Source organism: Neovison vison, chromosome 6, assembly GCF_020171115.1.
Source record: "Neovison vison isolate M4711 chromosome 6, ASM_NN_V1, whole genome shotgun sequence".
NCBI classification, from domain to species: Eukaryota; Metazoa; Chordata; class Mammalia; order Carnivora; family Mustelidae; genus Neogale; species Neogale vison.
This window is the reverse complement of record NC_058096.1, coordinates 118,436,889-118,496,159: the sequence shown is the minus strand read 5'-3', so window position 1 is coordinate 118,496,159 and position 59,271 is coordinate 118,436,889. Positions and strand designations below refer to the sequence as shown.

The 59,271-nt window shown below is 40.8% G+C and overlaps 1 protein-coding gene across 2 annotated transcripts; it reads right to left on the bottom strand.

Annotated features, from left to right (window-relative positions):
- Positions 1-12,680: 12,680 nt before the first annotated feature.
- TFRC (transferrin receptor) lies at positions 12,681-42,070 on the bottom strand. 2 transcript variants are annotated; one of them, XM_044252103.1, is made up of 19 exons: positions 41,994-42,070; positions 34,903-34,961; positions 34,127-34,337; positions 32,691-32,904; positions 31,166-31,315; positions 30,882-30,987; positions 29,035-29,148; positions 28,251-28,349; positions 27,744-27,883; positions 25,968-26,125; positions 25,132-25,251; positions 23,352-23,437; positions 22,709-22,772; positions 21,284-21,351; positions 19,616-19,674; positions 19,323-19,404; positions 17,591-17,812; positions 16,283-16,423; positions 12,681-15,708 (listed from the first exon to the last, which is right to left on the bottom strand). In XM_044252103.1, the coding sequence occupies exons 2-19, from the start codon at positions 34,936-34,938 to the stop codon at positions 15,466-15,468; spliced, it is 2,313 nt and encodes a 770-aa protein (XP_044108038.1). In that variant the 5' UTR covers positions 34,939-34,961; positions 41,994-42,070; the 3' UTR covers positions 12,681-15,465. The 2 variants fall into 2 exon arrangements, with proteins under 2 accessions (XP_044108038.1, XP_044108039.1); XM_044252104.1 differs by having other exon boundaries at positions 30,882-30,984.
- Between the last annotated feature and the right edge of the window lie 17,201 nt (positions 42,071-59,271).

Below are 59,271 nucleotides of genomic sequence, written 5' to 3'. Positions count from 1 at the left end.
AGAGAGAGAGAGCACAGGCAGGCTGTGGCGGAAGGAGAAATAGGCTCCCTGCCAAGCAAGGAGCCCGATGTGGAACTTGATCCCAGGACACTGGGATCATGACCTGAGCTAAAGGCAGATGCTTACTGGACTGAGCCACCCAGGCATGCCGGACCCAGAGATTTTTTTATAATGCTGCACATGAGAGTCACATGAGAAGCTTTTAAAAACACTGATGCCCAGGGGCGCCTGGCTGGCTCGGGGGAGGGAGGGGGTCTGCCCATCCGTAGAGCACGTGACTCTTAATCTCAGGGTCATGAGTTCAAGCCCCCCATTGGGTGTGGAGTCTACTCAAAACAAAAAACAAAACTAAAACTCAGACGCCCAGTCTCTACTCCAGAGTCATTAAATTCTCATCTCTGGGGTGAGGCTCAGCATCCACAGTTTTCAAACGTTGCTCAGTGATTCCAGGAGGCCACCAGAAAAGGCAGCTGCTTGGTCCCCCGCACAGCCCCAGTGCCTAGGAGAAAGCTTGAGCAGAGGGAGGAGGGGAGTGAGGTGTGGGGTCATGACTGGTATCCAAGCAAACAATTCAATTTGACAAAGGGCAGAAGATTTCTTAGTCAGGAAGGGACCATCTGTCTCTTAGTGGAGGTGAGGAGAGGGATTTCTGAAGGAATTCTGAGGCATGAGGCTATCTGCTAACCCAGGCCACGTCCTCCCAGGACCAAGAACATACCGTGCCTTGACCCTATCAGGCAAGTCAGAGCTCCCTGGAACTGCTCAGATGGGCGGGGCTCACGTGCCCCCAGGCAAAGTCAGACAGTTTCAAAACCTTACTGGGGCACTGGGAGGAGTGCTGCCAGCTGCTCCCACGCGCCTGCCCCTTCTGCCCAGCCACAGAAAAGGCCAAATGAGCCAACCGGTTTCAAACCCTCCATCAACAGTGGCTATTCACAACGGAGCACCACAGCCCTGGGTTCTGACGCCCCCTGGTGGACATCTAGAATTAAAGTTTAGTAACCAACAAACGGACCCGTGGATACAGGTCACTCACAATTTATCCTGTGCCCAGCCAGTGCCCTGCACAGTTGTGTAAGACATGGCCCCATGGCATAATCCAGAAACTGCTACTGATTGGGCATATGAAAGATTGGCTCCTTTTATGCTCTACTACTCCTTTACGTCCCTGAAATCTGAATTCCACCCCTGGAATTCACTGTCTTAAGTTTAGAAATGAGAAGCTGTCAGGGCTTACCCTTAAATGGCAAGATATTTTATCACTTTTGCATCTCTCTCCTTCTTTGTTCAGATCGCCCCATTGGTAGTGTAGACACAGCACAGTCCTTTGCTGCCTGTTCTTCTCTCCTTCCGCTTCAACGATGACCATCCCAGAGAAACCCCTTCCAGCTGCTTTTTGAGACACCCTCTCAGCTTGGTAAGCTCACGTCCACTAACCCGCACACATCCGGATTAATGAAGCCTGCATGGACAGAACCTCCTGCATCTGCGGCTGCCCCAGGAGTGACAAGTGACGATGTTCATGGATTCCCAGACACTTAGATTTGGTCACACTGATCTGAGGAAGTAGCAATGGAATCCAAACTCAAATCCAGCTCTGTCTCCCTTACTCCCCTAGAAACTTGCCCAGAAACCGGACTCAGGTCTTTGGCAACCTCTTTACTCATCTGGTCCGTCACCACTCTCTGCAGACCCCAAACATTGTAGAGTTCCACCGTCCCTCCTGCCTCCTCTCCTGCATCCTCTCAGGCACCACCTCAGTGCTGTTAGGGAGAATCTGGGCCCAGGGCCCACTGCCCACCTTCTTCATTTAAGTGATAATCAAGGACCCAGACATCTACCTACACACTGAATTCCCTGTGAGGTGAACAAATGCTTTCCTCAGTGGGCCTGTTTCTCCCTTCCCTAGAAGAGCGTATGGATTCGACAAGATGATATTGTGATATGTGTATCCCGTGGATGCTGTTTTACCGCAAATGTCCTTTCATGACCTTACCGACTTCAGTCTCTTTGCCTCCTTGTTAATTCTCTATTAATGTTTCTAAAATACCTGTTAATCATATTACTCCCTTAGTCAAGAACTTTTCATTGCTCCCCAGTTCCCCCTAAGAAGTCTGCAAATCACAGCAGGTGATTCATCCTGGTAACAATGAGAAATTGGGTCTAGATGGGCCAACAGGCTGAAACTAGAGGTCAAGACAGTTCTGCGGGTTAGAACACAAGAAAATTCTGTTTCCAGAAGACAAGGTGATCAGTATGTTGGAAATGAGAGGTGCAGCTAGAACAGCAGATACAAGTCACCAGCCAGCTAAGACACTAACCTATAACTCCTACAACAGTGGGCTTGTCCATAGTAAAAGGGCAAGTTCTAGAACATTAGTTTTAGTTGTCTAAGACACCTCAGTATCAACAGCCTCAAAGGAGGTGATCAGATGGTGAGGCCAAGGGGAACCCCCAACACATCTGGACAGGTAGGTGCCTGGGATTGCCTACAAGATAAGTTCAGATTAACACAGTCCCATCAATAGCACAACTGTATTCTTGGGAAGGGGAAGAAAGGATTATAATGGTACCCTTAAGGGAAAGAACTAAATCTGGGGTTGAAAGAAGAAATGCACATTCTCAGTGGGAGGATTTTATGTGAGCTAGAAAGGCTATCAGAGAACATCAGGCCTCACCCCAAAGTGAGGGAACTGAGGGGCATAGCAGGTCACCCAAGAATACCCAACAATTTAAGAGTGGTGACTCCCCTTGGATTAGAATCTCCATGACCCAGACACCAACTCTAATTTTCTTTCACCTGACTCCCTAGCCCCTCTAACATATATGTATGCCATGCCAAAGCTGAGTTGCAAAAACAAAGCTAAGAGAGTGAAAATATTTTAGTGGAGGAGCACCTGGGTGGCTCAGTCAGTTAGGCACCCGACTCCTGGTTTTGGCTGAGGTCATGATCTCAGGGTCATGAGATGGAGCCCTGCGTCAGGCTCCACACTTATGATTCTCTCCTTCTCCCTCTGCACTCCTCGACACCCCCCCCCACTGGCTTGTGTGCCCTCTCTCCTTCTAAAAAATATAAAAAATATAAAATAAATAAAATAAAATATTTTAATGGAGCTGAGGACTTATATATAAGGATTAAATATGGTGGCCTGGTCTCTATACACTTGGTTGGGAGTGTTGAGAAAGCATTTTAAGGGATTTGTTGAAGGGACCAGCTGGAAATCAAGAGAGGCTAGGACTGGATTCTAGCACAGGGACCAGTTAGACCATTAGGACCTCCCTGTTACCCTCCAACTTACACATACATGAACGTACCCACATACACTCTCTTTTTGAATACTGGTGGCCAACATAGATAAGAGTCACAGTTTGAGCTGATGAGGTTCCTTGTCCTTGGTGTGAGCACTTGTGTAGGACAGACTATTCAGCAGGGAGAGGAACAGGAAACAGGCCGCAAGTACAGAGAAAAGGAGGAGCCAGGGGAGTGATGATGTATCAAAAGCTACTATAGAGCCTTTTTAGGTATTAAGGAAGCCTTTCATGTGTGGAGAAAATACTTTTTATCAGTTTGTCAATTACCTTAGGATTGGTTTATGCTGTTTCTTGGTCATGCAACCATAATTTGTATAAAATTGGCTTATCCATCTTTGCCCACAATGCACCTGTTTTGGCTTTGTTTTTTATTTAAAGTCCATTTTGTCTGATAATAATATAGCCACCCAGTTTTCTTTTGGTTACAATTTACGTAGATTATCTTTCCCCATTCTTTTACTTTCAACTTTTTTGTGTCTTTACATCTAAAGGTAGTCTTTTGTAGATGGCATATTGATGGATCCTGCTTTTTTTTTTCCAATCTACTGATCCTGCCTTTTAATGAGCATTTAATCCATTTATGTTTCATGTTATTACTGATAAAATAGGATTTTCTTCTGCCATGTATCCTGTATTTGGTTTCTATATGTGCTTAATGGTTTTTTGTTCCTCAATTCCCCTATTTCTGCCCTTTTTTGTATTTACTGTACTGTGACATTCTAATTCCCTTCTTTCCTTTTCTGTATATTTTTATATTTGTTTAAAATGTTATCTATTTATTTGAAAGAGAGGGCACGCACAAGTGGGTATAGAGACATAGGGAGTGGGACAAGCAGAGTCCTCCCTGAGCAGGGAGCCTGACATGAGATCCCAGGACCCTGAGTTCATGACCTGAGTCATGCAGGCACCCTTTAAATTATTTTCTTAATGGTTACCTTAGGGATTACAATTAACATCTTAAATTTAGGACAACCTAGTTTGAAAACCAATTTCGTTTCAACAGGATACAAACACTCTGCTCCTATACGTTTCCATTCTTCCCTCTTTATACTGTTGTCACAGATTACACCTTTATATATATGTCCATTAACATAGATATGTAATTACTGTTTTATGCATTTGCATATTAAAACTTATAGGGAGAGAAATTACATACCATACCAGAAGCACAAGAATACTGGCGTTCATGTTTACCTAGTTACCTTTACCAGGGTCCCCTATTTTTCCTCATGTCTCTCTGTTATGGTCTAGTGTTCTATCATTTCAGTCTCAGTGTCTCCCTTTAGCGTTTCTTGAACATAAGTCTATTGATAATGAAGTCCCTCAGTTTTCACATGTGATATCTTTTTTTTAAAGATTTATTTAAGAGAGACTAAAAATTTATTGTTTATAAATAATTATTTATAGAGAGAATAAATAATTACTTATTCAGAAAGAGAGAGACAGACCATGAGCCGGGGAAGGGGTAGAAGGAGAAGCAGACTACCTGCTGTGCAGGGAGTCTAATGCAGGGCTCCATCCCAGGACCCAGGGATCATGACCTGAGCAGACACTTAACTGACTGAGCCAACCAGGCACCTTACCTGCAATGTGTTAATTTCTTTCATTCTTGAAAAAAAAATAATAAAAAGTCTTGCTAGAGAGAATTCTTGGTTGATAATTCTTTCAGGACTTTAAATATGCCATCCCATTACCTTCTGGCCTTCATAGCTTCCAGAGGGTAATCAGCTGTTAATTTTATTGAGGTTTTCTGGTATGAGAGGAGTTACCTCTCTTGCTGCTTTCAGACTTCTCCCTTTTTCTTCTGGTTGTGAAAATTTAAATATAATGTGTCATCTTTTGGAGTTTACCTTTTTTGGCGTTCACTGAACTTGGATATGGAGATTTATGTCTTTCCTCAAATTTGGAAAAGGTTTTTATTGTTGTTTTGTTTTGTTTGTGTGTTTGTTTGTTTTGATTTTTAAGTAATTTCTACACCCAGCATGGGGCTCAAACTTACAACCCAGAGTTCAAGAGTCACATGGTCTACCAACTGAGTCTGCCAGGCACCCCAGGCTTGGTAAGTTTTAAACCATCATTTCTTCAAATGTGTTTTCTGCTCCATATGTCTCTCTTCTCCTGGGACCCCAATAATGCCTATGTTCGTACATTTGATGGTGTCCCATGGGTCCCTCAGGCACTGGTCATTTTTCTTCATCTTTTTTCTTCCTGCTCCTCATACTGGATAATTTCAATTGTCTTCTCTTTTAAGTTCACAGATTCTTTCTTCTACCTGCTCAAATTTGCTACTGAATACCTCTCATGAGTTTTTCATTTGTTATTTTACCTCTCAGCTCCAGAATGTTTAGTTCCTTTTTATAATTTCTATCTCTTTACTGATACTCTCATTTGTTCTACAGTTTTCCTGATTTCCTTTAGGTCTTTGACCATGGTTTCTTTAGCTCATTAAACATGTTTAAAGTAGTCATTTTTCATATCATTATCCCCCAGTGTGGCTGTACTTTTTCCCGTTTTTTTATTTTTTAATTGAGAACTCAACATACTGAGTATGATGTAGTGATTCTGAAAATCTAATTCTCCTCAAGGATTGTTAAATCTTGCTTGTTGAGAACTAGAGCTGTGTGTTTGTGATGTTTCCAAATTAGTTTTGCAAAGGGTGAACTGCTTGTTGTGTCATTCAAGTTTCTGTTATCTCTGCAGCTAGCCAGTGACCTGACACAAATTTCCTTAAATGTCTGGTTCCCAAAGAGAAATATTGTCTTTTTAAATCCCTTGTAAGTCACTTCAGCCCACAGGGGTGCAAACAATCAAAAGTGATCAGGAGCAGGGGTGCCTGGGTGGCTCAGTCAGTTAAGTGACTAACTCTTGGTTACAGCTCAGGTCATGATCTCATGGGTCATGGGACTGAGCTCCATGCTCAGCAGGGAGTCTGCTTGAGATTCTCTCCCTCTGCACCCCCGTGCACATGCTCTCTCTAAAATAAATAAGTCTTTTTACAAAAGTGGTCAGTGGGACACCAGGGTGGCTCAGTCAGTTAAGCATCTGCCTTAAGCTCAGGTCATGATCTCAGGGTCCTGGAACGGAGTCTTGCATCATCAATCCTACTGTGAGAGCAGGGAGCCTGCTTCTCCCTGTCTGCCATTCCCCCTGCTTGTACTTGTGCTCACTCTCTCTCTCTGACAAATAAATAAAATCTTTAGAGAACAAGATCCTCACTGCCAAATCTGTCTCCAGGAAGCTTCACAAGGAATGTGGGCCACTGTCTCTCCTTCCAACTGCTTGCTGAGGCTGGGAAGTAGGGGATGGTAGCCACTATGTGAACGGCCAGTATTAACTAGAATTTACTGAAATGTACTAGCCTCTTCATCAAAGTCTACCCTGGCCATTGTGAATGTTCAACTAGATTCGAGTTCCAAAAGTTACCTTAGACAGTTCTTGCCAGTTCGATAGCTACTGAGGTGAAGGAATGGCTTCCAACTCTGCCATCTTCTGGGACATTACTTCATTCCACTCCTCTTTATTGCCAAATAATATCCCATTGTATGCTTATACCACATTGTTTATCCATTCATCAGGTCATGAACACGAGTTTTTATTTTTTGACTATTATGAATGCTATGATCTTTCATGTATAAACTTTTGCATGGACATGTGTTTTCTTTTTTTTTTTTTTTTAATTTGACAGACAGAGAGAGAGAGAGGGAAGCAGGCTCCCTGCTGAGCAGAGAGCCCGATGCGGGACTCGATCCCAGGACCCTGAGATCATGACCTGAGCCGAAGGCAGCGGCTTAACCCACTGAGCCACCCAGGCGCCCTGGACATGTGTTTTCATTTCATGACACTGCTGCATACACTGATTTTGGAGTATTAACCCCACATTTTTGGAATAAATCTTACTTGGTCATGATATATTATCCTTTTATACATTGTTTTCAATTTGCTGGTATTGATGAGGATTTTAGCGTCTGTATTCATTATATTGGTCTGCAGTTTTTGTAAAGTGTTAGCCTTTGCTATGTTGTATTAGCCTCAACAGTTTCCTTTTCCTGTTTCCTGAAAAAGTTTGTGCAAGATTGGTGGTATTCCTTCCTTGAATGTTTTGTAGGCTTCACCAGTGAAACTGAGTCTGAAGTTTCCTTTCTGGAAAGTTTTGATACTTTTATTTGCTATAGGGCCATTCAAATTTCCTGACTTTTCTTAGTTTTGGTTAAATTTAATTAAAAATTTGCTGACTTTGTGTAAGTGGTCTAATTTGTTGGCATAAGTTGTTCATGGTATACCTTTATTTTCCTTTAATGTCCATAGGACTTGTTGTGATAACCTCTTTTTCATTTCTGATAGCATAGTTGTTTCATAGGTTTTTCTTTTTATTTTTTTTTTAAAGATTTTATTTATTTATTTGACAGACAGAGATCACAAGCAGGCAGACAGGCAGGCAGAGAGAGGGAGAAGAGGAAGCAGGCTCCCTGCAGAGCAGAGAGCCCGATGCGGGACTCGATCCCAGGACCCTGAGATCATGACCTGAGCCGAAAGCAGTGGCTTAACCCACTGAGCCACCCAGGCGCCCTCATAGATTTTTCTTGATCAGTCTAGCTAGGGGTTTTTCGGTTGTGATTTTCAATCCAAGTAACTATCTGTTGTCTGATTTCTACTTTGATTTTTGCTATTATCTCCCCCCCCCCCCATTTGGGCTTACTTTGCTTTTCCTTCACTACTTTGTTCAGATAGAAACTGAGGTCATTGATTTAAGATTTCTTTTTTTCTTTTCTAATATAAATATGTAAAACTAATTTTTGCTCTAAGCCATGACTAATAGGAGTTTCTACATTGATGGAAATATCCTATTTTCTGCTATCCAGTTCAGTGGCGGCTAGCCACATGTGCCTACTGGGCACTTGAAATGTGGCCAATGTGTCTGAGGAATTGGAACTTTTAATTCTAATTAAATTGAGTCACATGTGGCTAGTGGCTACTGTATTGGGCAGTGCATCTCTAAGCACAGCTTCATCTGCATCAACAAATCTTAACACTGTATCATTGAATTCAGATTTGTCTAATTTCTCTTGTGATCTCATCTTTGGCCCATACGTTACTTATGTGGGTCTAATATGTGGTTTAATATCCTAATGTTTGGGGGGTTCCTGGCTATCCTGTAACAGATTCCTCATTTTACTGTGGTCAGAAAATACACTGTGTTTAATATTTTTGTTAACACTTGCTTTACAGCCCAGGATATGTTCTATCTTGATGAATATGCCATGCATACCTGAAAAAAAAATTAGTTTGCAGTTGTTGGAGGTAGTACTCTATAAATGTCAAGTAGATTGAGACAGTTGATAAAGTGGTTTAAGTCTTTTGTCATTTGTTTAGTTGTTCTATTAACTGTTCAGTGGGTGTTAAAAAATCTACCATAGCAGGATGCTGGCTGGGTCCATCAGTAGAGCTTTTGACTCCTGATATCTCAGGGTAACACATTGGGTCTAGAGCCAATTTTTTAAAAATTTTTAAATTTATGGCAAAATTGTCAGTTTATTCAGTTTCTTCATGTACTTTAAGGCTGTTAGGTACATACACATTTATACTTGTACTATTGTCCCAAGGAGTTGTCCCTATTACCATTGTGAAATGCTCCTTATTTTTACCTATGGCAATAACCTTTGAAGTCTATTTTATCTGGGAATTATATAGCCACTCTAGTCTTTTGCTAATTTGCATGGTTTTTTCCATCTTTTGACTTTAAACTCATCTATAAAGTGTTTCTTATAGATAGCATATAAATGAGCTTTTCCCTAACCCACTGTCATTGTTTAAATTAGAATGTTCCTAGAATGTTCCTAGGTCAATAATACATAATTATCGATATGGTTGGACTTTGGTATACCATTATTCAATCAGTTTTTTTGTCTCCTCTATTTGTTCTTGCCAAATGTTTCAGGTTTTACTTCCCTCCAGTCTGTTAGCCTTTGTTTACTTTTAAAAGCCCCTGGTAGTTTTTTTTTTTTTTTTCTATTTTAACCCGTTTTATCATTGTAAGCAGTGGGAGAGTTGGGTTGTAGGGCTTACGTTGTGATAATGGAACCAAACTCCCCGTGAGTGCTTTTTCATGAAGGTTTCGTGGACATTTTCACTTATGAAAATATACATAAGAAATTGAAAGTATACATAGGAAATTGGTGGCTGAGGGGAAAAAAAGAAATTGGTTATTGTGGTTATAGGGAGAAACTGAAAAACAAGAGGAAAAGCTTACTTTTTTTCAATACAGACCTCTCTGCACTTTGACCATTAGCATGCACATATTTTAAAAAAATGTATTAACTAGTCAAAGCAGTTTATGTGGGATGGATTAAACTTTAGACAGTTCAAAGGACAGATGTAGCAAACAGCAAAAGCTCTAACTTGATCACCTAAAGAAGTAACCCTATTGGTAGCCACAAGGAAGATATTGGTACCTGATGTGTTGTATTCCAAGTGAAGTGTTCTTACAGATAAACAGGTCTTCAAATATTTGTTTAGGGCTGCCACCTGGCCCACCATCTTTCACATAGGCACTATCCCCTGTAGAATACAGCAGTACAATTTTTTTAAAAAGATTTTTATTTATATGACAGAAATCACAAGTAGGCAGAGAGGCAGGGCAGAGAGAGGGGGAAGCAGGCTCCTGCTGAGCAGAGAGCCCGATGTGGGCCTCGATCTCAGGACCCTGAGATCATGACCTGAGCTGAAGGCAGATGCTTAACTAAGCCACCCAGGCACCCCAGCAGTTTCATTTTTCTCATGCTTCCTAAGAATGGGCGTGCAGCTACTCATTCTCACAGGAGTAAGCTTGGGCACAGGTAAAGCAATTAAAAAGCTTCCCTATTCTAGGGAGGGCTATTCCTGTAATCCTACTGAAGAACCCTAGTTGGCACTTGTAGTGAGATTAAATAATATAATTTTGGAAATTGCGTAGAAAACCTGTTTGAAAAAACAAAACACAGGGAGCTCCTGGGTAGCTTGGTACATTGAGTGTCTGCCTTCAGCTCATGTCATGATCCCATGGTCCTGGGATCAAGTCTTGCATCCAGCTCCTTGCTCAGTGGGGAGTCTGCTTCTGCTCTTCTGCCTGCTTGTGCTGACAAATAAATAAAATCTTTAAAAAGGGTGGGGGGCACCTGGGTGGCTCAGTGGGTTAAGCAGCTGCCTTCAGGTCAGGTCATGATCCCAGCATCGGGCTCCTTACTAGGTGGGGAGCCTGCTTCTCCTCCTGTCTGCCTATGCTCTCTCTCTCTCTCTCTCTCTGAAAAATAAAATCTTTAAAAAACCAAAAACAACAAAAACAAACTTTACCAATCACGCCTTTCATTATATAGCAGCAGGGTCCACTAACCATAAGTAGCTATGAACCACCTGAAATTGGGTATTCCAAACTAAAATATGCTAGAAATACAATAGATTTTGAAGCTTTACCCTGAAAAAAGGAATACAAAATATCTTGCCAACAATTTTTAATGCATACATGTTGAAATGATAGTATTTGGGGTATACAGAGTTAAATATAGAAAAATTTCACCTGTCTCTTCTTAGTTTTTTAATGTGGCTTTAAGGACATTTAAAATTACATACATGGCTCATATTTCTGGGAGGAGTGTCTTAACAAAACTCAAGACCATTTGGACATCCACATGTAAAAAAAAATGAAATCTAGATACAGACCATACGCCCTTTACAAAAAGGAGCTCAAAATGGATCACAGACCTAAATGTAAAATGCAAAACTTATTAGAAAACTCCTACAAGATAATGCAGGAGAAAATCTAGATGATGCTTGGTTTGGTGGTGACTCCCAAAATTATGATCCGAGAGAAAGATTAAGTTGGACTTCATTAAAATTATAAATTTCTGCTCTGTAAGACATTGTCAAGAAAATAAGACAAGCCAGAGACCAGGCAAAAATATTTGTAAAACATATCTTAACATAAGACAGTTATCCAAAATATATAAAAATTTCTTAAAACTATAATATCCAATTAGTAAAAGGGGCAAAAGACCCAACAGACAGGTCACCAAAGATATACACTTGATAAATACATGAAAAGATGTTCAACATGTCATCAGTGAAATGGAAATTACAAGATACCACTACAAGTACACCTATTAGAATGGCTAAAATCCCAAACACTGGACACCACCAGATGCTGGCAAGTATGCAAGGCAACAGAAACTCATTCGTTGCTGTAGGAATTCAAATGGGACAGCCACTTTTGGAATAGAGTTTGACAGTTTCCTACAAAACTAAACATACTGGGGCACCTGGGTGGCTCAAAGGGTTAAAGCCTCTGCCTTCAGCTCAGGTCATGGTTCCAGGGTCCTGGGATCGAGCCCCGCACTGGGCTCTCTGCTCAGCGGGGAGCCTGCTTCTCTTCCTCTCTCTGCCTACTTGTGATCTGTCAAATAAGTAAATAAAATCTTTAAAAACAAAACAAAACAAAAACTCAATATACTATTACTTGTATGATCCAGGATCTGCACTCCTTGCTATTTACCCAAGTGAACTGAAAAACGTGTCCACATAAAAACCTGTCCACTTATCTTTATAGATGCCTTATTCATCAATTGCCAAAAATTTGGGAGCAATGAAGAGGTCATTCAGTAGATGACTGGATAAACAAACTAAGTTACACCCAGACAATGTAAAATTCAGCACTCAACAGAAGTGAGCTATCAAGCCATAAAAATACATGGAGAAATCTTACGTGCATATTACTACTAAGTGAAAGCAGCCAACTTGAAAAGACAAAAGTATGGAGACAGTTAAAAAGACCAGTGCTCCCCAGGGATTAGGGAGAGGGAAGATGAAGAGGAGAACAGGATTTTCAAGGCAGTAAAACTATACCGTATTGTATTAAAAATGGTGGATAACTTTCATTACAGATTCGTCCAAACTCACAGAATATATAACACTGCAAGTAAACTTTGATGTAAATTATGGGCTTTGGGCAATAATGTGGTATCAATGTATATTCATCAATTGTAACTTATGTCCTACTCTGGTGGGGGGATACTGATCATGGGGGAAGTTGGGCCAGTGGGAAGCAGGCAGAGAGTATATGGGAACTTCATACATTCTGCTCAATTTTGCTATGAACCCAAAACTGCTCTCAAAAAATAAAATCTGGGCACCTGGGTGGCTCAGTGGGTTAAGCCTCTGCCTTCAGCTCAGGTCATGATCTCGGGGTCCTGGGATCCAGGTCCACATTGGGCTCTCTGCTCAGCGGGGAACCTGCTTCCTCCCGCCCCCCGCCTGCCTGTCTCTTTGCCTCCTTTTCATCTCTATCAAATAAATAAATCTTTTAAAAAAATAAAAAATAAAATCTATTTAAAAATGACAACTCAGTGTTCAAGCATTTTATTAAATCAGATGAGGAACTTCCACCCTTTGCACATACCAGCTTGGACACAATTTTAAGGGCATATCACTTGTTTACAACAATAAAGATGAACAGTAAGTTGGCAAGTCTAATAAGCCATGTTTATAGTCAACTGAAATTTCAGGAACATTCAAAGAGAAAACAGTAAAGGTCATGCAAGTTCTAAAACAGTGAGTCATGATAGAGCTCACTTCTTTTATCCTTTACCTTCAAAATGAGCTTGAAATCTATAACCAGACAGAATCTTATTAAGTCCAGCAGGCTGTTGCTAGCCAGACACACATTTCATTCAGGAATAGCAAGCCTCTTACGACTTACTGGCTTTTTTGATTAGAAGTAACTGAATCCCCACCATAGAAAAGAGGTTTTTTGAAGAGATTTACTGCTGTAAATTGTAATATTATGTCTTTACTGAGCTTTCACTTAAATATGATAAAGTGTGATAGCTGAACCAGGAATCCAGCTATGACCTTTTCACTCAGCTACACTAAATACCAGTTGAAGAGAAAATGCTGTGAAGACTAAACAGACTGAGCAGTGAAGCAATTCAGTGAGGCTATAATCATCTAGATCTAGGTTAACTTAGGCAGGTGACAGTAAATTTAAGAACCTGAAAAGACCCTATGGACTTTTTCTTAGGTGGTTTTAGGGTGAACTACCCTATGACAAACAGCTGATTATCAGGTTTATAATGATGGCTGACAAGAAAATAAGTCTTTATTCATGTAGCTTCAAACTAATTTGTTCCCATCTATATTTAACAGAAAACTACCACATACTAATGGGTAGGTAGACATAATCAAAGATCCTTTTGCAAGCTTCGCTTTGCTACACCTTTCGCTCCCTCCTCCCACTGAGGCTCCTAGGCAAGTTTCCCCTGATTTAAGCTAAAAGGTCAATTCTGGATTCAAACTTGTAGAATTAAGTTTATAGGAGAGAACATGCAAATAAGGGGATAAAGTTAAATTCATCTGTCAACGGCAAACATTATAAATGTATACTACTATCCCACTAAACAGAAGACCTGGAGAAACCACAAATATAACGAAATACTACATTAGGTTTAAAAACAAAGGATCCTGAAGTAATTTTATTTTGTAGTGGTTGGATGCACCCACCAAATGCCTAATGACCATAAAATGTTTCTGCAACTAAAACTAAAAGAAAATTATAGGGAGCTGGGAATACATGTTAGATACTAACGATCTTCAAGCTTTGAAGATGTCATTGCATGAAGAAAATTATGGGAAACACTGTTCCCGATAATTACGTACACCCTTAGTGTAACATATGGAGATCACTGTCTCCGATATAGACACTGTGGTAGGCAAAAACTACCTTGTTCTTTATACATTATGGAAGACACTGCTCCCGATAATGTGAGTTAGGTTTGTGACAAAGGTACTGGAAATTTTGCAAAATTCGTATTAAAGTTACACCTTGGGTAAACTGAGCTGTAAAACTTCACACACATGAGGAGTACTATCACAGCCCTTAAGTGACATTAATTTACTGTAATTTGGTCGCAATTCCTTCCCTTTAGGAGAACTGCCATTTTTATCTGGTTGGCTCAACAAAAGCCTAACTTGATTTGCAACCCCCAATTAAATGGAATTCTTCAGATTATTTAGCTTTAAAGTTTTATTTGGCTTGTGGCTGTTTTCTAAAACCTTAGAGTGTTGGCCATAAATGCAAAACTTCCAGTATCTGTTGGGTTTTATTAGCAGATGCTGCTTTTATTAAAAAAAAAACGACAGTATAACTGTCATAATTATGGAAGGCACTGCTTCCGATAATTATCTTCTATAAAAAAAACACCATTTATAGTGAACTCTGTCACTGATAAATAAACAATAAATATCTCAGTGCCAAAATGATAGAAAGCTTTTCCAAAAAATTAACACTTTGGCCAAAATTTGGCAGTGTGTTCTTTAACATCTGACTAACTGAGTTTGAAATTAAACACCTGAAGCTGGTTCTCTTTCAAAAGACTTTGGGAAACACAAGAACGACAAAAAACTAATAAACAAAAGCTTACGGGGAAGGGGCAGATTCAAAGAAAACATAGGTCTTTGGCTTCTGGTCTCCTCTTTTCATAATCTTGAGGTTAACACATTAAGGTCTTACTCCTGTGATAAACAGTTGAACCTCGTTTTATCCAGCTGCAGGACCTCTGTTTCAGACCTCATGAGCAAGAAAAGAAGTCCCTTCCAAAAGTTAACTGTTTCATTCAGGGATGTGGAAACCAGCTAAATCCTTAAAGAAGGCATGCATCTCATTTGGAGAATGAGGTCTTGCTACCTGGTATCCCCTATCCAGCATCAACTGAAAGCAGAGGTTCACACCAAGCTACTAATTTCAACCTTCAGCAGATAGCGCCCTCCTCCTCCCTCTCAGAAGATACCAGTTCCTGTCCTTAGGATTGAGAGCAAGAATTCATGTAACTGGTTCTAACTTTTTCATAACTAACAAAAAAGAGGCAGTTACCATACAAAGCATTTAAAATTTTAGAGATGATCTGAGAAAAAATTCTATCATGAACATTTTTAAGTGGTTATTCACTTTAAGTGCAGGTACCTACCCTGTTTTTAAAAGCTGCTGCCTAAAGACATCTAGGAGTACCAAGACGGTTGGGTAGAATTTTAACAATATTAGGTTTTGTAGCCCTACGAGAAATTTAGCACAACCAGCACAAGTCTAGAAATCACACTACCCTGATGTTCTTACAGAAGTTATGAACATCACATTTAAAACTCATTGTCAATGTCCCATATGTCACCAGAGAGGGCATTTGCCGCTCCTTGAATAGTCCAAGTTGCTAGAGCCAACTGGTTTCTCAACAGTGTTTCGTTGAAAGCACTGTTATTTTTCTGACGCAGCTTCAAATGCTCTAGTAAAGCTGACAGAGTGTGAGAGCCAGAGCCCCAGAAGATATGCCGGAAAGGAGAATCTCTTGGAGATACATAGGGTGAGAGGAAGTGATATTCCACCTATGGAAACAAAAACATATGAGAACACACTGCTAGGACTTCCGCTTTGAGGGGAGGACCTGTTGTAGTCAAACAACTATCATTCTCTCACTTGAAATGTTAAAATTCCCCAAATTTAAGAATATGGAGAACCAGGCTATAATCTTCTAACATTAACATTATAAAGTAAACTATCAATTCCTTAGTAAAGGTGTTATTGGTCTTTTTTAGTTGCAGCCTGGTTATGGAAGATTTGTAAATTCCCACTGTGATCAAGTCTCCTGCTCTTCCAAGCAGATTAAGATAAAAGCAGTTAAGGGCTGAATTAGGAAAGGGAATACAGAGAAAATGACAGCTAAAATCATTAATGATCCCTTCCTAAAATGTTTTTAAAACCTAAAATACCAGGTCAAAAGCCTTTAGAACTTCCAGTTTGGATACACCAGTTCTAGGTCTTGCTAATGAGAGTTGAAACTCTGGGCTCAATTCTAAAGCAGCCAAGGATTCTAGGCTCCTGGAATTACTACTCTACTTTTTAGAAGTTTTACCAACAAAAAAGTAACATACTTCAGTTCTTTTTCAGACATGTACTTACTTTCATGATACGGTCATTGATCTTCCTCATGACATATCTGTTCGTTCTCTCTGTGTTCTTATAATCTGTTGTTAGTCTGGAGGTGGCGCGGAAAAAGTCCCCACGAGCAGAATACAGCCATTGTAGGTTCAGACCCATCTCCTGAAGCAGAAAAGCATGAAACTCCCTATTAGATGTTCTATTTCTAAGGATACTACTCTACGTTTCTTTCTAATTTAGTGGTAGCAGATGAGATGGTTCTGATAAAAGGGGGTAGTGACTCGTGGACAGAGAAATGCTAGACTTAGGAACCTTGCCCAAAAGGTCCCAGGTTTTATGAACTGGAGTAATACACTCGTATCTGAAACCAGCAGATGGCAGTTAGCCATTAGTCACCCAAGGAAGCCATCCTCAGGGAGAATTTAACAAGATTAACAGTCCTGTGTAGTATACAGTTTCCAGGCCAATCTGCTGATGGAAAATCTTAACCATTTTGGCTCAATGAACTTCAGTCTAGAGGTTTTTCTCAAAAGTCCCATTTTCTGATCAGTTATAATTAGTTTCAAGTTTTGAGAAAGCCATAATAATTAAGATTTATCAGTGATTTACTTCATTTAAGGGATCTGTTGACTTCTAGTTCAATTAGAAACCACATACTATTAATTTGACTTTATCAAGCATTTGAATACTAGACACGTAGTAATACACTAATTAATTAATTAATTAATACACTAAGTAAGACTGTAACTACCGGCTATGTTCTCTCTCCATCCTTGACATCCCTGAAAGGCATATATGATATACAGCACAAACTCACAGGTCCAACCAGAGTCATGGTTGACATCTTCATATTCTCTGGGACCTCTTTACAGGTTGCTTGGAATTAAACATACCTTAGGCTAATTATATTCTGAAATACTTGCTCTGTTATGTCCTAGCTTTATAACCCACAGCCTCTCGACTTTTCTTTTCTTTTCTTTTTTTTAAAGATTTTATGTATTTATATGACAGAGAGAAATCACAAGTAGATGGAGAGGCAGGCAGAGAGAGAGAGAGGGAAGCAGGCTCCCTGCTGAGCAGAGAGCCCGATACGGGACTCAATCCCAGGACCCTGAGATCATGACCCGAGCCGAAGGCAGCGGCTTAACCCACTGAGCCACCCAGGCACCCCTCAACTTTCCTTTCAAATGAGTTATAAATTCTAAGAAAAATTAAACATTAGTTCACTTTAAAATGTACTTTGGCTACCACTCATGTCCCTTAGGAACAGTTAAACATTACTCTTCAAGCTACTTCAGTAGTCAGAACCTGCTATTACTTAGTACTCACCTTTATGTCTGTTCTGAATCGGTTCAGATCCCTCACAAATGAAAGTATTTTGTCATTATACATCTCATAGTTCAGGTTCAACTCAAGATCATAGGTAAGTTTCATTATGAGCTGAGCAGCGAATTCTGCTGCTCCACGTGCCATTTCGCTCAACTGAGGAATTTTCTTTTCCAGTTCCTCATAGACATCCATGGTAGTACCCAAATAAGGATAGTAAGTGTCCTGAAAAACAAAGCTAGGTAAATGTACTCACCCGTGGATCCTAAAAGCAGGAGCCACGCATTCGTTTTACAATCAAGGTTAATAGTAGTACCAATTCTTCCCTTGCTTCTAATGTATTTCTACTCCAATTTTATCTCCCATCCACTACTTTGGTACCGCTTTTGCTACTTCCTAGAATAACTGCTTTCTTCTAGGTCTTAAGAGAATCCCTGTTCTACTGCATCATATACCCTGAAGAAGTCTAGCCAGATTTCTTGAGGTTATATCCTTATTTTCCTCTCTCTGGGAAGTTTGACTCATTAGATAAGGACAGCATGCATGAAGTGTGCTTTTGATTAAAAGTGTCACACTTAGATTAAAACTGACCTCCTTTCTAATGATTCAGCACTCAATCCATTCATACATGCTACCCTTTCTAACAAAAGTTCCCTCTCCCTTCATTAGACAATTTAAGTTAACTATTTCTTCAACTCTATTTCTTACCATTGTCCTTGTTGATAATCTCACTGACAATCCTTTGATCTGACCTCATTATTTTTGGACTATACAATTCTGTATTACCCACTAGGTTTCTAGTATCTTAAGAAGTCAGTAAGAAGTTTTTTAAAAACCTTCTGGAGGTCAACAGAAATCCTCCTTAAATCTCAACCCTAGAACCAGACATTCAGTTCTTCCTAATGTACTAAACAAATATCGTGACCAACTATTTCAATGCCATACATACCGCTGTTCTAGCAGAAGGTCAAGAGAATTCCAGCTAGGTTAATCTCCAAATCCAGATCTTACTTACATCAGTCTCTTGCTTCAGACCTTTCCCCTCCTAGTCCCAGGCCAAACATCCAGTGATAGAAAGTCATGTGAGGACCTGTCCTCCATGGGATCAATAATTTGATGTCAAAGTCAATAGCTCCCAGCCTGACCTCCTATACTAAAAACTCTAGGATCTTTTCATCCCTTGGAGAGCCCATTCCAGGGCTGGCTTTCCAACTTCGCCACTTCAGCACAGAGACCTTCAGCCTTCTATTTCCTCAGAGTAGCCTTCGGCGCCTTCTAACTGGCTCCTGAAACAAGTCAATCATGCTTTCCTACAACTTGGTCTGTTCAAAGTTCAGTCTCGTTAACAACCTGACATCTGTTTGGTTTTGTGCTTTTACCCATAATCCCTGTTTAAGAGATTAACATCTCTAGACAAACGTCTAGAACCGTATCTTAGCAGGTATCAAGTACAGCAATGTCCAGGTGAACCTTCTGTTTGGCATAAATTTTCTTACCTGCACTGTCTAATAGGTAGCCTTGTTACTAAAACTCATCATATCAAACTGAAGATGTTTAGCGAATAAATTCAACTGCTAATTAAGCTAATTGAGAAACAATTCTATGTTAAGACTGGTAGGTAATAAGGGAGTATGTAATAACTGCATGTGTATAACTTCTGAAAATATTTTAAGTACTCTAGGTCTCAAAATTGATCAAAGGAGAACGAAAATATGACTTCAGAGTTCAGACTTACCTCACAAAAACAGAAAGAAACTGCTGGGATTCCAGAATACGCAAGGAAAGGGAAAGCAGCATTATCCAAAGAAAATTCCTCGCTGAAAGGAAAGCAAGAATGTGTCTCTAGAAAGTTTTCTAAAGAGCAGACTGTGCTATCATGCAACCCTACCCCTATCCCCAAATAAATTCTTAAACTGACCCTAAGTATAGGTAAGCTCATTGCAAGGTTAGGTTTAGATTTCTACCATAGTAGGTGTCACTGGATAATTCTGCTTTTCTATAAGCTGTTCATTCACTTTTTCAACTTACACTTTGTTGAACCAGTTGCTGTCCCGATAAAGAGACTGCCCAGTAACTGGATGTTTTACCTGTAAAATGAAAGTTAATGTCACTAAAATGAATCTTTCTGAACATAGTTATTCAGCCTGGTCACAAACATTTAGATCTATATACATTTATTGTAAAAGATTTATTGTTATCTTCTTGAAAAAATTTAAGACTGGTAAAACAATCTCAAATTTCTAAAGTTATTCCTACTAGGCTCATGCTGTCACAGTTCCTTCAGTTACTGCAAGAAAAAAATATTCTCCTCCTTAAACCATTTTAAAGGTGGCTTCGCCACAATTTTAAAAGCCCTTTCTAGCCTTCATGATATGCCTGCCTTGTTTCTGGTCCTTCTAGCTCATTATACTACTGCTGCTTAACCTGCAAACACATTACTGCCTTGCTGGAGATGGAGACTACAGCAATTCCCAGTTTCCCACAGGATCAAGGCCCAGTTCTCTGACCCTTGTTCTTGCCATTTTTAAACATTCTGAGCCTGAGTGGCTCAGCTGATTAAGCGTCTACCTTCGGCTCAGGTCATGATCTCAGGGTCCTCAGAAGGGAGTTTGATTCTCTCTCCCCCTCTGTGCTCTCTTTCAAGTAAAATAAAATCTTTAAAAAATTTTTTCTGAGGGTGCCTGGGTGGCTCAGTGGGTTGAGCCACTGCCTTCGGCTCAGGTCATGATCTCAGGGTCCTGGGATCGAGTCCCGCATCGGGCTCTCTGCTCAGCAGGGAGCCTGCTTCCCTCTCACTCTCTGCCTGCCTCTCTGCCTATTTGTGATCTCTGTCAAATAAATAAATAAAATCTCTAAAAAGGGCGCCTGGGTGGCTCAGTGGGTTGGCCTCTGCCTTCGGCTCAGGTCATGATCTCAGGGTCCTGGGATCGAGTCCCGCATCGGGCTCTCTGCTCAGCAGGGAGCCTGCTTCCTCCCCTCTCTCTCTCTGCCTGCCTCTCTGCATACTTGTGATCTCTGTCAAATAAATAAATAAAATCTTTAAAAAAAAAACTCAAAAAATTTTTTTTCCTGAGATATATGGCCTCTAAGCCCATTAGCCAAATCTTATTCCTCCCTATTGCAAAACTATGGTCATTCATATGTCTGTATTTACTCAGTATTTCATTTGGTCTTTTTATTTACATATTAGGTATAGTTCAAGTTCATTTTTTTTTTAATTTTTAAGAGTTTATATTTTAAGTAATCGCTACATCCAACATGGGGCTCAAACTCACAACCCTGAGATCAAGAGTTGACACTCTATCAGGTGAACCAGCCAGGTGCCCGCTCCAGTTCATTTAAAGCTTCCTTAACATTCTGACTCTACAGACAACCCCCATTGGACACCCACAGTACAGCTTAGGCCTCAGGAAATTCTGCAGTATTCCCAAAGAGACTACCTATTTTTTGAGATCAGAGCCTTTCATATACCACATCCCTCACCTTATATTTACTAAGTAAATAGTATACCCTCACCTCACATGTTCAATAGGCAGAGCAAATAAGCCAGGAGCAAGACTTAAATAATGCTGCTATAGAATTTATTCTAAATTCCTCTAATTGGCTACTTATGATGGTTTAAATATTGTTTTCCATCTTACTGTAAATTCGGTTAAAAAATTAAGTTACAGATTTTGTAATTAGGTATACACTCACATCTTTCATCGTTTTCTCAATAAGCGAATACAACAGTGGGCTGGCAGAAACCTTGAAGTTGTTGGTACCTGCAAAGAGATTATTTTAACATTGCCCTTTCTCTAGTCAAGAAATTTTTACACGGCTACTTCTACAACCAAAAGTACTGGACATAAAAGGAAGACAGTAACCTAAGTAAGTGGCCAAATACAACTACCCTCTTTAAGAACTAGACAAAAGGTGATTAAGAGTCAACTTTAGTAACTGCTAACCCTAATTTGACTCGACTGATGCTCATGGCCCCTCAGCTGGCAGAGTTAATTATTTGTTTTTTGGTACCTTTCTAGTTCACCTAATTTGGACAGTCATCTGCTGGCTACCATCTACTTCCTATACTCCAAAACATTCTGCTGTACAAGACAGCAATAATGATGAATCTAATTAAAAATTTAGTTCAATTTTAACTCCTTCCTCTTTCCAAGGAGATACTTTACTATTCAATTCATCCACGGCTATTATCTGCACTTTTAACAACACTCAAACCCTTTTAGAATTTGATTATCTGGTACTTCTTTTTTTTTTTTTTAAGATTTTATTTATTTGAGTGAGAGAGAGCAAGCGAGCATGAAAGGGGCGAGGGGCAGAGGGAGAAGCCGGCTCGCTGATGAGCAGAGGGCCTGATGTGGGACTTGATCCTGGGACTCCAGAACCGAAGGCAGAACTCCTAAACCGAAGGCAGTTCCTTAACCAACTGAGCCACCCCGGTGCCCTGATTATCTGGTATTTCTATTCGTGATGCTACCATCTAGCTTGATGTGAATCAGTCTCTAGAAGTACCATTCTATACGGTACAGTTTAGTTCCTTTTGGTCTAAAAAATGGTCCAGACTCATGGTTCTCAGACTTTAGTGCATCAGAATCACCCGGAGTGCTTGTTAAAACAAAGTATGCCCGGGGTGCCTGGGTGGCTCAGTGGGTTAAAGCCTCTGCCTTCGGCTCAGATCCTGATCTCAAGGGTCCTGGGATCAAGCCCCACATTGGGCTCTCTGCTCAGCAGGGAGCCTGCTTCCCTTCCTCTCTCTCTCTGCCTGCCTCTCTTGACTACTTGTAATCTCCATCAAATAAATAAATTAAAAAATCTTTAATAAACAAAGTATGCTGGACTTATGCTTCAGTTTCAGACTCAAAAGGTCTAAAATTTTACATTGCTAACAGTTCCCAGGTGATCCTAATGCTGCTAACTGAGGGCCACCCTGGGAACCATTGCACTGAAAAAGGCAATCTGTACCCCTTCTATAATTTAATGGATTACTAAGAGAAAGCTACAGTCAGTCTTGATTAGGGAATGATGTAAATTGTAAAAAATAATAAATGTTGCTGTGAAAGACTTTCTTCTGTTTTACAAGTTTATCTAAATTCATAAACAGCTAATAAAAAGGATACTTACCAAGAACAGCTTTATCTAGATTAATGTAAGTGAAAGCCTTTAAATGCAAGGAGGAAAGGTATCCCTAGAAGAAAAGGAAAAATACTAAATGTACTAACACGTATTAATCTGTCACATGGAGCTGCTATTATTAGGGACATCTTTTTAAATTTAGTCTTTTGAGACTAAAAATACAAAGGCAAAAGTGATATACAGTTGACTCCCCTAACATGTGGGTTGGGTCACTGACCTCTTCCCACACAATTGAAAACCCACCTATAATTTTTGACCCCCCCAAAACTGAACTACATAACTTAAAGCTACGGGAAGCTTTACCAATAACATAAACAGTTGATTAACACGTATTTTGTAGGTTCTATGCATCGTGTATTGTGTTCTTACAATAAAGTACGCTAGAGAAATGAAAATGCTAAGAAAATCATAAGAGAAAACACTTAGAGGATGTACTTATATATATCTACATATATTGTATTTATATATTTTTTAAAAGCCACATATATGTGGGACCTGCACAGCTCAAACCTGTGTTGTTCAGGATCAACTGTAATCAAATCTAAAAATAAAAAGCATGGTTTCTGGAGGACAAATTAAGCCCAACGAGTTCAGCTGCCCATTCTGGGTTATGGGTGATGTTCAGTAATACCTCTAGCCATTCAGTGGCACCAATTGCTCCAAAGTCTCCAGCACTCCAGCTGGCGAAGACAATGCTTCTGCTGGGTCTAAAGCCATCTAAAAGATAACAAAAAGTTAGTTTTATCTTGGGACAGGTTATAGGTAGGCAACTGACCTAAGATGAAACCAGAAATTTCTACTTCAAGACAGCGGATTAATAAATATTTCTCTTTTGAGGCCCCAAGTCAAGGAACAAAAATAAAAATAATTTTTTAAAAGTAATCTACAAGGAACAGGGTAGGAGATCATTGGCAAGATTTCAAATACATGGCAGGGACCAATTTTTACAGGAAGTCACTTTTTTCCAATTCTATTCTTTGAGCCCCTTAACTTCTGGACCAAAGACTACTTGAGATTATGGTGTAGCTATAATGTGTACCTTCTCTGAAAACAATCTGCATGGAGGTCAGTCACTTAAAACACTGGGTTACTTTACAAACCACTGTTATGAAATAGAAAAATTCACACATTTAAGTTATACAGTTTTCAGAGAAATTACATTAATGACAGATCTTTTGGGCTATGTGTTGCTGCCCTCCATTCCTCCCCTTTCCTTATGTATGTATTTTTCTGTATTATGTGCTTCTGCATAAAAGTTAAGCATTGCAACTTACCCTATGACCCAAAGATTCAAGAAGGTAATGGGAGTTTGTTTGTGTGGGGGCGTGTGCAGAGAAATGACAGCAAGTACCAAGGGAGAAAGGCTTGAAAGTATTTACATATTATAAATATATAGGAACATATCTAGTATTCTAAGTATAATACAAAATTACATATTACAACTTTTTAAAAGATTTTATTTATTTGTGGGCACCTGGGGGGGCTCAGTGGGTCAAAGCCTCCACCTTCGGCTTAGGTCATGATCTCAGGGTCCTGGGATCGAGCCCGACATTGGGCTCTCTGCTTGGTGGGAAGCCTGCATTCCCTTTCTCTCTCTGCCTCCCTCTCTACTTGTGATCTGTCAAATAAATAAATCAAATCTTTAAAAAAAAAAAAAAAGATTTTATTTGACAGAAAGAGACACAGCAAGAAAGGGAACACAGGCAAGGGGAGTGGGAGAGGAGGAAGAAGCAGGCTTCCCACTGAGCAGGGAGCCCAATGCGGGGCTCAATCCCAGGACGTTTGGATCATGACATGAGCCAAAGGCAGACGCTGATGACTGAGACACCCAGGCACCCCTACATATTTTAATTTTATTTTATTATTTTATTTGACAGACAGGGAGATCACAAGTAGGCAGAGAGGCAGGCAGAGAGAGAGGGGGAAGCCGGCTCTCTGCTGAGCAAAGAGCCCGATGTGGGGCTCGATCCCAGGATGCTGAGATCATGACCTGAGCCGAAAGCAGAGGCTTAACCAACTGAGCAATCCAGGCGCCCCTAAAATTTTATAACAAAATTACAGAAAATCAGTACAGAGGTATACTATATACCACTGCTTCCTTTAAAATAGATTCCTTGGGGACCATGCTAGATTTGCCGTATCATTTTGAATATGTCAAACTAAGAATTGGGGTCCAATACATTTTTTTTGTGTCTCAAAAGAATTGATTCCCAGTGCAATGACGACACTGCATGGAAAGCTGTTTCAAAGTCAAAGGCAGATCCAATAAAAGCCAATCCTGCTTTGCACCTAAGAACTCAAGAGTCTGGCCTAAGTGAACCATAATAATATAGGCAAAAGTGAGAATGCATAAAATATTTAGAAATATATATAGCACATAGATATTCGAGTTCTCAAAATTTGTACTCTACCTTTTAAGACCATGTCAGAAAATATCTGGGCAAGCTCCAATAGGAGAGTTGTTCCCACACTAGACTTCGCAGCTCCAGGACCCCAAGCATCCCTCTGAGCCCCTATTACAACATAGCGATCTTAAAAAAGAAAAAAAAAAGATAAATTATACAATCAACTTTTAAACTGTTTTCTAATATTGAACTCTAAAATAATCATGTTAGTCAAAAGGGTAAAAATGCAATATATGCTCTAAGGGTAAGCTATTTCATCTCTTGACTTAGGACTCTGGGAATTAAAAGTTCACATGACAATACTAATCTTTTTCTTTATTAGTATTGCTACTCTTTTCACATTACCAATTAAGTTTACTCATCAGCCACCTATTAGTGCCCACTAACTGTTTAATAAGCAACCAAAGGCTTTCCTTACTAAATGATAGGACTATTAGATTTCACTTAACTAGACGGCCTATTCAAGGGGTCAGTAGTAAATCACAGCCTATGTGCTGGCTGTTTTCATGCTGCAATGTTGTTTGAATTAAGTAGTTGCCAGAGAGACTGATATCCTGCAACATGTTTATTATCTGCCCCCTTCAAGAAGAAATGTGCTTATGGCTGATCTATTCAGTAACTTAAAAGAGATTTTCTAGTCATAATGTTCAGTTTTGACAAGTTAGTTTCCTAGGGTCTTATTATCTCCCAATAAAACTGTCACCTTAAATAAACAGCTTTAGGACAGAGAGGAGTTAGCACTCTACAAAATCAAGCCAAAGCCAGCCTTCCTGCATTGCCTCTTCTGGCCACATTCTGAAGAACTAGGAAAACACAAACAAAACAAAAACAAGGGTCTTTACCAGGTTCTTCAAAACCTTTAATAACTCCAAAAACGTTAAAAATTCTTATCTCTTTCAGCACATTATTCACAGTGAGCTTCACATTCCTGTTCTGGGAAGTCTCCAGCCTGCACGAGGAGTCTGTTTCCCAGGCAGAAGGACAGTCTCCTTCCATATTTCTGGAAGAAAACAGACATCAGAGTTACTGTTGCTTCCCGCAGGCTTTCAAAATCAGTCTTCCTTACTGCCAGGGAAAGTGTAGGCTAAGAGGACATAAGAAGAAAACATATATTAAATTCGTTCCTTGGTGGCCAAACACTTCCGTCTTACTCTGACCTGTAGGCAATCATTTGAAAATCAGTTACCTCCAAGTTTAATCAATGTTTAAAATTTTCTCTTTCTCATCTGACCCATGCCTTTCTGCCAGAGACAGTTGTAACTTACATTTTAAGTAGATACCAAGATGGACTCAGAATGAAGTTCTTACATAAAAGCACATTAATAGATTCCCATGTTTCCTCACTCTCTCTACTAACCAGTATACATTCTTATCTTAGTTATAAAAGAATATTTTCATGCTGCTGATAGGAATCTTCCCCTATTGAATCCTCATGCTATCCAAACAATGCTCTACTTATAGAAGTATGTCAAAACATTATTACCCCCCACTACACAAGGATAAGATAGGGAGCTGGCTTGATAGGTTAGGGAAGACTTTTAAGTGGTGGTAAGAACGATAAAAATCGCCTATTAAAAAATGCCTCACAGATAGCATTGTTAGTAGTCACATAATATTGTACAGGTACCCTTACATGTAGATGCTCTTCATTTGAAACCAATCACCCTGTTAAGTAGGAATATATTTCAACTATCTAAGTCAGAGAAACATGATCAGTGGGGTTAGAGTAACTTGTTTTACATCACACAGCAAATAAATGCTCACATTAAGTGTCTGAGACTAGATTTATATCCTATGCCAATACCAGGTGGGAAATATGTCCAGCTCAAGATAAAAATTAATGACAAGTACTCTAATCAGACTGAGTTCTATTATTAAAGAGGTATACTACTACATTAGGGAGGATATCCAGAACTACTCATGACTGTAAAGCATCTAGAAACTGTCATGAGAACTGAAGATAATCAATCTACGGAGTAGAAAACTGGAATTGGGGACGCCTGAGTGGCTCAGTGGGTTAAGCCGCTGCCTTCGGCTCGGGTCATGATCCCAGGGTTCTGGGATCGAGTCCCACATCGGGCTCCTTGCTCGGCAGGGAGCCTGCTTCTCCCTCTGCCTCTGCCTGCCTCTCTGCCTGCGCTCACTCGCTCTCTCTCCCTCTGTCTCTGACAAATAAATCAATAAAATCTTTAAAAAAAAAAAAAAAGAAAAGAAAACTGGAATTGTTCTGTAGCTAAGAAAATCTAGAAGTAATGCATGTTACAGGGAATAAGATTTCAGCTCAACAACAATCTTACAGATCTACTCCAATAATTGAATGGGTTGCCACAGTCAGCAAAGTGCTCAAGCAGAAGGCAGGCCAGGAACAGTATGCAAGGAATTCACTGGGTACACTGAACAAGGACTGGCTGAGTTTATAAATCCAATGTCTAATTATTAAGATCACTTTATGGAGGAAAAAATTCACGTTTATCTACAAGTTAACAGCTATCCACCCCACAATATGCCAAATAGGGAAAATTATAGCCAATTGTTTTAAATGTTATCAAATTAAAATGATTATTATTCCTTTTTATTTATAAAACCGGTTTTCAAAGAGCTTTCCAATAAGAACTTACTCAAACAACTTATCTGCAGCAGCTCTGGAAATTGTTTGGACAGGAATGCTGGGCAATCCTGACGATTGGGATGGTGGAAACTGAGTGTGATTGAAAGAAGGGAATCCAGGTGTGTACGGGTCACCTGTTCCCAAGTGAGCCTGGTAAAATAAAAGAATAATGCGCTCTGTCAGGTCAGGCATTTGTTCAAGAAATCCCTAGAAGATTCAGATTTAGTATGAGGGTAAAGCTTAAATTTAGTTTAATGCCTCAAAGCCTAATGGTCTGAGTAGCCTACAACATTTGTCTTTATATGGCATGTGTCGAATTCCCAATTCAAGTCACTGTTGAGAAGGTTCCATTAGCAATAGTAACTAGGTCTCAAAAGTCACATCCATCTTGTTAGTGCTAGACTCTCACAGAAAAAAAGGGCATTTAAGGAAGGCATATTGTACTTCTACTAATGCAGACAGAACCCAGCAACAATTTGTAGAACCCAAAAACTCATTTACTTAAGAAAAAACTCACATGGCCAAAGACTGGAGTGTCTGCATTAATAATGGGAAATCTAGACTGGTCCATGTATATCAAGACACCAATTGCATTGAATCTTTGAGCATTTGCAACCTAAAGGCAAACATATAAAGATCAGAAAATGAAGAGGTAATCACACAAAATCAGAATATATTTATTGGGCTTTATGCTAAGAAAAAGGGTTACAGAGGACAGCACCAGAACTCCCCAATGTTTCAAAGAGCTTGTAACACTGAGACAAAATTCTTGCCTTAACTAACTTCATCAAGGAGTTTCTTTTCTTCTTCTTTTTTTTTTTAATCAAGGAGTTTCAAAGACAAATAATAAAAACCCATCCAAAACAACCACTATCTTTTGCTATGTTCCATTCTAGGCTCTTACGGAGCTTTGACTTTTAATTTTCCTTTTCATAAAACATAGTTATAACTGAATTCTCTATATACATAAAGCTCAGTTATACAGAATGTAACAGAGCACCTTAATTTAACAATCCTATGTAACAGAATATTGTTATTTTAAATTTAAACTCCCTTCACTTAATCCCTTCTGATTACTTCTTTTTCACTGAAAGACAATGACTGCAGAATACTCCAAGTGGCTATGACATAGTTTTACAAGTGTCCTACAGTTTAGAGAATTACAACTTATTTAATTTGTTGAACACTTTAATAAATTATTAGGTATGAGTTTAAGACTGATAGTTTTCAGAATGTAAAAAAAAATCAATACTATTTAAATAAAAAACAGTATATCAATGTATTCAAGAACTTTAACTCACCTTTTCAGCAAAAGTGATTTTCCCTGCTCTAACGATCACTAAGGATCCATTCACACGAGAGTTTAAATTTTCAAAGTCTTTTTTTGTGCCAAAATTAGCATGGACCAGTCTACCCTAGAATAAAGACATCAGAGTTAACGAGCATTAGGGTAACTAGAACAACCCTGAGTCTAAGACAGGATGGTTTTACAGATGAAATCCAAGAGAGAAAACAAGAGACAAAAAAGGATGCCCAAGCCTAGAAAGGATGTAAGAGATTTCTAGTTGAACTGGTCAGTTATCAGGAGTGAATCAAGACTTCTGGTCCCCTATATTCACATTTTGTATCATCGCACGCTGCCTTTAATTTGCACTAACTGACATTTAATCTCTTTTACATCGCTTTTAATATCTGGGGGAAGAGAAAAGCTAACAGAATATGATAAACAAAGAGACAACCAATATAAATACTGTAGGCTAGCCCTGGCAGCACCAATTACATAAAGTTCCTAACAAGTGAATGCTAGATAATTAAGGACATACATAGGAAGGGGTCTTAACCGAAAGTTCTGATAATAAACCTGTGTGAAAACTATTAAATATTATTACAATAATAAAGTGACTTGCATAGATCAACTTTTAGGTGTCTATAAAAGCTGTCTCATAATGTTCCTAAATTCTATTAGAGCTATGACAACCAAATATCCAAATACGGGACAGCTTGCAGATGAACTAAATAAAATCCTCAATGTTCTCTTCTCTTTCTAATTAATTTGAGAGAGAGAGAGAGAAGGGGGATGTGGGAGGAGGGGGAGAGGGGAAAGAGAGTGACAAGCAGACTCCATGCTCAGTGTGGAACTCCGCATGGGGCTCAATCTCACCAGTCTGAGATTAAGACCTGAGCTGAAACCAAGAGCTGGATGCTTAACTGACTGTAACCCCAAACTCTCAATGTTCTTTGCCAGAAGTGCACCGATCTCCAACCCCTAGCTTGTAGGTAGCCAGGGAAAGTGATACAGCACAGGTAAGACTTCATCTGGCTTGGAAGGCACCCACTAGCTAGACCCTTGACGTACAAACATGTTTTCTCACCTGAAAAACCTAGATAGATCTGTTTTTTAATTTCTGTAGTAGTTTGGCCATATTTGCCTAAATTTAAAAAATGACCAAGCATTAAAGAGTCAAGCTAAGACCAGACTCTAGCCAAAATGGTTACTTCTATCTGTCCCCACACGGCATCTTGATTATCCACATTCATTCAGCATACACCACTATGTCAGGCACAGCCCAGGGCTCTGTAACATAAGCAGTACAGAAAGCCAACCTCTAGCTCTCCATGTAGCTTACATTCTAGTGTGGAAACAAATGTCAGATGTGTTAAGTTCCATGAAGAAAAATAAAGCAGGATAAGGGGAACTGATTGAAGGAAGGCCATTTTTACCAAGATAATTAAGGAAGACACTTCCCTAAAGAGGTAACAGTGGAGAAGAGACTTACACAAAATGAAGAGGCCATGTTGGTTTTTAAGGGAAGTGTGGGGCTGGCAGAAGGAAAAGTAAGTTTTATAAAGGCCTTGAGGTGGAAGCATGCCTGTGTTTCAGAGTTTGAGGAACACCAGGGGAAGCCGGGGTGGCCAGAGCACAGTGAAGGAGGAAAAGAGCAGGAGGATGACTTAGGGCCCTTGCTGTCCTATTTGAGAACCTGGGCTTTTACTTTCACCGTAGCATAGAAAGGTTGAGAACAACAGTATCTTACAATCAGGGATATTTTACAAGTAAATTTAAACCAAAATTCCTACAAAAGTAACAATGAGTTTCTGAGCTGTTCAGCAGGGAAAACAATTTCATGTGCTGTTTTGCCTTACTTACTGTAACGGTCGCTGCCTTACTGTATGCCACGTAACCCTCAGGACTCTCTACCAGGTATACCACATGACTGTCCGTGCCCACTATGGTCACCGAGTTCTGAGCACTGCTAAAAAGATGAAGTTAAAGTGAAACTAAAGGTAAGGACAACCTTGGGGAAAAAAATTAAATGGTTTTAATACATTTAGTATTTGACATGCACTATTTATTTTTAAAGTCTCTGCTATATTAGCACACCTGAAAATAGCTACTTACATAAAATCAGTTTACCATCTTTCAACACGTACCTGCTTTTGACCTGAATCTTAACAAAATGTTCATCACGCCAAATTTTGCTAAGTAGAAATGCACGGAATTTATTCTCAATGAAAAAAGCAAGGCTTTCATCTTTTTGAGATCCCGCCTCACGAGGGACATACGTGTTTTCATTCAGCTGCCTAGAGGAAAAACCATCACTGTTAAATGAACTGAAATTTAATTTAAAATAAACAGTGAACTCAAATATCAAGCAAACTGTTTTAAAAGCATAACTCAAGGGCGCCTGGGTGGCTCAGTGGGTTAAACCTCTGCCTTCGGCTCAGGTCATGATCTCAGGGTCCTGGGATAGAGCCCCGCAACAGGCTGTCTGCTTGGCGGGGAGTCTGCTTCCTTCTCCCTCTCTGCCTACTTATGATCTCTCTGTCAAATAAATAAATAAAATCTTGAAAAAAATAAAATAAAATAAAAATAAAAGCATAACTCAATACTAGTCATAGCTAACATAGATTAACTGGGACCCAAAATTTCTGGACTGATTAAAGGCAAACTTAGGGGGAAAAATTGGCCAAATATCTGAAGGTATTTAGGTCTTCAGCTTGTTAAAACCTCTTTATCCAAGTAAAGTGGTCCTTCAAGAGCTCCATCCTAAGGGGGTACCTCTTTAGAGTAGCTTTAGGGGAAATGAGTAATTTCCAAGAAATCTGTTGTAAGCAAAATGATAGAATAGTGTTACTGTTGGTACAGCTTTAATTTTCACCTACTTTGAAGCAAAACTACTGCTTGTTCTGGTCTCCTATGTCTCACTGTAAATATATGTATATTATATAGATTCTCTTTTGTAAACTACACTCTCATTTGATCTATAAGGCCTGGTATATAGTATACACTCAAGTATTCACTAGATGAAGTAAAAATGCCAAGATTCCTAACCTAAGATTAAGAGAATTACTGTATCTCTGAAAGTGTAGGAAGCCAGCTAAAAGGTAAAGGATGAATACATCCTTTACACAGAGTTAGATAAGTTTCTAAGGAAGATCTTAAAATCCAAAGGACAGGAACCTTAAGGACACTTCTTAAGGTATGGATTAATGAGAACCAGAAGAAATCAAGGAGTACTAAAGACATGACATGTCTCTGTATCAAGTCAGGCAGTCAAATTAGTCCTGATCTCAAAAATAAAGGCTACTTACTGATACCCTTGTGGATAGTAGCAAAGCACAGCATGACTTACAAGGGGTTAAGATGCAAAATGGAAGCAGAATAGAGTCTGACACAGGGAAGTGACTATAAAGAGAGCCAGATAACAAAAAGATCAAAGACCCAGGAATTTTTTTTTTTAAAGGAAAAGGAAATGTCCTCACAAAAGTTCTTTTTCCCATCTGAGGGTTTGAATTCCTTACTAATTGCTTTCCCTCCAGCAGAACACAGGGGGAGGCCTGCCCTAACTCTAAGGCTTTCCTCCACAGACTATCTCATTTGTTTTGTTGAACTGTTCTGAGTAATTGGTATTTGTTTAAATACAGAGATTAAATTTGTGAAGTAGCTCAAGCTTACCTCATGGTGGTGAGGAACTCTGTGTTATGCAGTCTCTCTAACAACTTTTTTTTGAGGTCTGCCCAAAATAAGCGAGAAGGTGTTTCAGGGAAGTACTCTTCTGTTTCTGAAGGTTCTGTTCCCTCTGTCTCCAGAGACTCCGTTCCTGATGGTCTCTCACATTCAGCTTTTGGTTCCACACGCTTACAATAACCCAAGTAGCCAATCATAAATCCTACGGATAAAGTTTCACAGCTCAACTCAGAATTTCCTTTATAATATATTCCTAGGAACTGTTAATATTTTCAGCTAAGCCTTGAAAATACAGGTTTATTCAAACTCTAAGCAAACAGTTTGAAAGTAAACAATAAAATCTCAGTTTTATATGTTTTAAACCAGTCAATCTAATAAATCATTCAGGTGACTCTTGAACAATGTTGGGGGTGGTTTTAGGGTATAAACCCCCACAGTGAAAAATCTGCATATAACTTTTGACTCTCCAAAAAACATTAATTACTAATAGCATATTGTTGCCCAGAAGCCTTATAATGACATAATCAATTAACATGTATTTTGTAGGGGTGCCTGGGTGGCTCAGTGGGTTAAGCCGCTGCCTTCGGCTCAGGTCATGATCCCAGGGTCCTGGGATCGAGTCCCGCATCAGGCTCTCCGCTGAGCGGAGAGCCTGCTTTCCTCTCTCTCTCTCTGCCTGCCTCTCTGCCTACTTGTGATCTCTCTCTGTCAAATAAATAAATAAAATCTTTAAAAAAAAAAAAAAACATGTATTTTGTACATATACATGTTACATACATGCATACATACGTGAATACAGTATATTCTTACAACAATACCTATCTTTTTTTAACTTTTTCAGTATTTCTAGGCTATGCAGTTGGTAAATTCTTTCAAATTGTCACAAATCTCCAAAAAATTTTCCAATATATTCATTGAAAAAAATCTGCATGTAAGTGTACCTACACAGTTCAAGCCCATGTTGTTCAAGAGCCAAATGTGTAAGAACTTTAAATCGTTACCTCTTGATTTTTTTTCATTTAAGTAATCTCCTCACCCAACACAGGGCTTGAACTCATCACTCCAAAATCAAGTCACATGCTTTATTGAGCCAGACACATGTCCCTAAATAATTACCTTTTAAAGACATAGGTAACTTTTCTTCCCAGAAGCCTTCCTTAAATCCTTAGGGCAAGCTTTATGCCACAAATATTCTGTGTGTATTTCTAGTTTAACACTGGCACATTTCAATGCAACCCCCCACACAAGGCTCAAATCAATCTGAGCTTGAATCTAATCACAGGCTTAGAATCTAAGTTATCATTGTATTCCTAGTGCCTAGCATAATGGCACATAAAAAGGTACAAAATATATGTTTGCTTAGCTGAATTTACTTCCTAGAGTCAGTGACAAGGAACATTTAAGTTTAGAATGGCCACTCTTACCAATCAAGAAAAAGAGGACTACAGCAATAGTCCCATAGCAGATAAATCCATTCAACCTTTTTGGTTTTGTGACACTGGCATGATTACCCCTCACGTTACTGTCAACATTTTCTTCTTCATCTGCAGCTAGTTTCATCTCCACATGACTGTTATCACCATCTACTTGCCGTGCCAGACTAAACCGGGTATAGGACAATGGTTCTCCACCAAACTGAGATTTGAAAAAAAGAGGGGAAAAAAGCATTATGAAAGAGAAGAAAGGGAAGAGGAACATTTACAAAAAGTTTGGTTAGGTACTATACTTATTATTGGGCCATTATTGGGACTTCCTATATATTCTTAAGGAAAAAGAAGTTCCTCTTTCAAAGGAACATTCTTCCCTATGCCCTGTTCTATCCATGGCAGATGAGGGCTAGATCACACACTGGCCTTTATCTCATTCAGCCTTTTCATTCGGGGTGTCTGTTATGTATGTCTAACATAGGTATACATATTATACAGTGTTTTCTTCAGTTCCTCTTATCTACTTGGCTATCCCCCTCGCACCATACCCAAAAAATATCCTAAAAGTTCTTAAAGGAATTTTCAAGTTCACTCTACTCAAGACTGAATATACCCTTCCTTTGTGGGAACAGTTACAGCTCAAGACCACCACTTCAAGATAAATACTTTATGATATCTTTGGATATGACTTCATGATTACTGGGTAAGAGTCATTCTTGTATACTTCATATTCTCACAAACTGGTAAAAGAAATACAACCTAAAATATCTTACCAAGCTAGAGAACGCTGATCTGGCTTGATCCATCATTCTGAGCTGCCACACAGAAGAGCCTAGTATTAAAACAGAAAATTAATGGGAGATAGATACCACCGTATTATTATACACCAAATTTACTTTTAAATATATTATCCACCTTTCTAGAAAGGGTCTTTAACAAAGACATTTAGTTTATAGGACAACTAAATTTAGTGTAATCCTTGATTAGATCCTGAATTGAGGTGGGGGGTGGCGTGGGGAAAGGGACATACTATATCACTGAGAGAAATAAATCTAAATACAGACTATATACTGGATAACAATACTGTTATCAGTGTTAGATTTGCAGAGTGCAATAATGGTATTCTGGTTTTAGAGGAGAAAGCCCTTGTTTTTAGAAAACTAATACTGAAGATTTTAAGAATGAAGTATCAGGGAGCCTGGCTGGCTCACTTGGAAGAGCATGCCAACTCTTGATCTCAGGGTTTTGAGTTCAAGACCTATGTTAGATGTAAAAATTACTAAAATAATAAAAATAAACTTAAGAATGAAGTATCATAATGTCTATTTTTATTTTATTTTTTAAGGGTTTTATTTACTTATTTGATAGAGAGAAAAAGCACACAAGCAGGTGGAGCAGTAGAGGGAGAGGGAGAAGCAGGTTTCCCACTGAGCAGGGACCTCAACCCAGAGCTCAATCCCAGGACCCTGGGATCCCGACCTGAGCTGAAGCCAGATGCTCAACTATCTGAACCACCCAGATACCCCACATCATAACTTGTACGACTGACAGTCTCTAACAGTTCAGTTTTAAAAAGTGTTAAGAAATAAAGCAAATGTGGCAACTATTAGCAACTGGTGAATCAGAGTGAAGGGTACATGGATATATACTGTACTGTTCAATTTTTCCTGTAGGCTTGAAAATTTTCAAACTTAAAAATGGGGGGGGGGGTGTGCCTGGGTGGCTCAGTGAGTTAGGCCACTGCCTTCGGCTCAGGTCGTGGTCTCAGGGTCCTGGGATAGAGTCCCGCATCGGGTTCTCTGCTCAGCGGGGAGCCTGCTTCCCTCTCTCTCTGTGCCTGCCTCTCTGCCTGCTTGTGGTCTCTCTCTGTCAAATAAATAAATAAAATCTTTAAAAAAAATAATGTGGGGGGGGGGCCCTTGGGTGGCTCAGTGGGTAAAGCACCTGACTCTTGGTTTCAGCTCAGGTCATGATCTTAAGGTCATGTGACTGAGCCCCATGGCAGGATCTACTACGCTTCTGCAGAGAGTCTGCTTGAGATTCTCTTCCTCTCCCTCTGCTCCTCACCTCCCCACCAAAAGTAAGTAAATCTATCTTAAAAAGCATGTGGGAAAAATCAGTTAGATGTTAAGTAGACTTAAGTAGCTGAATTTAGTAGTCAAAAGAACAAATACAAAAGGCAACAGACTAGCACCTGGAAAAAAAAAAAAAAAAACTAAAGTAGAATTAGGCCAAGAATGGTCATGCTACAAAGACCCATAACAAAGCATCTGCAATAAAAATGACCAAAAACCTGATCCTTCTGATTAGATTAACAGTTCTTACACATTTATCTAGCAGATCTTTGATGGAAAAAGAATAAACAAAAAAAGAAAAACACAGTACAAACAAAGAAGCCAATTATCTGTGATGTTAAGTGTCTTGTTCAAGGCTGAAAACTGATCATCTAAAACTGAAGTTCAATGGGTTACTGGGTTATAAAAATTGTGTTCTCATCTCCAGAAATTTAAAAAATTAATCTTAACCCTTGAATCACTATGTTGTATGCCTAAAACTAATATATATGGTATGTCCACTATACATCAGTGTATCAATTAAAATAAATTTTAAAATAATTCAATGACAACCAGTTTAGTAGGGTTTGTTTTTTTTTTAGTCCCCCCTCCCCCAGTAATCTCTACAGCCAACATGGGGCTTGAACTTACACCCACCCTGAGGGTCAAGAGTTACATGCTCTACCAACTGACTTAGCCAGTCATGCCCCCTGACAGCCACTTCAAGAGTAAAAAACACCTCCTTAACCAAGAGAATCCTCTATTAAGTTACAGTACAGGTATTAAATGAAATCTGGATTTTCTAATTAATTTGGTTTGAATGCATCTAGGTGTTTGAAAATGATATTATGTTGAAATAAATAAAATGGTCACTTAATTCATACTATCTATTTTAAGGCCTTTCCTATATTATAATTACACTTAAAGCACATTTAACACCCACATACCACAAAGCAAACTGTGAGATATATGAAGATTGTAAAAGACATTATATAAACTGGCATTAGAAAAGTCTCCTATCAAAACCTATTAACAACAACAAAAATTTAATTCCCAAGCCTTAAAGACCAGAGCTAAGAAGTAGGAGATCTGTTTTCTAAGAAGCAGTCTCTTGCCCTATCTGGTACAAAAAGTTTATCACTATCACTGCACCAGAACGGTACAAACCCAATCACTAAAACCAGAACTAGAAGACTCCACCCTGAACCAATTTTAATCACCCTTTTCTAGGAAAGAGCAGCTTTCAAGTTTAATATCCTTCTGAACCAGCCATTCCTCAAGGTTTCTAGTTTTAAATTAATTTTCAGACTAAAGGAACAACACTTTTAAATGATCCAAGTAAAGGATTTAAATAAACGATGAGATTAAGTGATTCCAAGTCTGCATAAACAAAGATATTAATAGAATATGTAATTATTTTATATAATTAAAATCTAAACACATTTTTATTGAGAAACCCAGTATTTCTGTTTCAATACCCAGACATAAAATATTATAACATAATATTGGCTTGGTGCCCCAAGCAGGTAGTTATGTTAAAAGACAGCATCTCGGGTGCCTGGGTGGCTCAGCGGGTTAAGCCACTGCCTTCGGCTCAGGTCATGATCTCAGGGTCCTGGAATCGAGTCCCGCATCGGGCTCTCTGCTCAGCAGGGAGCCTGCTTCCTCCTCTCTCTCTCTCTCTCTACCTGCCTCTCTGCCTACTTGTGATCTCTCTCTGTCAAATAAATAAATAAAATCTTTAAAAAAAAAAAAAAAAGACAGCATCTCAACACCAAACAACGTTTATCGGCTTATTTCAAGATACCACCACTGCTGATAATTTGTAAACAAGAGACAAACCAAACATCACCTTGATTTTTATACATATTAGCACCTTGTATATATTTAGTGCTCTCAGATAATTGGAAAACCTATTCAGTTTCTCACATTAATAATGAAAATTAAGGTAAGTAAAACAGAGCCCGTTCATGTTTGGGAACATGAAATGGGAGGAGGATCTGAAATGTCTTCTAACTGAGCCATGGGATAGAACACAGGAGGTAGGCAAAGGTACTAGCTAGACTACAGTCCTAAATTGTGTAATTCAAATCATTTTATTCCTACTTTCTGGAAATGTGGCATTGATTCTTATTTAATTTTTTAAAATACAGTACACTTTGAGGTCTTAAGCTACTTTGGGGTGTCACAAAACCAAGAGTCTGTACACAATACATATAGCTAAGTAGGGCCGAGCGGATCATGTACCAAAATACACTGTCATCTATGTCTAAGATGCCCAAGGCTGCTACTCCATTTTACCTGAAATAACAATAAGCCACTTTTTTGTTAATATTGACAAGCTCAATTCCACTTGGAAAATGGACCACAGTTTCAAGTCCTTAGAGCTCACATAAAAGGAATTTCCTCTACCTCTACCTGTTTTTGAGGCTCTGTTCTAGAAGACGACTTCACTACCTAATAACTACTGTCCTCTACTTTCTCCAAAATGGGACAGAATCCAGACTCTGCCTCTACTAACATTCTTCCTTTGTTCTTGTTTGACTCTTCCTGACTCAGTTCAGGGAACATCTTTTTGGAGCCTTGTCTGATTTCCTTGCCCTACACTTAATACAGAATGTATGAAGTATAAGGGACGCCTGGTGGCTCGGTCAGTTAAGTATCTGCCTTTGGCTCAGGTCACAATCTCAAGGTCCAGGGATCAAGTCCCCCATCTAGCTCCCTGCTCAGCAGGAAGTCTGCTTCTCCTTCTACCTCCTCCCCTTGGCTTGTGTTCTCTCTTAGCTTGTGTTCTCTTTTGCTCATGCTGTCTCTCTCAAATAAATAAAATCTTTAAAAATAAGGAATTTACAAGGAATAATTAAGAATAAAGATATCATATTTCTTAACAGTAGTGGGACATGTTTAATGTATATGAAGTTCATTTTTCTTATCATTTGGAAATTACATAGAGAATATAATGAAAACCTCAGACCTGCAATCTTCTCCCATCCCTGGCACTTTTCTGGTTTATCCTGGAATCACTGGGCAAAGCATGAATAGGGAGATTTTTTTTTTTTTTAAAGATTTTATTTATTTATTAGAGAGAGGGGGAGAGAGAGCAAGCCAGGCAGACAGAATGGCAGGCAAAGGCAGAGGGAGAAGCAGGTTCCCTGCCAAGCAAGGAGCCCGACGTGGGACTCGATCCCAGGACGCTGGGATCATGACCTGAGCCGAAGGCAGCTGCTTAACCAACTGAGCCACCCAGGCGTCCCGAATAGGGAGATTTTAAAAAGCAGAAAAACTTTAGGGGCGCCTGGTGGCTCAGTCAGTTGGGCCTCTGACACTTGGTTTTGGCTAAGGTCATGACCTCAGAGTCCCGGGATTGCAAAGAACATCCAGCAGTGGATCTCTTGACCTCTGCCAAAGAGCTGGCTTGAGATTCTTTCCTCCTTCTCCCTCTGCCCCTGCCCCACTCATGTGCTTTCTTTCTCCAATAAATAAAATCTTAAAAAAAAAAAAGGGCAGAAAAACTTTAAAGGTTACCTGGTAGGGCTCCAAGTTCTTAATTATGGGTACCCATTTTGCAAACTGTTTCCCTACTCATTTGCAGGGGAAAATGAAAAGGCTACATGAATACAAAACTTCTGCAGAGCCCTCAGGACTCATTAACTGTGTCCACCTAGTATGACTTGTAAAGAGATGGTCAAAGTCTTTCTTAGCATTAAGGGTCTAAAATGAAAGGGCTATGAAGTCCCTGGGTGGTGGCTCAGTCACCTGGGCAGCTGGGTCTTAGTTTCAGCTCAGGTCTGATCTCAAGGGTGGTGATATCCAGCCAAGAACAGACAGACTCGGCACTCAGCCGGAAGTTGCTTGAAAATTCTCTCCCCTCTGCCCCTCCCCTCAAATAAATCTTTTCAAAAATTACAAAAATGAAAAGGCCCTGGCAGAAAACAAGGAGAATCTTCATTCCCACTCAGCTTTCTGTAAACAGACTGCCCCAAAGGTCAGGACCGCTTGAAGTCATTGCTATCTACCTGTACTGTGTTTATCTTAGAGCACACAAGCAGCACAGAGAAGAGCTCCAAAATGTCTCAGAGGATCACTTTTAACTAGCTTTCACTGTTGTCTGATTCAAGTTCCACCAGGAACCGGGCTCCATTATAGAGAAGTACATTACCAGAGGCAAGTAACAGCCACCAACTTAGGGCAGAGTTAGTGGGGTTATTGTCTCTACCCAACAATCTTCAGCACAGGCTAATTTCACAACCATTACTTCCCAAAAACATTCCATTAAAGTTCAAGGGTGCTATGCTATATAAACCTTTAGAAAATATTTCATTATCAATGAAATGTTTTAAATTCTAGATCTTCTTGTGAAGTATATTGAGTTTATTATAATCCGAAAGGGAGAAAAAAAGCCCAGCAGGGCCAACAAGTACTGTAGATAGTCTCACTTGAGTTTTTCAACAGAAAACACCTTCTGAAAATCACCCTAAATGTCTTTGTCAATACGGTCAAATCCCCCAGCTCAGCAGCAACTGAATAAACATCTAGTATTCCAACTCATATCTAAAGCCTAGAATAAAGGTATCAGGTATGGCTGACTCATTATTAAAAAAATACTTCTTTTTAAGAGGACAACTATTTCCTACTTCAATTCTCTTATCCAACCTCCCAGAAAAAAAAGCAGAAGCAGTTAAGTTCCCTGGTCTATCCAAGGTCGCTGAAAGCAAAGGAAAAATGTTCACCGAAGAGCCAAGCCACAAAACATTATTTTCTTAATCACCCTACCCACTACTACCTTAGAAAGCCATCCACCAGAAACAGTAATACAATGGATGTCTAAGGCATTTATCAATATAACACAGCCTTTTAGCCTTATCACTAATTTCCTGAAAGCAAAAGCCAATCCCAATCCCAACAGCTTTCCCTTAGCCTCCAGACCATAGCTTCATAAACCAGAAGTCATCCCTTCGTCTCCCACCTTCCAACAAGGAGAGCCTAGCAATCACAATATTCTTTCAGTCAATACCTGCGGTGTTCAGGCGGCTTCTACCTGGGGAACACGGAGAACCCATACACATGGCCAGCGGCAACGCTAGAAGATCAGGGTGTACCAGGGTTCACTCAGGGCTTACAGAAACTCGATCAAATTCCCAGGACACACTCGTAACCGAGTCGAGGACAGCTCTGACCCTTTCAGCAGTGAGACCAGGGCCCGAGTAGGCCCTGGGAACGAAGGGCTACAAGCTCAAGGTCACCCACGCACCCCGACAGCAGTTCCCCGAGGACACTTCTCGGAGCAGCCACGTGCTCTGAGCAGAGCAGGTCGCCGCTGCAGCAGCGTGGCTCGCACGCCCGCCGCCTAAGGCTGTCCCACGAGGTCCCGCATCTTTTAAGGACGAGCCAGAGAGGACAAGGAATCCGGGTGGCCCGAGGAACCGGAAGCAGAATGGCGGGGCTCAGAGCTACAGTAGGTACCCCTCATCTCGCCCTCTATGCCCTAACGGAAAAGCCATTTGCCGCTCCGTGACCGAGACAAGGCGCAGGAAGGCAAAGAGGACAGTCTTTCGCCCAGTGGCTCCAGCTCGCTGCACCTGCAGCCGGCTCCCCGCGCCACCGCGGCCCCTTCCTGACCCGCACGCGGAGCCCGCTCCATCCCCCTCGCCCCTCTCAGAAGCCGCCGCAGCCTCCCCGCGTCCCCTGAGGCTCCCGGACACTGCTGGACAGCACCCAGGGAGCCGCCGCGGAGTCCGCTCAGACCAGCCCTGCAGGCTGAGGAGAGGCCCGGAGGGCCGGCAGTGTTCTAGCATCGGCGCGACACTCACACGGACACCCCCTCCGGCCGCTACCTCCACAGCCGCCACAAGCTGAAGCTGACGCTCTCTGGGGGACGTTCGCCCCCAACTGGCTGTTTATAGCTTGGCTCCACCCTCTTTCAACCCCCACCCCGGCTTTGCGTCACTTCCTGTCTCACGTACACCGAAGAGGTGCCCTGGCTGTGGACTGCCTGGGGCGAGCGGTGCGCACGCACCGGGACGCGGCCCCTCGGCTAGTGTACGAGGCGGGGCGGGGAGGGGCGGAGCGTGGTCGGACAGAAAAGGCGCCAAGACTGCAGGTGCCGGGAGGAGCGGTGGGATCCGCTTACTGGCTTCTTTTTTACTCGCCGCGTTCTGCTGCGGCACGCGCGGGCCGCAGCCCTGCTCGGTGGATCCAGCAATCTAACCTTGACCGACCTCCAGGCCCTGCAGTGCAAAGGCAAATGGTGTTGGCGTTCACTCCTAAATGTTGGATACACACGCGGAAATAATTCCTTAAAGTGTATGTTCTTGTTGAAATATTAGGGAGCCACTAACGCCATATTGTATATATTTTGCAACCTCAGAAATATTTAGGATGAGCAAAAAGGAAAAACATTTAAAAGCAAAATCCAAATTTGTACTTAGGATGTGTAAAAGCTGCACATGGACCCAAACTGCCACAGTGCTTTGCATAATGTTTAATGCAAGAAGAAACGAAAGGGAAAACAAACAAGTAAGATTTATTAGGGGGATAGGATTGTAGATGAACTTTTATACTCATCGCCATTATTGTTATTACAGACTTGTGCAGAGTATAACAAGATAGGATTCTGGTCGCTTTTTAAACTCGTCACATCCACAACTTCTCCCCACCTCTAGGCGGTAATTTGCAATCGAGGGAAGGAGATTAGAGGAGTTTACAAACTGCTACAACGCCAGAAAGGGAGCCAGGCCATAAAAGGGTTACAGATAAAGCGCTTTCCAGGTCAGTCCCGAGGGAAGCAGGGCAGTCCTTTTAAAATGCAAATCTGTTTTCTGGCTTCGGGATCCCGCTCTTTCCCCTACTCTGCGATTTAGAGGAAATAACTTGGGGTTTGCACGCCGCCCTTTACTTTGGCCCCGGTCTTTAAAAATCTCTCCGCAGGGAGAAATATTCTTAAATCTTGTAATCAGGAGCTTCGCTGCATCTCAGTGGATCCACACAGGAAAAAGTGAAATCGAGGAACGGAGTGCATATGGATTAGCTGTGGAGGGTCTTGAAATTCAGACAATGGGGGAGCTGAGTCTCTTCTTTTCCTGGACTGATGGGATCTTAACAATGCTAGGATCCAGGTGAAAATCTTATAACCATATGAAGAAATGGGCTTAGGAGAACAGGGTCAGGAGGAAACCTATGAAAATTCAAAGTAAAGAATTTACATTTGGGGCGCCTGGGTGGCTCCGTGGGTTAAAGCCTCTGCCTTCGGTTCAGGTCATGATCCCAGGGTCCTGGGATTGAGCCCCACATCGGGCTCTCTGCTCAACAGGGAGCCTGCTTCCTCCTCTCTCTGCCTGCCTTTCTGACTACTTGTGATCTCTGTCAAATAAATAAATAAAATCTTAAAAAAAAAAAAAAAAAGAATTTACATTTACTGGTGTAGCCAGGTAGAAAAGAGTATGGGGGTTCCTCAAAAAATTAAAAATAGAACTACCCTAGGGCCCAGTAATGGCTCTACTGTTATTAACCAAAAACTATCAAAATATTAATTCAAAGGGCTACGCCCACCCCTATGTTTATTGCAGCATTATTTACATTACTTACAATAGCCATATTATGGAAGCAGTCCAAGTGTCCACTGATAGTTAAATGAGTAAGGAAGATGTGGTGTATATATACAATGGGATATTTTTCAGCTATAAAGTGGAATCTTTTTTTTTTTAATTCTTTTTTTTTTTTAAGATTTTATTTATTTGACAGAGAAAGATCACAAGTAGGCAGAGAGGCAGGCAGAGAGAGAGGGAGGGAAGCAGGCTCCCCGCCGAGCGGAGAGCCCGATGCGGGACTTGATCCGAGGACCCCGAGATCATGACCTGAGCCAAAGGCAGCGGCTTAACCCACTGAGCCACCCAGGTGCCCCTATAAAGTGGAATCTTGCCATTTACAACAATACTGATTGAGGTAGAGAGTATAATGCTAAGCAAAATAAGTCAGAGAAAGACAAATACCATCTGATCTCACTCATATGTGAAATTTAAATACAAAATGAATGAGTGAAGGAAAAAAGAGACAAACCAGGTCTCTTAACTATAGAGAACAAATTGTCGGTTACCAGAGGGGAAGTGGGGTAGGGGGAGCAGCGGATGGGGATTAAAGAGTACACTCACCACGATGAAAAAAATAAAATTTAAAAAAAACTAAAATGAAAAAAAAATTTACTTCACTAAAATGAAACAAAAAAGAAGACACTAAAGAGCATGTCAATTAAATTCTTAATTTCCTACTGTAATTAAATTCCCTTTCCGGGGCGCCTGGGTGGCTCAGCGGGTTAAGCCTCTGCCTTCGGCTCGGGTCATGATCTCAGGGTCCTGGGATCGAGCCCCACATCGGGCTCTCTGCTCAGCGGGGAGCCTGCTTCCTCTTCTCTCTCTGCCTGCCTCTCTGACTACTTGTGATTTCTGTCTGTCAAATGAATAAATAAAATCTTTAAAAAAAAAAAAATTCCCTTTCCTATCCTTTTCTCCCTAGAAGCTTTGCAGGATCTCCCTCTTCTGCAATTTCAAATAGATGAACATAAATTTCTCTTCCTTTGCTGCAGAATCTAAGCATACTGAGAGACCATTCTGCTTTGTCTGCTATTCCATATAAATGTTCAAATATTTTATTTTTTTATTCCGATCTTCATTGTGGTCGTTGTTATTACCATTATTACATAGCATTATCTCCCACTTCTGGAGACCCAATAATTTGGATGCTTTCAATGAAATACGTTTTTGGTAACTAACCTTTATTTAAACTCTCTGGCACAACTGAAATGTCTATTATTCAAGTTTCAACCTTCCTCAGACTGTTACATAAAACTCACACTAGAACTAACATTCTTGCTGCTTGGGGGAAGGAACATTTTTTTCCTCTATCCTTTTAGGTTCTTTGGCTGGTAAGCTGATATATAACAGTTTAACCAGAGAAAAAGCAAATGTAATTACAGATATATGGGAGCCCCATAAGAATTCAAGACCCAAGGGCAAGCTGGACAATTGGGGCTTATTTACCATACGGAGCTAAGGAATAGGATAGGGGCCTGGGGCTTTAAAAGGGAGAAGGATAATTCACAGGACTATAAGAAGAGCAGATGTTTAGTAATTAAATGTTGCCATACACATGGGTAATTCAGACAAAATTTGTCTCTGGTAATAACTCCTATTCTGGGGGCACCTGGGTGGCTCAGTGGGTTAAAAGCCTCTGCCTTCAGCTCAGGTCATGATCCTAGGGTCCTGGGATTGAGCCCCCCCCCCAACCCGCATTGGGCTTTTTGCTCAGCAGGGAGCCTGCTTCCCTGCCACTGTCTGTCTGCCTCTCTGCCTGCTTGTAATCTCCTCCTGTCAAATAAGTAAATAAAATCTTTTAAAAAAAAAACAAAACAAACAAACAAACAAAAAAAAACCTTCTATTCTGGGTAAGAGCCCCAGTTTAGATTCTTCACGGTAGTTAGGGGAAGGGCAAACCTATCTCTTGAGCTTGCAGGTCTCAGTTGCCTTCAGCTCAAAATAATCCACAAGTCCAAATAGTATATTTTGGGGTCACATATCTGCTCCCCTTCACATTCTTCCAAAAGGTACATAGAAATTTTTTCTTAAGTCATGTATATGAGAATTTTGTATAAAGAAAACTGGAGGTTGGAGAAGAATGTACAATGTAGTTAAAAAAAAAAAACCTTGGGGTCTGGGGGAAGAGCACAGAGTCAAGGAACAGGAGTTTTCAAATTTCATGAGCCTGGGTATCAGTATTAAATGGAATTGGGGTGCCAATTGGTTAAGTGACCAACTCTTGATTTCTGCTGAAGCATTGATCGGCTTGTGGGATTGAACCTCATGTCAGACTCTGCAATCAGTGGGGAGTCTACTTCTCTCCTTCTCCTTTTGCCCCCTCCCCTGCTCTCTGTCTCTGTCTCTCTGTCTCTCTCTCTCTCTTTTTAATAAATAAATCTTTAAAATGGGATTAAAAATACCTATCATGCAGATTTTCTGTGGGTTTAAGTGCAGTAAAACAGTTGCAAGCCCCAGGGCGCCTAGGTGGCTCAGTCGTTAAGCGTTAAGCGTCTGCCTTTGGCTCACCTCAAGATCCCAGGGTCCCAGGGATTGAGCCCCGCATGGAGTCCCGCATCGGGCTCCCTGCTCAGCTCTCTCTCCCTCTGTCTCCCGGCCCATGCTCTCACTCTCATTCTCTCTCTAGCTCAAATAAAATCGTAAAAAAAAAAAAAAAAAAAAAAAAGGACAGTTGCAAGCCCCTAAAAACACACAGGAACCTGGCACATTGGTGGAGTCAGCCTGGATGGCTGGATGGGATGCAGCAGAGTCTGGCAGGAAAGTAACATGGAAGATGTCTGCAGACCAGTGTAGGATTTTAGGTTAATGAAGAGGAAAAAAGAAGACCTTCACCCTAGGAGAATGGCTTGCCTGAAGACTCCGAAATGAGAATGAGCCTGTGGCATGCCATAGTTAAAATATTCTACTCTACAGAAATACCTGACAGCTACTTCCAGCAAGTTACTGGTGGAAGAAGGGGTACAGGAGTCATTGGCTGTAAAAGTCTCCCCCTTTCCCTTTATTCTTCACCTGGAGATAAAAGCCAAAGTTGTGCTATTTCGTGAGGGAGAAACTGCAGGCAAAAAGAAATTAGAAAACCCATCCCAGCCTCGAAGTCAGCAACTGGCCTCAGGGTAGTTACTAATTGTGATGCAGAAACATGGGCTTAATAGCCTCAGTTTCCCCACTGGCTACATGGAGATAACAGCCCTTTATTTCCTTCACCAGTAAATGAAAAAGTAGAAAAGTTCCTGAACCCACAGGGTTAGGCAAATATAAGGTCCAACTAGTTCAGAGCCCAAGCCAAGTGAGTAAATGTGGCCAGAGGGGGGATAAGCCTGGATATGATAAAGTTCTAAGTAGCTATTGCTTAAGATAGGGAAAACTGTCTTTAATGGCTTTCAGTGCCTTGATTCCAGAAAAAAAAAAATGACTCATTATTAATAATGGTTGAGAAGAAAAGGTCATTAATTACCATCATTAATAATGGTTGAGAAGAAAAGGTCGTTAATTACCGTCATTATTGACATTTATTGTAGTGTTGTGTGTCAGGCAAAGGCGTGTAGGCAGATATGAAACAAATCTATACCCTTGAAAAGACAAGGTAGCTGGGGAAACAGTTTATACTTAAAGGACAGAGAACAAGTATGCAAATGTTAAATACAATTAAAAATAAAAGTAGAACTGTTTTTTAATAATCAATTTTATTTATTTATAATTATATATAAATAACCAAATTTATTTATTTATTTAATAACCAATTTTTAATGTAAAATTACAATTGCATGTAAACACATTCTCCTCCCTAACTCAGGTCCAGATGCAAGAGGGAACTTAGGCTGCTTGGCCCACAAGATCAAAGATCATACACCTCTCACCTTAGTTACAGATGAGGATCTTAGGAAGAAGGAAAAAAATGGTAAGTAGGGGAGTGGAGAAGGCATTGGAAACCTAAACCTACAAGACGATGCAATTTGGAGGTGGGAGGTTTTTAGTTTTTGTGTTTTGTTCCTTCCATTTAAAAACATTGATCTGGGTGCCTGGGTGGCTCCCATGACTTCAGCTCAGGTCATGATCCCAGAATCCTGGAATCGAGCCCCACATTGGGCTCTCTGCTTAGCGGCGAGCCTGCTTCCCTCCTTTCACTCTGCCTGCCTCTCTGCCTACTTGTGACCTCTCTCTGTCAAATAAATAAATAAAATCTTTTTAAAAATAAATAAATAAAAATAAAAACATTGGTCTTTTATGTTATGTATATTTTGTCACAATTAAAAAACACACATTAATATACCAACTCAGTAATACAAGATCTAAAATCATTTGCTCTTCCTGGAGTCCTATCTGTGGTCCAAATGCTAAATGGGGTCTCTTATGGTCACATATTTTTGATAGCACTCAACGTTAAAACATCCATTTTACTCCACAACTCAGTATACGTGTATATATGCATATGTGTGTATGTATGTATGTGTGTGTATTCACATGAAACAAGAGTTTCATGAAATAATATATTTGCCATGTGCAAAACACTCTGGAATTTTCCATTTAATTTTTAAAATGCTGATTTCAACCCATTCAATTGATTTCTCAATGGGCTGTGAACTGTGTTGGAAAAATACAGTCAGAGGCCATCTCCTGTCTCAGAGCACAATTCTCGTTAGTGAACAGGACAAATGACTTGCTCAAAGTTAAATTTCAACTCCCAAGGTTTCTCCCTGTTACTTTGCCCACTGTTTCAACTTTCTAACACCCTGCACTTCAGCAAATATTGATTGAGGTTTTATGAGTTGGGAGGTAGAGTTAGAAAACACAGATAACGTCTTTTCACATGCTGGCCAATCCTAGCACACACTTCGGTCAATCACAGCAGAACTCTGCCGGTCACATAGTAGGTCCTCACAGCAACCGCCACAGAAGCCACTAGACCCCACATTCAACTCTGACCACAACTCCCATTTGACAAACTGTATTCATTTTCTTTACCTTGGAATCCCTAAGGCTAGGGCAATCACTTTGGGACCAGAATCATAAAATAAACATGTGGACCTCTGCACATTGGAACAGGATGCTTTCCACAGAATGGAGGTGGACTGTCAGCTCACATATTTGAGGTTGGTACTATTTTCCCTTTTCTTTTGCATTTTTTTTTCTTTTAAAAATGTACTTGGGAACCTCCAGTTTCCTGTCCTAATACTGCTGACTAAATTATTTTTGGTTTCCCCTGTACTAAAAGGAAGCTTACACCAGAGAACATTGAAAAGGAGCAATATTGAAAGAAGTTGGAAGAGTTTGCCCCTAATTTATAGCAAGTTGGCAAAAGTTACTCATGGCAAGGAAAGAAACATAATTAATTTTTAAATTATTGTAAACTTTAAAATTTAAGTTATTTTAAAATTTACAATAATTTAAATTAATTAAAATTAATAAGTAAGGATCCTTATGCCAATGAGTACAATTGTCTTAGTTGGAGTTTTGAGCAGGATATGAGGTTCTATTTCGTTTCATCTGGACAAAATAAACCTCAAAGTTTATATATATATACACACACACATATACATGTACATGTATATACATATACATGTACATGTATATGTGTGTGTGTATATATACATATATGTATATACATATATATATGTGTATATATATATATCTCAAAGTTTGGAAGGAACTTTAACTCTTATACCATCCCTGGCCTGTAACAGATGTTCAGTAAATTTATGTTGAATTCACTGAACAAAATCCCTCTACTTCACACTACCAATTGCTTATCTAACTTCTCCTTAACCTTTCCAAGGAGAGCAAATCAACCGCTTCCCAAAGCAGAGAGTTTTGAATAGTTCAGATGATTAGAAAGGTTTTCCTTGTATTATTAAGCTGAATTCTTTCTACCTCTCCTTTATAAGTTTGTTATTGCTTGAAGATTGTGCTCCTGTCCACAGCTGTCTTCTCTTCTAAACATGCTAATCCCTTATAAGGACTACCACAGGACAATTCTACATCTCCCTACCCACTAGTCACTTTTGGAAGCGTGGTTTGTCCAATCTAGGTGGAACTCGGTCACATTCTTCTGTTCTGGAGGCTCCAGCCTTTACAAACGCCTCTATCTGCCACCCTATCCACTACCCTAACAGTCACCGCACATTATCACCTAATGTTGAACTTACAGCAGGGTTCAATGGGAATGGATTGGCCGTTGGAGCAGAAAGACCTGAGTTCAAAATCTAGGTTTGCGTAGCTGATTGTACTAGTAGGCCATATTTCCATGGATAATGTGATGTTGTTGCAGTCTGATACACTGTGCATAAACCGTGTCCCAGGTTATCACCAGGCTAGCCAGCTCAGGACGGGAAAGAGTCTCACCTGCTTGGCTGGGAACACCCTTGCCATTAGCACTAAATGATAACAGAAGATAACCGCTAAGATTTACTGAGCATCTATCTCGGCTGGGAACAATTCTAATCCTTTTACAGTATTAGTTCATGTTATCCCCACAACAATCCTTAAAAATAAGAATTAATATTATCCTTATTTTCCAGGTGTGAAAATTGGCGTTATACAGAAGTTTAAAAATTTGCCCTAGGTCATAATGGTTAATAAGTGGTGATAACCTGGCCGATCTAGTTTCTGAATCCAGCCCTAAAACCCCCCCTCTACTATCTCTTTATGAATCTAATCATGGCACATACTGACTATCATGTGGCACTGCAGACTTCTACCTAAGGCAGAATCTTTATTAAAAGAGGTTCAGAGGGGCACCTGGGTGGCTCAGTTGGTTAAGCATCTGCCTTCAGCTCAGGTCATGATCTGGGGGGTCCTGGGATCGAGCCCTGCATCAGGCTCCCTGCTCAGCGGGAAGCCTGCTTCTCCCCCTCCTTGCCTCTCTGTCTACTTGTGTTCCCTCTCCATCTCTCTGTCAAGTAAATAAAATCTTAAAAAAAAAAAAAAGATTTTATTTATTTTTTTGACAGAGAGAGAGAGAGCTCAAGCAGGAGGAGTGGCAGGCAGCGGGAAAAGCAGGCTCCCTACTGAGCAGGGAGCATGATGTGGGGCTTGATCCCGGGATCCTGGGATCATGACCTAAGCCAAAGGCAGCCGCTTAACTGACTGAGCCACCGAGGCCCCCCAGTAAATAAAATCTCAGAATGAAATACAAGTTCTGAGACTGTCTAAGTAGCACAATTTGAGAAGATTCAGTTGAGGGGGGATCCATTTATTTTTCATTTCAGCTTTAATTACATTTCAAAATTTGAAAAGTTCATATTCAGGTTGAGAAAGAAATCTCAGATATTCTAAACATGATATTTTGTAGTATAACTGATTCTCCAGACAATCAGGTACATGTTTAACAGAATAGCAGTGTGCTCACATTGTCCTTCCAAAATCCTGGTTTCTTTCTTCCCTCTTTCCTTCCTTCCTTCATTCCTTTCTCTTCCTTCCTTCCTTCCTTCTCCTCTTCCCTTCTTTCCTTTTTTCCCTCCTTCCTTCTTTCTTTCTCTCTTTTTTCTCTTTCCTCCTTCCTTCCTTATTCTTTCTTTCTTACTTATTCTTTCTTCCTTTCTTCCCTTCTTCCTTCCTACTTCCCCCCTTTCTTCCTTCCTTTCTAAGATTTTATTTATTCATTTGACAGAGAGAGAGCACAAGCAGGGGGAGCAGCAGGCAGAGGGAGAAGCAGACTCCTGGCTAAGCAGGGAGCCTGATGCGATGTGGGGCTCCCTCCCAGGACCCTGGGATCATGACCTGAGCAGAAGACGGACGCTTAACCGGCTAAGCCACCCAGGCGCCCTAATCCTGGTTTCTTTAAATTCTCCCAATGTATACTACCTTCAATGAGGAGAGTTAGTGAATTAAAAGAATTATATTAACTTTGTTTCCAAAATATCAGTGAGTCAGTTTAGTTTTTATTTCCATCTTCCTCCTTTCAACATCTGTAGTTTGCAATTCTTTCACGTGTGTTTGAGTTTCTCTTCCTCTCTGGCATACATCTGGCATCTTGAACAATAATACTTCTGATAAACTGTATCCCATAGGACCAACATTGCCTAAATTGAGGATTTTTTTTAAAAAAAGGCTAAAAAGAGTTCTCTGAAAGAACATCATGTGTGCTCACTGGCTGCTGACGTAAACAGGGGGAATGAACATGTGTGTAAAGAAAGCGCTTGCAATCAGAAGATTCAGTCTAAATCCCAAGTCAGCAAATCCAGAGTTCAGAAAAAGTGCCATATCATCAGAAACTCTTTGGTTTCTTCAGCCCGATAGACACAAGTAGACAAGTGTGCCCTTGGTTTGGAAAATGTCTCTTCCAAAATTTTTATTTCTCGTACATGGAAATGTGGTCAAGGAGGTAAACTTTTGCTGGATATAATGAAGGATCTTCGGGAGAAAGGCAGGCAGGGACAATGGGCCCCTGTCCTAAGAGGAAACTACCCTTAAAAGGAAAAAGAACCCATCCTGTTATTCTAGGCTTTACTCAGTGCCACAACTTTAAGCCTTCTTCCTGGGAAGACTTACAGAAAACTTGAATGTGACAGAAAGGAATGGAATGGTCTTGGGCGTCCTAACCTAGGCTCGGGGAGGGGCGGTTGGAGAGCTCAACAGCCAGTGGGATCTTTGGGCTGCCTGGGTGGCTCAATGCGTTAAAGCCTCTGCCTGCGGCTCAGGTCAAGATCCCAGGGTCCTGGGATCCGGCCACTACTTCCTCTCTGCCCCTCCTCTCTCTCTGCCAGACTCTCGCCTACTTGTGATTTGTCAAATAAATAAATAAAACCTTTTAAAATTAAAAAAATATATATATTTAAAAAACAAACAAAGAGGGGCGCCTGGGTGGCTCAGTGAGTTAAAGCCTCTGCCTTCTGCTCAGGTCATGATCCCAGGACCCTGGAATCGAGCCCCACATCTGGCTCTCTGCTCAACAGGGAGCCTGCTCCCCTTCCTTTCTCTCTGCCTGCCTCTCTGCCTACTAGTGATCTCTGTGTGTCAAATAAATAAATAAAATATTTTAAAAAAACAAACAAACAAACAAAGAGCTTGATCTGGTGGCCTGCTGGCATGCCTTTAGGCATGGGGGCCACAGCCCTTTATATCCCCCTACAAAACACCACCCAGAAAGAAGCCTTCCACCCTTCCCCCTTCCCCACCTAGGGGTAGATGACAAAAAGCTGATGGAGTGACAGGCTCAGGGAGGGTTAATCAGATTAAAACACAAAGAGCCCATAAAACCCTCTAGATTTAAGTTCCAAATTGACAGCCCTCAGGGGGTCCCCTCCCTCTACAGGAGCCTTGCACTATCACCCAGTAAACTCTGCTTTGCTGCCCACCAGTCTTTGTCGGGTCTACCTCTTCATTCTTCCAAGTGGTGTGACCAAGAACCTCAGGCACTAAGGAAGAGAAATCCACAACAGTCACATCTGTGAGGGCTGGCCTGGCTGCCCCCCCTCCCCGTTCATCTCACAGTCTCCTAAATGGTAGGGAAGCTGTGTCCCTGAGCCAGGACTCCAGAGCTCCACGTGTCTGTCAGTCTACCGACATTCACTGAGCCCAGGGCCAGTCCAGGGCCTGGGTTGGGAACTTAGGCTGTGTCACCGTATCTCAGCCTCCCAAGGATCCTGTGAAATACACACCAAACCCATTTTGTTGGTGAACAAGTGGAAGTGTGAAGAATACAGAACAACCCTCTTCAAGTGCCACACATGTTATCATTAATATTATTTAAGATTTTATTTTTAAGTAATGCTCTACACCCAATTCGGGGCTCAGACTCACCACCCCAAGATCAAGAGTCGCATGATCCCCAGATTCAGGTGCCCCAGAGTGCCCCAGTGTTTAAATGGCATAGCTTAGCTTGAGATCTTTGAGGTCTGCCAGCTTAAACCACCTTTCACTACATCTCAAGTTGGAATTTTGAAATACAGTTCAGCAGGCAGCTGGTTGAAGCTTTGTGCCCCAAATTATTTATTGCCAGGCTCCAGCCTGGACTTCACAACCATACCCATCTTTAGAAGGTTTGAGTCCAGTTTATAATTGAATTTGATGTTACTGGCACAAAATAAAAGACCCCCCAAATTTTTAAAAAATATTTTATTTATTTATTTATTTGAGAGAGAGAGAGCAATAGTGAGAGAGCACAAACAGGGAGAGGGAGAAGCAGGCTCCCCACTGAGCAGGGAGCCCCATGTGGACATGGGACTCCATCCCAGGACCCTGAGATCATGACCTGAGCCAAAGGCAGACACTCAACCAACTGAGCCACCCAGGTGCCCCTAAAAGACCCCAAAATGTAAAGAGAAGCTCACTAGATGCAGGGTATCTGGGGTAACTATCTCTCAGAAGGCTTCCTGTAAGTAATCTATGCTAGAGTGAGATTTTGAATGAACTGATGACAGGAAGGTCCACAGCCCACAACCAGGTAAGCAGAATGCAGGCAAGCTAAAATGTAGTCATGAGAAACTACCTCTAAACTTAAACTTCTTCAGGTAACTTCTTTTTTTTTTTTTTTAAGATTTTATTTATTTATTAATGAGAGAGAGAGAGAGAGAGCAAGAGACAGAGGGAGAAGCAGGTTTCCCATTGAGCAGGGAGCCCGATGTGGGACTTGATCAGGATCCTGGGATCATGACCTGAGCCGAAGGCCGATGCTTAATGATCTGAGCCACCCAGGTGCCCAGATTACTGCTTCTGAGATGGGATTCAGACAAAGAAGCTTTTGAAGGGACCAGTGGTTTGTGTAATAAAGTCCAACACGGGACTCCAAGGTAAGCAACGGCAGCGGAGAGCTCCAACGGCAAAGAGAAGCTGGGGAACAAGAGACATTCCTGCCGTCCACATTTCAGGCAGAGATCCAAGGTCCTGCCTTGACTTTATGAAAGGAAAAGGCAGGTTCCCTGCCGGTGCTGAGATGAATCAAACTGCTGTGAATTTAAACTCTATCTGGGGCTTCTGAAACCTTAAAGTGCACAGGAGTCTCCTCCCGAGGGTCTTTTAAAATGCAGATTCTGACTCAGAAGGTCCCAGTGGGGGCCCGTGACTTGGCTGTGTATTTCTAACAAGCTCCCTGATGATGCCCAGGTGCAGAGTTTTAGAGCACGTTGGAGTAGATGGTTGAAGAAAGAGAGGTTTTCATTAACTGCTTTCCCAGTGCGCCCCACAGGCCGGCCACGCTGTGTGGCCAGCTGGCTTGAGCATGGTTTCTGCTTGGCAGCTCTTCTGGTTAATGTAGTGGCCTGTATTTTACAAAGCTTGTCAGTGGGCAAGGGCAGTTCCTGGGGCTACCACAGCTTCCATAAAACAGCCCTGAAGACCATTCAGCTCCTTTGCTGGGTTGCCACGATTGCCACGATTGCCAAACAACCTGTTCATCCTAATTCCTAGTGGACATGAGACTTAAGTTCGAAGATTCAACCTTGCCAGCTCTGGGCAAACTAATAAACAGGCCCGGTGGCTCAGTGTTTTGTGCCCTTGGGCAGCGGATTTCCTTGCCACTTTAAGTGAGCTGGTAAAATTGAGTTTCTGAAACTGAATGAGAGGAATGACCTCTTGGGAATTTCACCAAGCACCCCAAATCCCTGCCCTGTTATGCCCGAGTTTTTGCATCTGAGAGACCACCAAGGAGCCAACACTGATGTAATCACATGAGGGTTTATTTTACAAGCTTAAGCTTGGGCCCAAGTCTACCCGACACAGTGGAGTAGGGACTTGGATCCTGAGGTGACATGCTTAAGCTTGGGCCCAAGTACACCTGATGCAGCGGAGTAGGGACTTGGACCCTAAACCAGGTTACAGAGTTTTTAAAGGCAGAGTAGGGGTGGACTCGGCAGTGGGTGAAGGACAAAGGAGGTGTTCAGAAGGGCTATCAGGGTAAAGAAGACTGTCAAGATATTGGAGGCCTGGTTATTACCACGCCAAGGCCATTTTCCCCCTCTAATTAGATATTAACATGAAGACAGTTGGGAGTTTCCTGCTGGAATGTCACATTCCTCTCTTATCAAGCATCCTTGTTAGTGAGATTTTGCACTGGGACATTTGTAAACCGAGGGAGACTCCTGTCTTGCAGGATTGTGATTTCTACAAGTTAACTATTTGTTCACACATATTACCGAGGGGAGGGGAGCAGGTGGAGAGGGGGTGCAAGGTGCCAGCTTTTGCTTTGTCAAGATGGCTGTACTTATGTCAGGGCTAGACTCAAGGTGAATACAGCCTTGTTCTTCTTGGCCTCCACAGCCCCAGAGTAACAGCAAGGATTTCACCTTGGCGGGGCTCCACCATGCTTGGCTTACGTTTGTGTTGGTTTCTCTCAGCAGAGCCCCAGGCTAAGCCGTCGGGAGGAGGCTGAGACAGACCAAACGTGTTTTTGGAAGTATGCCAATGTGTAAGTAAGTGCACAGAAAACAGCCAAGGGGGACATGTACCGCACTAACAGGTAATAGGGGAAACAGTATGGGGGCTAGCCAGGAACTCTGTACTGTCTTCACCATGTTTCTGTGAAGCCAGAACTGTTCTAAAAAATAAAGTCTAGGGGCACCTGGGTGGCTCAGTTGGTGAAACATCTGACTCTTGATCCCAGCTCAGGTCTTTTTTTGATTTTTTTAAGATTTAACTTATTTATCAGAGTGAGAGAAAGAACGAGACGGTAGAGGGAGAAACAGATTCCCCACTAAGCAGGGCTCCCCGTGTGTAGCTCTATCCCAGGACCCCAGGATTGTGACCCAGGACCAGGGCAGATGCTTAACTGACTGAGCCACCCAGGGGCCCCTCACCTCACAGGTTTAAATGAGATAGTGAAGCAAAATGTTTATGACATGCATGGATACCTTGGAAGGGCTTTTAGTGTGTTGTTGCTGACGCTGCTGTCAAAACTTAAGGTCAGGGGCGCCTGGGTGGCTCAGTGGGTTAAAGCCGCTGCCTTCGGCTCAGGTCATGATCCCAGGGTCCTGGGATCGAGCCCCACATCGGGATCTCTGCTCAGCAGGGAGCCTGCTTCCCTTCCTCTCTCTCTGCCTGCCTCTCTGCCTACTTGTGATCTCTGCCTGTCAAAGAAATAAATAAAATCTTTAAAAAAAAAAAAAAAACTTAAGGTCAGAATCACTCCTGAACTAACTGAAGCCCCAGGTTCTTCTCCCCAAGCTTCTCACTCTCAGCTTCCATTCAGGTCAGACCCCAATTTTGTTCTCCCCTCCTGACTTTCTAGACTGACTTCCTGTGTCTTTCTCCTTTTCTATCCCCTCACTTCAAGCCAAGGGGGCTCTCCACCACGGGGATGGCCCACCCCACCATGGGCTCCTTTCCTATTCCCCAGGTAAGCACTTATTCTTTTTGTTTCTCCCTATCACTGATCATCCTGATCCCTTTTCCCCCAAATTTGCCCTAGTACCTGTCAGGTACTTTGGATACTATATTTATTTGCCCCTTTATCCTAAGAATCATCTCTAGTTGGAATTCAAAGATAGTAAGACAGGGACCATCTTATCCTAAGACATTCAACCCAAATGCCCAAATGTATACTTCTCCTATTATAAACAACAAAATCAAAAGGGCTAGCTAAAGCATTTTTTTGGAGAAATATATTATCTGTAGTCCCCTATAGAATGGTACCATCAGGATTATTGGAAGGGGTGCAAAATACACATGGCCTGGGAGAAATCTCACACAACAGGTTGAGATTATCAGTTTAGCGAATAAAGTACTTTTCCTCTCCATGACTATAGCCCTTTACCCTTAGCAGAATGAAATATCCTTGGACATCAGGTATTTATAAGGTTAGCCATTGGCCAAGAGATTGATAAAATTAATCAAGGGAACCGTATCTCCCTCTCAGGCACACCCTTAATTTCCAGCGGTTTCCCACGGCTTTCAATCCATCAAAGCAGTAAAGAGCAAGATTAACAGAGGGCCATAAATTAGGATTTGGAGTCGTTTAGCTGAAAAGTTCTCTGGCATGGTGTGTAACAATTCTCATTCAGTGCTGGCAGGAATGCAAAATGGTAGAGTCACTCTGGAAGACAGATTGGCAGTTTCTTATAAAGTTAAATATAGTCTCAGATGCCTGGGTGGCTCAGTCAGTTAAGTGTCTGCCTTCGGCTCAGGTCATGATCCCAGGGTCCTGGGATGGAACCCCACGTCTGGCTCCCTGCTCAGGGGAGTGGAGAGGATTGAATAAGTGAATTATGTGTTAGGGCAGTAAAACTATTCTGTACGTTATATGAGGCTATGCATTTTTAAAACCTTAAACTCATAGAACTTTATAGCACAAGAAGTCAGCCTTAATGAAAAAAATAGGTCAGGGAAATCCTAGAGCAGAATGTAGACTATGATAAAAGAATCTAATTGTTATTAAAATATATGATAGATGGGGCGCCTGGGTGGCTCATTGGGTTAAGCCGCTGCCTTCGGCTCAGGTCATGATCTCAGGGTCCTGGGATCGAGTCCCACATCGGGCTCTCTGCTCAGCAGGGGGCCTGCTTCCCTTCCTCTCTATCTGCCTGCTTCTCTGCCTACTTGTGATCTCTGTCTGTCAAATAAATAAATAAAAATCTTTAAAAAAAATATATATATATGATAGAACTTAACTGAAGAGAGTGGATGTTTACCTCAGTGACTTTTAGAATGAGTGGAGATTGGAAAACTAAAGGCAAAAGGAACTGTACCTAAGTACTGTAATCTAATTGGTAAAGTTATTTCCCATGGGGATATGGGCTAACAATTCTGAAGCCACCAAACATATATACTGGGACTGAACAAATAAGTAAATGGATGGCAGATAATGGGAGCCAAATTTATCACTCTCAGAGTGTGAAGTTACGGATAAACAGGGGGAAAGGCTAGAATGAATCATGCACTACTAGTTTGAAGTTGGAGACATCATTACAAAAGATGTTTAGCTTAATATAGATACAGATGGATATAATATAGTAACAATTATGATCCTATGGATATGCACAGATTGGTATATACATATAAAAACAATAAAGTTAACCAAACCAAAATTAGTCCTTTGATAAAGATCAGCAATATTGACAAAATTTTAGCTGAACTGACCAAACTGACAAAGAGAAAAAACTCGCTCAAAATATGAAAGTCAGGAGTAAGAGAAAATCACTACCAACATTACAGAAATAAAAAAGATTATCAAGCTATACTGGGAGTAACTGTATGCCAACAAATTAGACAATTTAGGTGAAATGGACAAATTCCTAGAAAGACACAAACTACTGAAACTGACTGAAGAAGAAATAGAAAATCTAAATAAACGTATAACAAGAGATCGAAGTAGTTATTTTAAAACTTCCCACAAATAAAAGCTCAGGCCCAGGTAGCTTCACAGGTGAATTCTAACACATATATATTTTTTTTCTAACACATATTTTAAAAAGGATGAATAACAATTCTTCACAAACACTTCCAAAAAATGAAAGTGGAAGAAACACTTTCCAACTCAATCTATGAGGTTTGTATTACCCTGATACCAGAACCAAAGACTTTGCAAGAAAAAAACAGAGCAATATCTCACATGAATATAGATGTAAAAATTCTC

Coding starts and splice junctions, on each gene's coding strand:
- TFRC (XM_044252103.1), bottom strand. CDS start 34,938: ATGATGGATCAAGCCAGATCAGCGTTCTCTAGCTTG. Junction 34,338..34,902: donor GATCAGCGTTCTCTAGCTTG/GTAAGATATTTT, acceptor TTCAAATCTCAG/TTTGGTGGAGAACCATTGTC. Junction 21,352..22,708: donor TCTAGATAAAGCTGTTCTTG/GTAAGTATCCTT, acceptor ATCTCTTTGCAG/GTACCAACAACTTCAAGGTT.